The 72,089-nt window shown below is 44.8% G+C and overlaps 2 protein-coding genes and 2 pseudogenes across 2 annotated transcripts; 2 read left to right on the forward strand and 2 right to left on the reverse strand.

Moving 5' to 3' along the window:
• The first annotated feature begins 12,833 nt into the window (after positions 1 to 12,833).
• On the forward strand, positions 12,834 to 30,092 carry LOC125535669 (protein unc-13 homolog). The gene is made up of 23 exons (XM_087541140.1): positions 12,834 to 13,103; positions 13,338 to 13,411; positions 13,504 to 13,678; positions 14,132 to 14,468; positions 14,926 to 14,992; positions 15,093 to 15,246; positions 15,540 to 15,707; positions 15,792 to 15,902; positions 17,222 to 17,268; positions 22,422 to 22,987; positions 23,056 to 23,059; positions 23,106 to 23,196; positions 23,833 to 23,895; positions 24,069 to 24,161; positions 24,377 to 24,448; positions 24,647 to 24,764; positions 25,270 to 25,448; positions 26,071 to 26,152; positions 26,287 to 26,397; positions 26,482 to 26,592; positions 26,813 to 26,890; positions 29,061 to 29,156; positions 29,506 to 30,092. The coding sequence occupies exons 2-20, from the start codon at positions 13,404 to 13,406 to the stop codon at positions 26,586 to 26,588; spliced, it is 2,553 nt and encodes an 850-aa protein (XP_087397266.1). The 5' UTR covers positions 12,834 to 13,103; positions 13,338 to 13,403; the 3' UTR covers positions 26,589 to 26,592; positions 26,813 to 26,890; positions 29,061 to 29,156; positions 29,506 to 30,092.
• On the reverse strand, positions 22,836 to 22,974 carry LOC125541931 (small nucleolar RNA Z247; annotated as a pseudogene).
• A 143-nt stretch (positions 30,093 to 30,235) lies between the features above and the next one.
• LOC147984525 (uncharacterized) lies at positions 30,236 to 31,907 on the forward strand (annotated as a pseudogene).
• A 3,223-nt stretch (positions 31,908 to 35,130) lies between these two features.
• On the reverse strand, positions 35,131 to 36,557 carry LOC125541378 (cleavage stimulating factor 64-like). The gene has a single exon (XM_048704806.2). It carries the CDS (start codon positions 36,502 to 36,504, stop codon positions 35,812 to 35,814), a length of 693 nt encoding a protein of 230 aa, XP_048560763.1. The 5' UTR covers positions 36,505 to 36,557; the 3' UTR covers positions 35,131 to 35,811.
• Positions 36,558 to 72,089: the final 35,532 nt, after the last annotated feature.

The raw sequence follows: 72,089 nt of genomic DNA on the forward strand, positions 1-72,089 counted from the left end.
GGGTGGCTTAGAAGCTATAAGTCTAAGTGCAGCATCTGAGAATTTTGGCTTTGAAACCTTAGCAAACAGTCTAGCAGGTGGACAATAATACTCATAGGAATAAGCAGAATAATTTTTGGTCATATGAACATGACGGTTCGATGAACCACTCTCATATTCATATGCCTGAGTATGGTTCCCCTGCAAAACATTTGCGTTAGTGCGACTCAGGTGATTCCCCTGTTTGTATGAAGCATTTGGACCATATGAAGCCTTTGGTCTGAGGTTTGTCTTCTTCAAGTGAGGTGTCATGAAGACATTCACAGGAAGATTTTCCAGACATGTTTTCGGAACCCAGATCTTCTTCATAGGCGGTCCATTCCTGCAATTAGTACCAATGTACCTGGCAAACACTTCATCATTCTGATTCTTAAACAGTTTATAGTTTGCATCAAAGGATTCATCAATGATAATTGGGTTAGCACAAGTGAAGCCAGATAGATTGGATGGATCTGCTGAGGATTCCTTTGCAGCAACCCATGTGGTTTTGGGGTACTGCTCAAGTTTCCAGTAAGACCCATCTGCATTAATTTTCCTCACGAACCCAACACCCTCTTTCCTAGGGTTTCGGTTCAGAGTCTGCTTCTTAAGGACATCACATAATGTCTGATGCCCTTTCAGACTTTTGTACATCCCTGTTTCAAGCAATGTCTTCAACCTAGCATTCTCATCAGCAATAGCAGTGGTATCCTCAGCAGAGGGGTTAGTTACCACATCAACAGTTGAAGATATTGAAACAGTAGTAGCAGTGGAACATTCAGCAACAGAAGCAGCATTATCACGCTCAATGCATTTAAGACATGGTGGTTCAAATCCTTCCTGAGCGGTACTGATCTGTTCAGCGCGAAGTGACTCGTTTTCCTTTTGAAGATCTTCATGAGCCACCCTCAATTTCTCAAGTTCTTGCTTCCTTTGAAGATAATCATAGGAAAGTTTTTCATGAGTTGTTGAGAGAGTATCATGACGATCTTCAAGTTCCTGATACTTAACGTGAAGGTTTTTTATGTCTTCAATTAAGGATTCAGATCGAGTCATTTCAGCACCCAACAGATCATCGCTTCTGTCTAACAATTTTTGAATATGTTCCATAGCTTTCTGTTGTTCAGTTGCAATTTTAGCAAGTGTTTTGTAGCTAGGTTTTGAATCACATTCAGAGTCATCGTCACTAGATGTTTCATAGCGAGTTGTGCGTGTGTTTACCTTGGCACCGCGTGCCATGAAGCAGTAGGTAGGAGTGGAGTCGTTCTTGTCATTTGCGTCGGTGTCTGTGATGCAGTCATTGTCTTCAGTATTGAAGATGGACTTGGCGACGTATGCTGTAGCCAGACTCGCAATGCCAGAATCAGACTCCTCCTCAGACTCCACCTCTGCCTCCTCAGATGCGGACTCCTCCTCTAAATCCATCTCCTTTCCAACAAACGCACGTGCCTTGCCAGATGAGCTCTTCTTGTGTGATGAAGACCTTGATGAAGTTTTGGAAGAAGACTTTGAGTATTTCTTCTTCTTCTTGTCGTCAGAATCATATTCCTTGCTCTTCTTCTTCCTTCTGTTCTCATTGTCCCACTGTGGACACTCAGAGATGAAGTGCCCAGTTTTCTTGCACTTGTGACATGTTTTCTTCTTGTAGTCATGAGCAGAAGCTTCATCATTCCTTGAGCTTGATCGTGAAGATTTTCTGAAGCCTTTCTTCTTGGTGAATTTTTGAAACTTCTTCACTAGCATTGCAAGTTCTCTTCCAATGTCTTCAGGATCATCAGAACTGCAGTCAGATTCTTCTTCAGATGAGGAGACAGCTTTTGCCTTCAAGGCACGAGTTCGCCCATAGTTTGGACCATAGATATCTCTTTTCTCAGAAAGCTGAAACTCATGTGTGTTGAGCCTCTCAAGTATGTCAGACGGATCAAGTGTCTTGAAATCAGGACGTTCTTGAATCATCAGGGCCAGAATGTCAAACGAACTATCAAGTGATCTCAGTAGCGTCTTGACGATTTCATGTTTGGTGATCTCAGTAGCGCCGAGGGCTTGAAGCTCATTTGTGATGTCAGTGAGCCGATCAAAGGTGTGCTGGACATTCTCATTGTCATTTCGTTTGAAGCGGTTGAAGAGATTGCGAAGGACACTGATTCTTTGATCTCTCTGGGTTGATATGCCTTCATTAACTTTGGAGAGCCAATCCCAGACCAGTTTGGATGTCTTCAAGGCACTCACACGGCCATACTGTCCTTTGGTCAGATGACCACAGATGATATTCTTGGCAGTAGAGTCCAGTTGAACGAACTTCTTGACATCAGCAGCAGTGACACCTTCTCCAGCCTTGGGAACGCCGTTTTCGACGACATACCATAGGTCGACGTCAATGGCTTCAAGATGCATGCGCATCTTATTCTTCCAGTAGGGATATTCAGTTCCATCGAAGACGGGACAAGCAGCGGAGACTTTGATTATCCCTGCAGTCGACATAGCTAAAACTCTAGGTGGTTAAACCGAATCACACAGAATAAGGGAGCACCTTGCTCTGATACCAATTGAAAGTGCGTTATATCGACTAGAGGGGGGGTGAATAGGCGATTTTTATGAAAGTCTTCAAAACGTGAGAGTTGTGAAGACAAACAGTGAAGATCATGCCTATTACTATGCAGCGGAAGTTAGATTACACTAGGCCAGCCATGGTCATGTATTCAATAGAGTGAAAGCGCAATGACAAACAGCTTCAGTGTAATAAGGATCAGGTAGGAAGAAGTTATGAAGCCGAACAGATCATACATTCATGTTGTGAAGACAAAAGATAAAGCAAGCATGCAATGGCTTCACAATGAATAACTGTAAGTGAAAGGAAGTGAAGATGAAACCAGTGACACGTTGAAGACAATGATTTGTTGGACCAATTCCAGTTGCTGTGACAACTGTACGTCTGGTTGGAGCGGCTAGGTATTTAAACCAAAGGACACACAGTCCCGGACACCCAGTCAAGGACACTTAGTCCAAGACACCCAGTCCTCACCGTTTTCTCCTTGAGCTAAGGTCACACAGACCTCGCCCAATCACTCAGGTAAGTCTTCAAGGTAGACTCCCAAACCTTCACAGACTTCGTTCACTGACAATCCACAATTTCTCTTGGATGCTCAGAACGCGACGCCTAACCGTCTGGAGGATGCACAGTCCTCAAGTGTAATAAGTCTTCAAATCACACAGACACGAAGACTTAAGTGATGCCCAATTTACTCTGGCTCTGGGTGGTTAGGGCTTTTCTCCTCACTGGGAATTTTTCTTTCAAAGGCTTCGAGGTGGGTTGCTCTCAAACGACAAAAGCCGTGCACTGAAATCTGAGCAGCCAACCGTTTATGGTTGTGGGGGGGTGGACTATTTATAGCCACTTGGCAACCCGACATGATCTGTCCGAAATGACCCTGGGTCACTAAGGAACTGACACGTGTAGCAACGGTCGAATTTTGAACTCACACGGCAACTTTACTTGGGCTACAAGTAAAGCTGACTTGTCTGACTCTGGACAAGATTTTCTCTCAAAGTCTTCGCTCGAAGACATAGGATTTGAATTAGGCATCACTTCAGTCATTCTGACTGGTTCTCTTCGACCCCACTTAACAGTACGGTGGTTCCTATGACACAACATGAATGAAATAAAACTACGAAGGATCTAGGTCTTCGAGTTCCAAAAGCTTCATAGGGAGTCTTCTCATGTCATTGTCTTCAATATGAATATCTTCATAAACCACCATTGTCTTCAATGTCTTCGTACATTTTTAGGGGTCATCTCTGGTAGTAAAACCGAATCAATGAGGGACTTCTACCTGTGTTTTCCTGCAATTCTCACAAACACATTAGTCCCTCAGCTAGGTTTGTCGTCAATACTCCAAAACCAACTAGGGGTGGCACTAGATGCACTTACAGGGATACAGGGGAAGCATAATATCTCACCCAAACTAGAAAATCCTACATCCAGCTGTAAAGATGGCATGGCATATTACAAAACACATGTAGAGCTCAGGATCATATCATGCACACATTAATCATGGCAAAAATGACAAAATGCCATTTGCTGAAACAGATCTGACATAATCATCACATAGGCCTCTTCCAACAGCATTTCGGGCATCAAGATGAGCTCCAATGAAAATGATGCAATGAGATGAAATGATGTACTCGTCGAGACAAACATTTTCATATGCTACACGCACGAATCGTTGCAACGGTGACGAAGTTATGATGCGGTGAAAAGAGGCATATGAATCAGGAAATCTCAGGACTTAGTTGATTTGAAAAAAAAACAGGAGGGCGCTGGATAACTAAAGCGTGCTCAGGGCGGGGTATAGAGGGCGCTCACCACTGGGCCGAGCCCAGAAGGACGGAGAGGCAGGCCGAGGCGGGCCGGAATGCGTGGCCCACCGCGGAGGCGCAAGCGCGGTCAATGGCGGACGGCGCCGTCCTCCCGATCCCGCCTGGATCGGGGCAAGGGCGGCGGCTCCGGCACGACGCCGGCGAGGCTGGGCGACGAGCCGGTGAGGGGACGGCGCCGGGGGATGCGGGGACGGCGGATCCTGGTCCGGCGGGGCCAGATCCAGGCTAGGCGGCGACGGGGAGCCACGGTGGGGCGCTGACGAGCTCGGATCCGGCTCCCCGGCGGCGAACGGCGGAGCAGGGCGACGGGAGCCGGTTGCCGGAGTTGGTCGACGGCGTCGGCTGACGGCGGCGGGCGAGCTCGGCGGAGGAGAGCAGCGAGGAGGCGCAAGCGGCGGCGGAGACGAACCGGGCCGGGAGGGCCGGATCTGGGCGCCTCGGGCCCGGCGGCACGGGGACGGCGGCGGAGCCACGTGGCGAGGCAGGATTGGACGGGGCGGCGGCTGGACGCGTCCGGCGTGGGGTCGGACATGTCCGGCGCGGCGCGGAGGGGAAAAACTAGGATTTCGTCCGCGAAAATGGACGGGGTGCACATATATATATGTAGAGGGAGCTAGGAGAGTCCAAATGAGGTGCGGTTTTCGGCCACGCGATCGTGATCGAACGACCGAGATAATGGAGGAGGTTTAGGTGGGTTTTGGGCCACTTTGGAGGGGTGTTGGGCTGCAACACACATGAGGCCTTTTCGGTCCCTCGGTTAACCGTTGGAGTATCAAACAAAGTCCAAATGGCACGAAACTTGACAGGCGGTCTACCAGTAGTAAACCAAGGCCGCTTGGCAAGTATCGATCCAATCCAAAAACGTTTAACACACACACGAAAATAGGTAGAAAAGGGCACCGGGTGACATAGGAGCGCCGGATTGCAAAACGGACAACGGGGAAAATGCTCGGATGCATGAGACGAACATGTATGCAAATGAAATGCACATGATGACATGATATGAAATGCATGACACGCAAGCAATGCAAGGCAACAACAGCGAATAACTGGAGGACACCTGGCACATCGGTCTCGGGGCGTTACAGCGGCCTTCTCAAGCAGAACCTTAATTCGGCTGCCGAGCCCACGGACAACGTTAAGAGGGTCCGCACTACTTTGCAGCAGGAGAGCTCGGCTCATCGGGAGCTCGATTAGAAACCCGGCCTCCGTCGCAGTTCTGATCAAGTGGTGGCATTTGTGACGCGCGTACATAACTACGCACTCAAAATCCCATGGGCATCGATGGAGGCATAGCTAGCTTGTGGTCCGTAGTATGGCTCAACCGACATCGGATACACACATACTTTCACTTTTACTTGTTTCCTTTTCAGGTCTCAATCCCACAGGCACCATCTGATGGCCTGGTCATTGGTCCTCTTGAAGGATAAACACACCAAGACAGCGAGAAACGTAGACATATGGGGGACTTTTTAGGTGATTTCGTTAACGATAACTTTACATATTTTTCAGGACCCACATGCAGCTCTCCCTTGGTTTCGGCATGTCAAATAGCCTATTGCTTATCGCACTACCTGTATCAATGTGCTTTGACGTACTAATTAAATTACAATGAGAACAGTTTGCGGCTGGAGCTATAGGACTCCAACTTTTTACCTTCGTACATTTTCTGTTTTCTTTTTTTTGTCAGCTCCCCTGTGGATAATCCTATCAGGTAGCACCTGTACACTTTGGTACGCTCGATGCTTGCCAGGGGCTTCATAGCACCCCACATTACGGCAACAAAAGTCCGAACACTTTTTATAAGTATAGTTCAGCACCCCGAATTTAGCATTATATGCATTGGCTCCGAATCATGTCTTTGGTCAATAGTTGGGTTGCCCGGCTCCTGTGCTTGCTACCTTACGTTCCGCTATATCAGCTAAGGTAGTAAAGGGAGAACTACTATGATTGTGACTTGGTTTATCCAAAGGAGCACCTCAGTAGAGAAAGCCCAAAACTGACTGTCATGATGCGGCGAGAGTCGGTCAGCTGTTCAGAGGTTACAAATCGTTGGAGATTTCTTCCGCATTACGCAAAGGACTGGTACTTCCCGATCAGACGCTTATAGCACTCTAGTTCGGATACTAGGGGTTGCGCCCATGTTTTTATTGTCGCACTCCTATGGCTAAGTGAGGGCTTTACAGCCGCATAGTCTGGTTGCCTGGTTTGTTGCGCTAAACAACTCCTTCAAGGACCATCTAATTGGATCAAGATTGTTTAGATTCCATCCCGAACACCACGGTACTACCTACGTGGGGGCAGAAGCCGACGACTGGTTAACACTCAGATTTCACACAACACAGCCGCAGAGGAAGTAAAAATTTAAAAACATAACAAGCATTATATTGCATAAACACTTTGTTTTATCATACAAGGCAGAGGGAGATCGCATACATTCATTCAAAGATAGTGTCTTTCGCACAGTGATCTGCAACAATGCGGGATCCCTCCAGGACACCATCAAAATACAACTCGGGTCGGCGGTGCTCCTTGCCCTCAGGTGGCCCCTCGGTCATTAGCTTCTTGGCATCCATCTTCGCCCAGTGCGTTTTGACGCGGGCAAAGGCCATCTGTGCACCTTCGATACAGATCGACCGCTTTATAACCTCAAGTCGGGGCAGGCATCAACAAGCCGCTTCACAAGTTCGAAGTAGCTACTAGGTATCGGCGTGGCAGGACATAGTCGGACTATCAGCTCCTTCATGGCTAGCTCGGCCGCCTTGTGCAGCTCGACCAGCTGTTTTAGCTGGTCGCTGAAGGACACCGGATGTTCGGGCACAAGATATTGAGACCAGAACAGCTTCTCCATAGAACTCCCTTCCTCGGCTCGATAGAACTCGGCAGCGTTTGATACGCTGCGCGGCAAATCCGTAAACGCCCCTGGAGAGCTCCAAATTCGGGTAAGTAAAAGGAACGCTTCCTTCACAGACTTACTTTGCATAATGAAAGCCTTACCCGTCGCGATCTTCCGGGCCGCCTGGATTTCCTGAGGGGCGCTCTGGGCTTTGGCTCGAGCCTCTTGCGCGCTCTGGAGGGCCTTTGCAAGTTCAGACGCTTGCATCTTAGAATCACGCTCCAAGGACTCGCACTTCTTGACGGCGTCCTGGAGCTCTTGCTGAACCTCGTCGACGAGGGCCCCGTGCTTCTCACCCGCGACGCGTTCCTTGGCCACTTTGTCCTCGGCCTTCTCTAACGCCTTCTTGAGGGCTACCACCTCGGTCATGGCCCCTAATAAAGTTCATGGCACTTTAGTCAGCATGAGCCACTCATTCTTCCTAAATATACACGCAGGTTACTGCATACCTTTGATGTCCTCCAGCTGCTTCTTCACGAGGCCGAGCTCTTTCTCGGCCTACTCTAGGCTCTGCTTTAGTCCGGAGACCTCCGCAGTGTGAGCGGCAGCAGCCAGCAGCGACACCTGCTTATTCACATAGACATATTATGTTAGACTCCTGCGAAAATTATTTTGATCCCCTGTTCGGCTTTTCCTTTCCGGGCACCGAACAGAGCATCAGGGGCTACTGTCCATATTGTGATATTTTTTCAACAATTGTTACCTCAAAGCTTGTTAAAAGGCTAGTGCAGGCCTCGGTCAGTCCGCTTTTGGCGAACTGAACCTTTTCGATCACCGTACCCATAAGGACACGGTGTTCATCCACAATGGAGGCGCCTCGCAGCGCTTCCAGCAGATTGTCCAGTGCCTCTGGTTGGACAGAGGTCATCGGTGGAACAGGCACACCTCGTCCTTTCGGGGAAGGCAGTTCACTGGAATCCGGAGCCGTGCAGGTCTCCGGAATGGTATCCGGCTGAGGGCCAAAGGGAACTTGGCCCCCATTGCCAGTCCCCATGGGGGCTTTCCCACCATGTGTTCGGTAGCCGAGGAGGCATCCTGGGGCACCACCTTAACGATTTCTGGAATCTCCCCTGGTATGGGAAGGTCCTTTGGGATGCCACCTCGTCATCACCCTTGGGTGAGGCAGAATGAGCGAGCGGCGGAGACATGCTAGCCATCTCCTTTGAGTCTAGCGAACCCTCTGTCGAGGATCGCGGTGAGCCGTCGCGAGCTGGACTGTAATGGCATAGGTTAAACATATTAATATTATAAACTGGAAAGTCCAGGTATTGGGAGGTGCGTAGGGTTTTGGTACTTACGAAGCAGCCCAAGGCCTGGTCCGGGGCATTCGCTCCGGACTGCTTTCGACATCCCATGCGGAGTTATCCGCAAGGGAGCCCTTCCCCCTCTTGGGCGCCTTCGCCTCTAGATTCATGGAGGCCTCTCTTTTCTTCTTTCCACCCTCCGGGGGGAATCCGCCTTCTTCTTCCTCCTTGCCGTCGTCTTCAGCGCCCGAAGAGTCAGTCTCGTCTTCGGACGACATGTCTGAAGCACCCTTTCGGCGAAGGCCACTCCTGCTCCCTTTGGCCGTCTTCTTGGCCTTCTTCTCCGGCACATCATAAGGTGCCAGAAATAGCATCTTCGTTAGGAGTGGGGTTCCTCATCTTTGGGAAGTGGAGCTGCACAATTAATCCACCCCGCTATGTCGATCCAGGCCTGAAAATTCATAGGAAGGCTTAGAATCCTTCCCAAAATATGCCAGTAAAGGCTATAGCTTGAATACATGAAAGAACTTACCAAATTTGCCTGGCGCTTTAAGCTGAGCCCATGATCCTCGGTCATGGGAGGTGGTGTCTCACTGTCCTTGAAGAGCACTATCCAGATATCTTCGTGCGTTGTTCCGAAGAGCTCTAGTAGCGTCTGGTGCTTGGCCGGATCAAACTCCCACAAATAGCAAGTTCGGCGTTGGCACGGAAGGATCCGGTGAATGAGCATAACCTGGATCACGTTGACGGGTTTGATCCTCTTGGTTATCATGTTCTGAACGCACGTATGGAGCCCTGTCAGCTCGCTTGAAGAGCCCCAGTCGAGGCCCTTCTCTTGCTAGGAGGTGAGCCGCAGCGGAGCTCCGGATCGAAATTTGAGGGTCGCCGCCCAGTTGGTGTTGCGCTGCTCGGTGATGTAGAACCACCCCGACTGCCACCTCTTCACCATCTCCACAAAGGAGCCTTCGGGCCATGTAATGTTGGGCATCTTGCCCACCATGGCATCTCCGCACTCTGCCTGTTGGCCTCTCACCACCTTCGGCTTTACATTGAAAGTCTTCAGCCATAGGCCGAAGTGAGGCGGGATACGGAGGAAGTCCTCGCAAACGACTATAAATGCCGAGATGTTGAGGATAAAGTTGGGGGCTAGATCATGGAAGTCTAGCCCGTAGTAAAACATCAGTCCGCGGACAAACAGGTGGAGAGGGAATCCCAGCCCACGGACGAAATGTGCGAGAAACACAACCCTCTAATGGGGCTATGGGGTAGGGACGATCTGTCCTTTAGCCGAGAGACGGTGAACGATCTCCTTGGCCAGGTATCCGGCCTCTTGAAACTCCTTGATGTCTTTCTTCTTAACAGAAGAAGCCATCCACTTGCCACCTGCTCCGGATTCGGACATGGTTGGAGTGTTCTCTCCGGCGAGGGAAGCTAGGGCTTGGGCGTTGGAGTTCTAGAATGGATGGGCAGAGGAAGGAGAAGGCAGGGGTGAGTGAGGACGAATCCTTATCCCCTTATAAAGGCCGCGAATATCAAACGCCTCCCTGCTTGCTAAAACTTGCCTATTCCCAAGGGCTGTGTAAATGGCACGGTTGGGTTACCAACGCCCGTATTGATGAGAATCCCGTAATAAGGGGACACGATCTCTGCTTTGACAAGATGTGCCAATGGAAACCGCATCTCGAAACACGGGATGGCGGACAAAACGGTTCGATATAGTGACCGGGCAGACGTGATGTGATACTGTAAAAAATTATTAGCAAATTGGATTCGTAAAATATTATATTCTCTCAATGATTGTGTGTGGTGTGTTACAAGTCCGAACACGATCAATTCGTTCGAAGACTATTTTGGAGTTCGGAAGGAGGAACCCGCCTTGCAATGCCGAAGACAGAACTATGCGCCGGATATCTTGTCATTGAAGCCAGGTTCAGGGGCTACTGAGGGAGTCCTGGACTAAGGGGTCCTCGGGTGTCCGGCCTGTTAGCCATGGGCCGTACTGATGGGCTGTGAAGATACGAAGACCGAGGGCTGCACCCGTGTCCGGATGGGACTCTCCTTGGTGTGGAAGGCAAGCTTAGTGACCGGATATGTAGATTCCTTTCTTTGTAACCGACATTGTGTAACCCTAGATCCTCCCGGTGTCTACATAAACCGGAGGACTTAGTCCGGATAGGGGATACTCATTATCATAGCCATACAAGCTAGACCTCTAGGGTTTAGCCATTACGATCTTGAGGTAGATCAACTCTTGTAATACTCCTATTCATCAATATCAAATTATCAATCAAGCAGGACGTAGGGTATTACCTCCATATAGAGGGCCCGAACCTGGGTAAACATCATGTCCCTTGTCTCCTGTTACCATCGACCTTAGACGCACAGTTCGGGACCCCCTACCCGAGATCCGCCGGTTTTGACACCAACAAGGTGCTCATAAAATCAGTAGCCCAAGCCATTCTGTTGTATTCAATGTCTTGTTTCAAGCTTCCGAGGGGCTTATGCCAACAACTAACATCAATGTGTTAAAGCTTTTTGGTGGGGAAGTAAAGAGGGTCAGAGAAAACCTTATTGGGTGTCATGGGACTCTATGAGTATGCCGAAGTATATGGGGGGACTTGGCTTCCGTGATTTTGAAATTTTCAACTTGGCGCTGCTGGCACAGCAAGCTTGGAGAGTTCTGGAAAACCCTAGTTCACTAAGTGCTCGAATTCTTAAAGCGGTGTATTATCCGGAGGGGGAATTACTGACGGCCAATCTTGGAGGGCATCCCTCCCAGATATGGAGGGGTTTGATAGAGGGTCGTGATATCCTGAAGATTGGACTCGTCCAAACGATTGGCAATGGAAATACAAGTCATATTTGGGATATGAATTGGCTACCCAGGAAGGAAAATATGAGGCCTATTGTTGCTTTAAAAGCCGATCCACCACTGATGGTGGCGGAGTTAATTGATTGTGATAATGTAGGCTGGAACACAACTTTGCTCGGTGAGGTTTTCCTACCATATGATATAACAGCTATTCTGAAAGTGCCGGTCTGTACAAGAAATATGGAAGATTTCTGGTCATGGGGTTTTGAAAAGAGTGGAATCTTCTCCGTTCGCTCTGCCTACAGGATGATAGTGTATATAAAAAGGAGGCGCGAGGACTGGCTGGAAGGAAGAGGTGGATCCTCTAACACATCAGCAAATGAGAAGGCCTGGGATACATTATGGAAAGTGCAGGTTCCAGCGAAGCTGAAAAACTTTCTCTGGAGATTGGCCAAAAATTCGCTTCCCACCGAAGATGTTCGTAAGGACAGGAAAATGTGACACCATGATCAGTGCTATGCATGTGGAGCCCAGGACTCTTGGAGATATAGTCTGCTTGAGTGCACAATGGCATGATGTGTTTGGTCTCTTGTAGATCATGATTTGCTGGATCACGTGATTGCTACAACAGAGTCGTCAACACGAGCCTGGTTGTTCTTCATGATGGAAACTCTGGACCGTGAAAAACTGACAAGATGGACAGTTACCATGTGGGCGATTTGGTATGCTCAGAGACAACTTGTCCATGAGGGAAGACATCAAAGCCCATATGAGACACACAGGATTGTGCTTAGCTTCATAGCTGACTAAGATCAGCTAGCGTTGGTGCAAGAGACACAAAGAAGTACAAGTCAGCCACATGCTAGGTAGGCTTTAAAATAGGTTCAACCGCCAGAGGGATGTGTGAAGATCAATGTGGACGCTGGAGTTCTGGAAGGAACAAATATGGGAACGGCAGCAGCCTTATGTCGTGACTGGGACAGAACTTACTTGGGTTCCTCCATGCTGGTAATTGAGGGGCTAATGGACCCAACTACTCTAGAGGCAATCGCATGTAGAGAGGGCATGTCACTGGCACTGGACCTAGGAGTGAATCATCTACAGATTGCTTCGGACTGCAAGCAGGTAGTAAATCACATCCATCAAAGAGCTGGAGGAGACTATGGCATTATAATCAGAGAGATCTTACAAACTTCTACTTTATTCACCGCTTGTAATTTTTCTTTTGAACCTCGAGAGTCGAATTATGAGGCTCATAGACTCGCTAGATTTGGGGTTTTGCTTCCTGCTGGGAGGTATATGTGGTTGGGCATCCAGCATGACCCAATTGTAATCCCTATGAACATATTAGCTGACCAATAAAGTCCTGGCGAGATTTTCTAAAAAAACCCAGCACCACGAGAAGTTTGGCTCGCCTCCAGAATGGTTCGGCACGAATTTCAAGTTTGCCATGGGGACAGGAACGTCTTTGTGTTGCTGCCCGTCTGGCCCCTCCTTCCCCTTCTTCTCTCAAGTCTGATGGCCTGAACTCTGAACTCCGCTGCTGCCTTTTCCCGGATAACCCCAGCTGCGTCCCCTCCGGATCTCTACCGCCGCATCCCACCCACCTCTGGATCTCTCCACCGCCGCCACTCCACCTTACCCTCCTTCACATCCCCACCTCTCTCCATCGCAGCAACCCCTCTCTTCGCCTGGATCTCCATCGCCGGCGAGGTCCTCCCCTCACCCCCCGAAGCCTCTCGGCCAGTAGTACTCAGTACGCGCCTCTTCTTCTCCTTCATCTTTGCCCGTTGGTTCAACTATCAAAATCTAGAGCGAGCTGACGGCTAGCTTTGGTTCATGCTTTGCTTTGGACACACACAATGTGCCAACTGTAGGACACAATTTGCAGTGCACTCACTGTTTTCATCGTAAACACTCGAGCTAACGTTTTCCATCCGCTTCCCGCATCATGTAATTGACAATGGATTTTATTTTGTTTTATTTGCAGGTTCATTGCGCCAATGGCAAGCAGTTGGTAGTCCATCCTTAGATTTTTGTCTCCCTTGCATGCAATATGGACGAGTAATGATCGCTTCAGAACAAGCATCCTTCCATTTATAGGCGGCGTTAAGCTTGTGTTGTAAACTAAGTTCACCATGTTTCAACTTGACCAGAGAAAATCCTGTTGAGCTGCTACAACATTATCGCCGTGATCGCCATGTGTTTCTCAATTACATCCTTTCTGGCAACTTGATCAAGAAAGTTGTAATGACGCCGGTGCTATCTCTCTGGACGATGTGGATATCGATCAAGTCAGTGTTGATTACGTCCTCAATTGCGCTAAGAAAGGTGAAGTAGTTGTAGCCTAATTCAAGTATCTCACTTGTCTCCTTATATGTGTACTGATGATCTTTTGATGGGGATCCACTTGACCTTGGAGATGCCATCCGGCTTTATCATGACAGCCTTGATTACCCATATGCCATGAGTTTATACTTGAGGTTTCTTTATGTATTGTATTTTTTTTCTAAAAATTACCATTTGGCAAAGGAGGAACAATATGATTTAGGAATTTCAAACATTCATGATAGCACCGCCTGTATTACTTTACTGATCATTCTGCTGAATGCCCATGGATACCAAACGGCTCCTCATATGTGCATTTTTATATAATCTTCCCAATTTCAGTGTTGAAATTTTCACTTTGGGCTACATGCTTAGTTCATTTGTTTTGCAGACCATGATCAGAGTCATTAAAATTCACTGCCATTGAGTTTTCATATACCTCAACTTTTTTTTCAGGATAACACAGGAGATGTCGAAGGGTTCTATTTACTTACAAGACCTGAATATTCTGGATCAGCACCAACAAGAGAACCACCCCCTGTCCCTGCCACTGTACCATCACCAGTTGTGGTACCACCACCAGTTGTTGAACAACCACAAATTGATGTGCCATCATCATTTGCAAACTTACCAAAATCACTATCATTGGACTCTCCCACCGAGAAGGAATTAACCATAGATGACATTGAAGACTTTGAGGATGATGAAGGTGAATTCGATAGTCGCAGGGCTTCTAGGAGGCATCAAACTGATGCCAATGATCTATCCTTGCACTTACCATTATTTGAAACAGGTAATAGTTATTAATTGGCAACTATCAGTATTGCATGCCTGATAATAGATTGAACTTAACTAGCCATGCCTTATGTTCTAATACAATAATTATCATGCTATTGCTACTACAGACAATTTCGATGATCTTCTATCTGTCCCTTTTGCCTTTACATGCATTTTGTTAGTTGTCTCCTCATAACTTGCTAGTGATGCACTATTGCTTTCTTTAGTTTATTGAATCACATGAAGGTGTTCACTTTCGTTATTGGAACAATAACTGGGTTGTCATTATTCGCTTCAGTTACTTCTTAAACATGTTAATTTGTAATATTAAACTATTTGGATAAAAGAACTTAAGGCGTTTGCTTTAGTTAGTGATATAACTAGGCCATCATTGATCTCTTTGTTTGACTCTGAATTCTGAACTATCGGCTAAAGAAAGTTATTGAAAAACAACATCTGTCTTGATCTTCCAGGTATCACAGATGATGATCTTCGTGAAACAGCATATGAAATCCTTGTTGCTGCTGCTGGTGCTTCAGGGTAGGCCTATGCAGTTCACTGTGTCGAACATAGTGTTTTCATTAGAAGATAATAGTTTCCAAGATTATCATAGTACTTAACCTATTTCTACTGCTTATAGGGGGCTTATAGTTCCAAAGAAAGAAAAGAAGAAAGAGAAGAGACACAGATTAATGAGGAAACTTGGCCGTAGTAAGAGTGAAAGTGCTGAATCGCAAACTCACCGGCAACCAGGTTTAGTTGGCTTGCTTGAAATCTTGAGAGCCCAACTTGAGGTGACTTGTCTTGCCTCTGTTCCTGGTTAATAAATTGAAAGACAAAATTGCGCCTTTGTGTTTTCTGTTGTTCTGTACTATATATTTATTTCACTCACTTGAAATTATATTTGTACATTTCAACATTAGTAGCTTGCAAATCCCTTTTGCTGTTTGAAACTGCATATAGTACAACTCGTTGAGTTTAAGGTTACTGTTCCTTTTATATATTTTTGTGAACAACCAAATTTAATAAAGATACTCAGAATGCTAATCTTACATCTTACCTCCTTCACCCCTCTGCTTTTGAATAGATAACGGAGTCCATGGATATTAGGACTAGACAGGGGCTACTCAATGCTATGGTGGGTAAAGTTGGAAAACGGATGGACAATCTCTTGATACCACTGGAACTACTGTGTTGTATATCTAGAGCTGAATTTTCCAACATGAAGGCATATCTTCGTTGGCAGAAAAGACAGGTTAGCCATCCATTTGTGCTTTAATGATTTTGAACCATACCTGCATGACTTAACGATATAAGGTCTGCTTATATCTTTGCTTAGCTGAACATGCTGGAGGAGGGCCTAATAAACCATCCTGTTGTTGGATTTGGAGAGTTAGGTCGAAAATTCAATGAGCTAAGAAATCTTTTCAGAAAGATTGAAGAATCTGAGGTTTTATGCTTACTGTAGTTAGTTCTTATGGTTGATTTATTGATCTAAATAAGCACTATATGAACTACTCCCTCCGTTCCAAAATAGATGACTCAACTTTATACTAATTTTAGTACAAAGTTGGGTCATCTATTTTGGAACGGAGGGAGTATACACTAAATGGAGGTTATGATGTTGTTGTAGTACTCTTTATAATATTCCTTTTGTCCTAGAATTCCTACTTTATCTCCTCTCATGTACATGTATGTATTAGACCTAGAGTCCGTGGAATAGATTAAGTCATTATTCATATCATGGTATGAAGAGCTGGCTTCTAAGGTTCAATTTTTTGTTTGTTTCACTTGGCTCCTTTAAGATCGATCTGGTTGATTCCCTCTCCTCTGTGTTCTTCTGCACGCCACGAGTGTGCACAGCCACCATGCCATCTGTACCATGTCGGTTTCTTTTCTAACGGCCACTGCTTTTCACCACGCTATATCTGCCCTCTGTTTCTGCTGAGCTTCCATGCTCCTGCTCTCCCGAGCTCTGCTGCTGCAACCCTCTTCCTCAGGTTGCCGAGCAGACATTCTGCTCTATTTTCAAAGTGCCCTGTCTATATGTAGATGCTCTTACAAAAATGCCATCTTCTAGTCCTTAATTGGGCAATGTCTCTGTACCCCTCCGCCTGGTGATCTTTGATGGTATTAATTACCATGGCATGGTCATTCACGTGCACCTTCATATCCAATCAGTGACTGAGATATTCTTACTGCTAAGGTGCAGTGCATGCCTTCCTTTCCCTACCACGCATGGTACTGCTAAAGAGAAAGATGCTCAGAAAAAGAAGGCTGCTAAGGATGCTCACAAGCATGCACTTGATCATCATGATGAGGTTATGGAGTCGTGCAATACCCAGTTTGCTGCCTACAAGCCATTGCTTGCCAAGTCCAACTAACCTTCTCCTAGTGAGGCATCATCTTTTCTTGCACCACCTTCTCCTCAGTATGCCCTTCACGCTCGTCCCGGTACGCCTATTGACCACCTTGGTTTTTGCAGGCGTGGCCTCTTGCCGAGCTGACTTTTTTCTGCGATGTTCTTCATCAGGAATGGCAGCATGTAATGGTAGAGGAGTTTGTTGTCCTTGAACTCACTATTCATAACAGGACCGAACACCCTCACTCCCACCGTGCATGTTGCTATTTCTGCTCTGTTCAGACTACCATTTGGGATCTGCTATCTCTAAGCTAGTGTAGATTCTAGTGGACCTGTTCACCTCTTATTTTTGTTTGTAATGACGGTCTTATTTTTTTCTCACATTAAATTTGTCTTTAAATCTGCAGGGTTCCAGTATGATGGTTGATATCGTAACAGTAGCAATGCTTACTAGGTGAATCCTTGGTGAAGAAAATGACAAGGTGCTGAAGCTTTACATTCAATCCTTCATTTCTCATCCAACGTACCTTTTTAATCTAAAAGTCGGACCGTCTGCCTATGGCTAGTGTACGTATGAGCACCAACGCTTCCAGGCATTTCTTGAGCAAAAGTCACTTAAGTACAAACAAATCTAGTAGTGTTCCTCACAAAATGGTCTCTAACCACCGCACTTCTCGTCTTCTAACTTGTGCTAGTATATAGTAGCAACCTTTTGTTCTCAAATAGCAAGCAGTGCAGAATGTGGAAAATCAGAAATTTAGCGTTTGCACATACATACAAATTTGATTTGGCACCGCATTTGCTTTTCTGCATCAAGCAATTGAGTCACCTGATCGAGACCAGATTGACCGTTACATCACTTCTTCTGTCAAAAGTGCTTTCATGAAGGTGACCTTATTTGCAGCTGCAATTATTCTTTTGTAGTGTAGCACTAATACTGCTGATTTTCATTCTTTCCTGATGTATTTCTCTCATTTTACCATGAGATGGATATAATAAGATCACTTATTCACCCATGCCTGCTTATGTAGACCTTGAATGTTAGTCCATTAGAGTATACATGTATCTTAGATTTGTCATGTTGTATTTGATCATCTTCACTCTAGAAATTTATGTTATTGCTACCGTTGGCGAGATTCTTTGCAGTTAGAAGTGTTCGATCACTTTGTATATTTGAATGTGGCATGACCTCTCTTATATTTAGTAGGACCGTATTTTGGTTCTTTGCCCCAAATTTTGTGTATGCTTTTTGGCAATTGGTCTAGAGGATTTGTTCTGGTCTTTTCCTGGTCACTGTATTCCTCAAAAGTGAAAAGTCAGTATGACATGCGGCCTTCTATGCAATATTCATGTTCTACGTGCGTATAAGAGTTTAAGCACGTGGTTTCATCTGCATATCAAATGATATAAATGCTAGACTCTATATCTTCATATTTGTACCGTTAATTGTAACTTTTTTCTGGTCAGATCATTAGTTTTTTAGTGTAATGGATTGGAAACCCATGTCTGCAACTCAAGTGGACATCGCCATCTATATCCATATAGTGCAATCTATAGCTGTATAGGTCATGTACTTTTCTAGTTCCATCTATATGTCAACACTATGGATTATTTTTTGTTTTGTTTCAGATTGCACATTCCGTAGAGATTAAAGCAGACACATCACATGAGCATGTTTTAGCATCTCTAGCCGAGGAGACAAAGAAGCTTTTGAAGATAGAGACAAACATTTTTCCCCAGTTTTGTCAAGATGGCATCCACAGGCAGCAGTTCTTTCTGCTTCCCTTCTCCATAAACTGTATGGAAACAAATTGGTAAGTTATAATAAATAACTGTTAAATCCATCATAACCTTGTGAAGCTGCACACTTATGTTAAGTTGTTGTGGCAGGGACCTTTTCTTGAGCACACTGAGCATCTTACGGAGGACGTACTTTTCGTATTTCCGGCAGCTGATTCTTTGGAGCAGTACATAATGTCAGTGATGGCTTTATGAGGAAGCGTAGAACCATTTGTCTCAGGCCGCAATGTATATATATGGCCAATGCCTTGATGTACAAGTTCTGAGAGATCAATCATGATCCTCTCGGGAGGTTACAGAAGATAAGGGAGAGAAGAAGAGATAGACAGGGATACAAGTTAAACTACTTTCCTATCCCTATACAACTTGTGTTCTAACACTCCCCCTCAATCTAAACCCTATTTGTCAAGGTTGAGATTGTACTTGAAATCATCTAACCTCCTCATTGTCAGAGGCTTTGTGAATCCATCAGCGATTTGATCACCTGTTGGAATAAACCTTATATCAAGCAGTTTGCGCGTCACTCTTTCTCTGACAAAGTGAAAATCAACTTCAATATGTTTTTTCCGTGCATGAAAAACAGGATTAGCTGAAAGATAGGTTGCACCAATGTTATCACACCATAGTCTTGCATCCTGTGGAACTTTAATTCCAAGTTCATGTAACAATGTCTGAATCCACATTACTTCAGCTGTTGCATTAGCCAAAGATTTATACTCAGCCTCAGTGCTTGACCTTGAGACTGTTGCATGTTTTCTTGCACTCCATGACACAAGGTTTGTTCCCAGAAATACAGCAAAACCACCTATGGACCTTCTATCATTAGCACACCCTGCCCAATCTGCATCAGAGTAAGCTGACACAAGCATAGATGACGACTTGACAATCTGAAGACCAAGTCCCTCCGTAAACTTGAGATACCTCAAAATCCTTTTGACCGTTGTCCAATGAGAAGTAGTAGGAGCATGCAAGTATTGACATACTTTGTTAACAGAATATGAAATATCAGGACGTGTAAGAGTCAAGTACTGTAATGCACCTACAATGCTTCTATAATTTGTTGCATCATCTGACCCAAGTGCTTCTCCACTTTCAACAGTAAGTTTTTGTGAAGTAGAGATAGGTGTACTGACTAGCTTACACTTTTCCATACCTACCCTTCTGAGAATATCAGTGGTATATTTTTGTTGTGTAAGAAGTATGCCATCCTTTACCTTCTTGACCTCAATTCCAAGAAAGTAATGTAGATCTCCTAAGTCTTTAAGAGCAAACTCCAGCTTTAAATCCTTAAGCAGACAAGTTGTAGCATCTGAGCTTAAACTGGCAACAATTATATCATCAACATAGACAAGAACAAATATAGTAACATTGTTCTTATTGTAGCCTTTGATGGTGTAAACCCAAGCTTTTGTAACTGTGTACTTAGCCTTGAGTACCAGGCTCTTGGGGCCTGTTTTAATCCATACAACGCTTTGTCCAACTTACAGACATAATGTGGTGTATTTTTGTTTTCATATCCTGGTGGCTACCGCATGAACACTTCTTCCTCAAGAACACCATGAAGAAACGTGTTCTGAACGTCTAGCTATCGTAGGCTCCAACCTCTGAAAATAGCAATAGACAACACAAGTCGAATAGTAGCTATTTTAATAACAGGGCTAAAGGTATCCTCATAATCTATACCAAACCTTTGTTTAAACCCTTTTGCAACTAGCCTAGCTTTGTATCTGTCTATGCTTCCATCAGCTTTTTTCTTAATTTTATATACCCATTTACAATCAATCACATTGGCATCCCTCTTTGGTGGAACTAATCGCCAGGTTTTGTTTTGAATAAGTGCATCATATTCAACATCCATAGCCTTCTTCCAATCCTTGTGTGCAAGAGCATCATGCAAATTTGTTGGTTCACCGATACTTGTGAGAAAGGCACGCTTAAGTTTATCATACCTGATTGTACCATCCGTATACTTCTTTTCCTTGACAATACCTGACCGGGACCATGTATGACAGAGGGGAACTGGTGTTGCTGCAGGTCTGGCAACAGAAGATCCCGAAAAATCTGGTTCTGCAGCAGAAGCATCGTCCATAGAAGATCCGACCGGATCCTCATCCGACACAGGAGCAGACGCGCTCTCCCCCTCGCTAGCAGCATCGGGACTCGTGGCACGGGGCGAGTCGCTCCCATGCGAGTTGGTGGGCTCCGCGCCTGGAGAGTTGTCGGCCACCGTGTGGGTTGCCGCGGGAGACGCGAGGCGATCCTCCTGCGATCCCGCGTCCGGCAGACTACGACGCGAATCAGCCTCGGATCGCACAGTTGCCTCGGATCACGCAATTGCAGGCGAATCTGCCTGGGATGATCCTGTCTTGGCTGCGTCTATACACATAAAATCATGCCCTGTTGCTGCACAATCAACACCATATTCAAAATTTTCCATGGAATTTTCCACATGATCAGTTCTGATTAATTCACCCCCATGATCAGAAGAAGACAGAGGATCGGAAAGGAGGGAGATTTCAGCACGCAAAAGAGCTCTGCCATTAGGATGAAGTTTAGCAAAGGGAAACAATGTTTCATCAAAAATGACATCACGAGAAATATAGATACAGCCTGATGAGATTTCTAGACATGTGTATCCTTTATGAAGATTACTATAGCCAAGAAACACACATTGTGTGGACCTAAGCTCAAGCTTATGGCGATTGTAGGGACGCAAATTTGGGTAACAAGCACACCCAAAAAATTTGAGAGAACTATAGTCTGGTTTTTGGTGAAACAAACGTTCCGGAGTAGTGTTGCCAATGACTCGACTAGGCAGACGATTGATAAGATAAGTAGCCGTGATAAAAGCCTCATCCCAATATTTGAGTGGCATTGATGCATGAGCTAAAAGAGACAAACCAACTTCCACAATATGACGATGTTTTCGTTCGGCTGAACTGTTCTGTTGATGGGCATGGGGACAGGAAACATGATGAATAATGCCAATGCTACGAAAGAAGGAGTTGAGTTTCTCATACTCTCCTCCCCAGTAACTTTGGACTGCAAGGACTTTTCTATCAAATTGTCTTTCCACAAGTTTTTGGAACTCTTGAAAAACAGAAAAGACTTCAGATTTGAATTTAAGCAAATATATCCAGGTGAATTTGCTATAATCATCAATGAAACTGACATAGTATTTCTTTCTACCAAAAGAATCTCTTGCATGACCCCATACATCACTGAAAATAATCTCTAAAGGAGCATGAGACATACTATTTGACAGAGGATAAGGAAGTTGGTGACTCTTTGCACATTGACAAGCTTCACAAACTGACTCACTTTCGGAACTACGTGACAATGAAAGATTGCCTTTATTGACTACTTGCTTGACTATATTTGAAGAAGGATGCCCTAATCTTTGGTGCCACTTGGCTAAGGAGGGCTTGATGGCAGAATGAACTTGACGATGACGCTTTCGATCAAAGACTCTTGATGTGATGGGGTATAATCCTCCAATGCATCTACCGTGATGGATGAGCTCCCTCGTTGCCCGATCCTTTATGAAAAAATAGGTAGGATGAGTTTCAAAGAAAACATTATTGTCGGAGGTTAAGCGAGACATGGAAGCTAGGTTTTTATCGGTTTGTGGAACATGAAGGACATCTTTAAGGACAAGATCACGTTTAAGACTAGGGGAATTAATAGAAGATTGACCAATATGAAGAATGTCCATACATCCACTGCTTGCGGTGTGAATCTGGTCATTGTCGTGGTACCTCTCTCGGAGGGCAAGCTTCTCTAACTCGTTTGTGACATGGTCAGTAGCTCCAGAATCAGCGTACCGTACCGTGTCACCATCAGCTCCGCCGTGCTCCCGCATGGCTGCAGCAGCGTGCCATGCATCGGGCACGAAGTCCTCATCATACCGGTGCCAGCAGTCAATGACTTCATGGCCCGGTTTCTTGCACAACTGACATCTAGGTCGCCGACTGTTGTTGTTGTTGTTGTTGTTGTTGTTTTTGTAGCCGCCATTGTAGCTGTTGTTGTAGCCGCCGCCGCGATCACCGCCGCCGCGGTTACCACCACCAGAGCGAGCCTAGCCCTGGTTACCACTGCGCCCGCCGCCGCTGTTGTGCCCGCGTCCACGCCCTTGCTGTCCACGCCCACGGCCACGTCCGCGGGAGGCAGCGTTGACAGAAGACTGGCGCAAATTTCCTCCTTGAAGCATGCTGAGGCGGGCGTCAAAGCTCAGGAGCTGACTATACAGCTCTTGAACCGTAACAGGTTCGACCCGCGCAGCCAGAGCCGAGATCACAAGGTTGTAGTCGATGTCGAGGCCGACTATGACGTGGGAGATGATCTCGGCGTCTCCAAGCGGTGCACCGGTGCAGGCAACTTCATCTATAAGGGTTTTAATTTTCCCAAGATATTCTGCCATGGTTAAATTACCTTTCTGCAGATTGGTGAGCGCCATCCTCGTGTTGATCTTCTGGGCTTGTGTTTGCGCAGCAAACATGGCATGGATGGAGTTCCATACCTCGGCCGGCGTCTGGAGCATTGCAACTTGACCGAGGACCTCTCGAGACAGAGACCCCATGAGGTACCTTGGACCTGTTGCTGCTGCGCAAACCAGATCGGCCTGGCGTAGTTGAAGACCTGCTGTTCCTTCCCATCGTCGGTGACAGTGATGGTGGCAAGGGGCGCCGGACTTGCGGCGTCGAGGAAGTGCTCCATCTGTGCCCCCTTGATCTGGGGTAGCACGACAGCCTTCCAGAGGAGGAAGTTCGTCCTTGTGAGCTTCTCTGATGGAGGCGGACCGAGAGAGGGCGGGCTGCTAGAGGTAGAGGATGATGCAAAGGTGGAAGATGTGGACAAGGTAGACAAAGTGCTCATGGTGGATGCGGGCGTGGTGGATGCAGCAGTGGACGGCGTGGTGCCTGCCATGATTTCCTCTCTACTCGATCTCGGTTTCTCTCTTTTTCTCGATCAACTAGATTGATTCCTTCTCGAGGGCTAGACGTACGAGAGGAAGGGCTCTGATAACCATATGAGGAAGCGTAGAACCCTTTGTCTCGGGCCGCAATGTATATATATGGCCAATGCCTTGATGTACAAGTTCTGAGAGATCGATCATGATCCTCTCGAGAGGTTACAGAAGATAAGGGAGAGAAGAAGAGATAGACAGAGATACAAGTTAAACTACTTTCCTATCCCTATACAACTTGTGTTCTAACAGGCTTCTGTTGTGGGTGACGATGGTTTGGATAGTCTATGTAGACAAAAGCTAGTTCCTTATGAGGTTAGATCTTTTCTTTCCTCAACTAGAATCAATCACAAAAACACAAATTGCTTGGGTGTCACCTTGACAATTGACATGCTATAGTCATGCCCCCCCCCCTCTTTAGCATCCATTATTGCATTGAGGCTTCTTGCTGTGTTTATCTTGATTTGCTGCCTTTTTGTTTATCTCAGATTGAAAGTAAATCGGGCACGGTTGTTTTACGCTGGGTGAATGGGCAACTGGAGAGAGTTGAAACTTGGGTTAAAAGGGCTGCTGAACAAGAGGTTAGCACATTTCTTTTTATATATGACTCTGCTTTTGAGTTTGTGTAAGCATCTTACTGGGTATGCTAGAGCATTTTGTTTTACTACCACTTGTTACAATATATTCTTTTCCCCTGCCACCTGTCTTTGCTTCCTAACATTACTTTGGTACTCATCGAGTGTTCTTATAAATTTTCTGCACCATTTTCTCTATGCTAAAATTTTATGTTTGACAGACTTGGGATCCTATATCCCCTCAACAACGCCATGGGGGTTCTATTGTTGAAGTCTATAGAATCATAGAAGAGGTGTTGCTTCTGTCCTCCATTATCTCTTTAATTTTGTGTTCATTAATTTCTCCTTATAGGTTAATCTCTAAGGTTGTTTCTCTTCTATGCCACAATATTTCAGAGTGATGTACACGTCTTAATGGTTTAAAATATAATGTTTTACTTAATAAATGAGCTGTCTTTGTGAAAGAAATGATCACTTGTGAACTATTGCAGACTGCAGATCAATTTTTTGCATTTAAGGTTCCTATGCGAATTGGGGAATTAAATAGCTTCTGTCGTGGTATCGACAAGGCATTTCAAATTTATACACAACTTGTTACTCAACCCATAGGTTTGTATCATCACCATTTTCTTTCTCCTTAAGTACCTTTCTGTTTATCTTGCTGGACGTTTATATATTTTTCTCACCTTTATTTCCTGTCAAGTGAAGGGGAGCCTTGGCGCAGTGGTAAAGCTGCTGCCTTTTGACCATGAGGTCACGGGTTCAAATCTTAGAAACAGCCTCCTACAGAAATGTAGGGAAAGACTGGGTACAATAGACCCAAAGTGGTCGGACCCTTCCCCGGACCCTGCGCAAGCGGGAGCTACATGCACCGGGCTGCCCTTTTTTTTATTTCCTGTCAAGTAGCTCTAAAGTCAAATATTATCTTGTTGTAGAGCACAAACCTATAAAATTGTGCTTTAGATGGATGGTCCCTGCTAAATAGTATAATTGAGATAGTATCTAGTATGGACAAAAGAAATATCTATCTCATTTATTTTAAACTTCATGCTTTGGTTTAACCCTCTTTATTTCCTCTAGCTCTTAATTGATAATGGTTTTTGTGTGCTTGCAGTTGACAAAGAAGATTTAGTTCCACCTGTTCCTGTCCTTACTCGATATAAAAAGGAGCATGGAATCAAAGCTTTCGTAAAAAAGGAAATACAGGAAGTCAGACCTGTTGATGAGAGAAAATCGAGTGAAATAGTTCAACTAACGATGTCAAAGCTATGTGTGCGGCTTAACAGTCTATATGTGAGTTTGTTACTTACAACTGATGCTGCTATGTTAATTTAGAATGACTTACCAAGTTCCTGGGCAATTTTTAGTACACAAAGATGTAAATGAGAAGGAAAAAACACATAGCAATTTTCATAGAATATTTTGGAATGGTTGACACTTACGCCGGAGCAGTTTTCCTTAAATTTGTAGACTTCAGATATGGAGTTTATAATTATGCTGCTAACCTGCTACAGCTTACAGTCACATTAGATATATCTTTTGTAACTGGCTGTATCTTTTACGGTTTCTGGTTTGATGCTGTTCCCCTTTTGAATGTAGTTAATATTAAGTTGTTGCATTATTAGTAATATTGGTTATCAGTAATTTTACATTGAATTATTACAGAAATTTTCTATTGATTGTGCTGATGCTCTGGACTTGACACAGTATTCTACTATTGAGTCAATAGCTGGTACTGGCTGTTGCCATGATTTACATCAACAGGATCCATGGCATTCTTTTTTATTTAACCATGATTTACATCAACACGACTCGTGCCATTCTCTTGATAATTGATATTCTTGCTATTCTCTTGTTCATTTTGATTACTTTTAGAGTTTCTGAACTGGAAGTTTTTTTGTTAATATCCAAACAGTATGCTATAAGCCAGCTGGGCAAGTTGGAGGACAGCATAAGTGAGCGGTGGGCTAAAAGGCAAAATGACAAAATTAACATCAGTAAGTGTGCATTTTTAAAAAAGTAATCAGTTTATCTGTAGGATACTCTGATAAGATTGCCACTTAATCTGTTTGGTCTAGTCCACATAGATCAAACTAATTCATTTATATTCAAAATATTTTGACTGTGTTAGGACGATCAGTGAACGGCAAGTCAAAGAGTCTAGTCTCCAATCAGAAGAATCAATTTGATGGCAGTAGAAGAGAAATCAATGCTGCTATTGATCGGGTATGTGAATTTACAGGTAAGAAAATGTGTATGCACTCAGCAGTGGTACTTGGAAGCTGATACCTTGTCAATGTTGAAGTTTGCATCTTTTCTTTCGTAGGGTTAAAGCCAGGTCATATTTTGGGACCTCCAACAGCCATTCATCGACAATATGTACAAAAACGGTGTTTCGCAAGCTCGATTGGACACTATTGTCGAAGTGCTTGATTTGGTACGTTCATAAGTTTGCATGCGAGGAATCTTATGGATGGTTTTTATGTCAGAATTTCGGTTTTCACCAAATGCTAATCATATGCTGATACCTCATACTTTGGACAAGCATATTTATTAGCATTTCTTTCTAAAGGTTTCCACTTGTAGTCTAGCTGGTAAGCTACTAAGCTTCTGTCGAACTAATTGGCATTTATTTGATGTCAATGCTCAATCTTTAGGTGCTTGCTCAACTCTGTGACGTCATTGTGGAGCAACTGCGAGATCGTGTGGTTACAGGGCTTCTGCAAGCATCCCTGGTGATAATTTTGGCTGTTGAAATCAGTGAGATGCTGTAAAAAGTTTCGATTATAATTTAGTCGTAATTTCTCTTTTGGTAGGATGGCTTAGTTCGGGTAATACTAGATGGAGGTTCTACACGTGTCTTCTCTCCAAATGATGCCCCTCTTTTGGAGGAAGATCTTGAAAATTGAAATTCATACGAAAAAAGGTCTCCCCCGCTTTATATTCTAAAGCAGCGAACAATTTGAGCCATACAACACGACACCACACCACAACACACCCAAGGCAAGATACAAGGATGTTAAGGTTCAGCAACACCACTTTGGACAACTCCCAACACACACAAGATATACATTAAGCAACGCTAGGAGAGGCCGAAGCACTCAAAGCAACACACTAAGAGACGAAGCTGAGCGCCGATGACCCGAGAACTCCAAGACGGTGCCTTCAGGAAGGGCATGCCGCAAGAACACCACCACCGCCCGATCCAAAGGATCTAGATTTTCATCCGGAGATATGCGGAGGCCACGAAGCAACCGCGACGAGGCCTTCAAGAAGGGGACGACGACCAAAGACGCCGCCTCCGTCGGTCTGACCAAAATCAGACAATGTTTTCACCCCGGCAACACACTCCACCCCGCCACGGAACACCGACCACAAGCCGCCACGCCGCCCACGCAACCATGACGGCTGACCAACACCTGAGCTGCGAGCCCCGCCCACGAGCACCGCAACTCCCACCAGCCGGGCCGCCGCCCGGCATCCAGATCCCCTAAAGCACCTCCGTGGGCATGAGCTGAGCGTCGACCAGCAATCCAAACCATCAATGGAGCCGCCGGTGACCAGCCTAACCAGAGCAAATCCGGCACCAGGAGACACCAGGCCAGAGAAAGGGGGAGGAAAGGGAGCGGACCTCGTCCACGACCGGCGCATCCTCGCGCCGGAGATGGGTGGCCTCATCGCGACAGAGCCACCCCTCCCTCCCAATGGCCTAACCAATGGCCTCCCCCACGCCACCTCCAGTGGCGCTCCGCCATGGCTCCCGACCGAGATCCGCAAATGGCCAGAACCAGCCACCCGCCCATGACGGGGGAGCGCCGGACCGAACGTTGTCCACAGCCGAAGAGGAGTACTAGGAGGACCACCACGAGCCAGCCGCAAACGCACAGACGCCAGATCCAGCCGCCGCCGGCGCCCACCCGCTCCGCATCGAGAATCCGCCATAGCACAGCAGGAGCGACGTTGTGCAGTCACGGACCACGCCCAGAACAGCGACCGTAGCCGCCGCCTCCATCCCGCGCCGCCCGCCAAGACCAGCGCCAGAGCCAGGGGCCCGACCCGATCTAGGCGGAGCACGCCACCACCAGAAGCCGCCCGCGCGCAGCCGCCGCGCTGCGAGCGCGAGCCCAGGCCGCCGACGTCCGCCAACCCGTGCGCACGCCCCGCCACAAGCACACGTCACTGCGCCGCCGCACCCCACGAAAGCACGGCGCCTCCGCTCGTCAAGGACGTCCCGCGCCAGCCTCCAGGCGACGAGCGAGAGGGGAGCAGAGGCCCCGCCGCCGCCAATGCACCCCGGGCTTCGCCCGGCGACGCCTGCCGGCAGCGGCGGGGGAGGAGGCGGGAGGAGGGGATGGGGAGGTGGCGGCTAGGGTTTCCCCCCGAGGCGCTCGCGGGAGCGCCGCGGGAGGGCCCGCGCCGCCCGCCAAGACCAGCGCCAGAGACAGGGGCCCGACCCGATCTAGGCGGAGCACGCCACCACCAGAAGCCGCCCGCGCGCAGCCGCTGCGCTGCGAGCGCGAGCCCAGGCCGCCGACGTCCGCCAACCCGCGCGCACGCCCTGCCACAAGCACACGTCACTGCGCCGCCGCACCCCACGAAAGCACGGCGCCGCGGGAGGGGGGAGGGGATAAATTGTTGTCTGAAGACATCTTGGCTGCTTTTTGTGTCTGGAACATCTTGCCTTGTCTTTATTGTCCGACCAATAAATATGTTGTTGTCTTAAGGTATATACAAGGGACATCTTGTGTGTGGCTGTATCATTCTATAACGAACATGCTTATCATGTGTCTGGAACATATATTTAATCTTGCCTTATCTTTATTGTCTGACCAATAAAATGTTGTCTTAACCCGTACTGACTACTTGTTTGCTTACCTAAAAAAGTTACCCCTTTTTCTGCTGTAGGAATTCTTCATATCTGGCGGAGATGGGCTGCCTCGTGGAACTGTTGAGAATTTGGTCTCGCGTGTTCGTCCTGTAATAAATCTGATCAAGCAAGAGGTAATTTGGATTAAATTTCTCATGAACCTTTTGGAGGAATTGGTTAATACTGATAGAGCAAGTGCATCATTTGTTTTTTGAGGAGCATCATCTATAATGACCTTGTCATATCTCCAGTTATACGCATAATGCTTTAAATGCCTACTAGAGTGAACTTAGTGATTTCTTTTTTGTTCAAACTAGCTACAGTTCTATTCTAGAAAATATTCCATAATTGAATCAAAGACAGCTCAGCAGTGTGCCGTCGAGTTGTTAAGACTTGGGACTGGGGATGCTGTAGTATAAGAAATCGAGTAGCGTTTTGCTGTAATCATATTTGTAAATGACTAGATGTCATTTCTTATCCCAGACCCGTGTGCTTATTGATGATCTGCGCGAAGTTACTCAAGGGGGCAAAAGCAAATTCGGAAGTGACTCCAAAACCCTGCTGAGGGTCCTGTGCCACAGAAATGATTCAGAGGCATCACACTATGTAAAGAAGCATTTCAAGATACCCAGTTCAGCTCCCCCGAGCACCTGATTTACGGGGGAAATCTGGGAACGCCTCGAAGGTACATATAACGGATGGAACGGTGCTCGGCCTTGTGCAACCTAGGAAGCGTATTTTGTAATAATTGTGCATTATTAGCAGTAGAAGCTAGGGAACCTTACGCTAGTTCTGATTCATGGGCATTGTATTGATTGATTGCTTCTGCCCAGGAAAGATTTAGATGTCTTACCCTTGTTTCTTTGGGGAGTTTTTAGCTGGATTTTGATGGCATTTCTGTCTGGGAATGTTGGTCTGTTTGTGTGGTTTCAGATCTGATGCTTACAATTCTGTAGGTGATTTTTTATGGTTACGACCAATGTGATTTTTTTGCAGTCATTTGTTTTGGTGTGTAAATGTGTAATGTTAGTGTGAACTTCATAAAAATTGGAGAAGGTCCACTTTTGATTTCATGAATTCAACTTGAGTCTCCCTTTGATTTGAAGCTCAGCCCTACGATTTTGATTTCATTTTCATTAATAATCAATTTTATCTCTTTTTCTCACAAGAATGTAACTTTGAACCCAAGAATCTGTGAAGACAATTTCATCCGATGGCTTCTTCCGCTCCTCCCGCTCCCGACCCCGCTCCCGCCCCCGCTCCACCATCCTCGCCGGCCTCCCCGCCGGACGCCGCCGCCCAGCCCGCGCCCGCCGCTGGTCTCGCCCTCTCCACCTGCCCCCTCGACGAGCTGCTCCCAACTGTCGCCCCACCACCTTCGCATTTCCTTGATCTGCCCTATGTCAAGGCCGGGCAGGTCGCGCTCCGATGCTTCCTGGGCTGTGGCAATGCCATGGGAGTGGAGTTTGAAGACGACTGCTGCTACTACCTCCATCTCGCCATCACCACCCCGGCGCTCCACCTCGCCTCGCCGCTCTACATCACCTTCAGCCATTCCACCCACCACCTAAATGCCTTAGTCGTGGCTGCTCTGCTCCAGGCCGTTCTGGGTGGATCTGCCGCTCACTTCTACGTTGCGCAATGCTCCCCCTTGATCTTTCGCTTCCATGTTGCTTCTGCGCGCGTAGCGGAGATCATCCTTGCCCAAGCACCGCTCTGCTGTCGTAAATACTCCTTCTCCTTCGCTAGGACCTTGCCACCGCTCTCACCCCCTTCTCGCTCTACGGCAACATGCATGACGCTTGCTCAGCTTCTCCAAATCCCAGATGACCTGGGTGATCACTTCGAACGGTTCGCCTGGGCACAATGTCGCTCACCGGTCTCCATTCTCTCACACTCACAGCTGCATGGATGCCGCATGTACGCGCGTGTCATCCAATTCCCTTTCGACCTTGATGCCTTCTTGATGAGCCTCATCCTTGCCTGCCTCTTTGGCGGCATCCACCATCTCTTCAACGTCACGGATGATGGAGACTCTTGCTTCTCCTTCACTGTGGCGTCGCCTGACATTGCCTCGCTCATCTCTTCCATGGGCGACTTCAGGAAGCTGGGCATGTTGATCCGTTTCCCATGGCCTCTGCCTCGAGGTGCCACCTGCTGCTTGCCTCCCGGCTTGCCACTGCAATCGTCTGTTGGAACCACATCCTCCTCATCGCCGGCGGCCGTTTCTGCACTGTGGCCAGCTGCGTCCACAACTCTTGATCTACCCAAGGAGCGTCGACAACGGCCTGGTATTAGCTTCTTTTATCGTATGCTTAATGTTAATCACTTCTTCCAGCTTACGCCACACATGCATTACACCCAACATACACACCCGTTCTGGGTTATTTTCCTGCCGATCTCCGTTAGACCTAATGAACTGTTAGTTGAGTCAGCCCTAAACCACTGTTTTTCGGTCAAACAAGATTTTCTAGCAGTCAAAGTTAATGAGCATATCTACAAAACTGGCATCTTCTCGTACTCAACCAAAATTCAAATTCTCATGCATGGGTCCCTTGATTTTGAAGGGTTTTGTCTCTTCTTATTTGACCAACTCGAAACGACCGTTGCCCACTGCAGTCGCTTCCTGCATGTTTACACAAAATTCGTTTACCCTACTCTGCCCCCTCGAACGAAGTCCATTTTTGGCCCTTTTGCTCACCAGCTTGCGCAGGCTCACGTGCCACAGCAGCCCCCTGCGGTCGCACGCTCGCCGCATGTTCGTCCTGCCCCGCATGCGCCTGGATCCCACCTCATGCATAATGATGACCGTGCGGCGCTCTCTAACACACCAAATCTTGCAAAAGATCCGTACGCGGTGCCAGAGTCGCCGCACGCGACTGTAGTTCTCGCGCGCACCAGGAACCCCACTCGCTCTCTTTGTCTGTGCCATTTCTGGACGAACCGCTTGCCCGCCCCGCGTCTAATCCGGACCCCGATGCGCCGCCCTCTGTCCCCCCACGCGCAGCCCCATCATCTACGGCAACGGAGAATCTTGCATTGGGAACCGACGATCTGGAGAGAGCATGCGCCGGCTTGTCGACACAGCTCGTCCACGACATCTCTGATCAGCATCTAGGCCTCATCATCACGCCTAATCCCTCTCTCCAGCCTACTTCGGCTGATCGGTCACCACGCCCCAGCACGTCGCCCCCTCTCCCTCTGACACACGCAATGGCCCCTGCCGCCCTGACGGCGGCCTTGTCACCCACGCGCTCCAACAGCAACACGACACCATCCTACAAAGATGCTCTCCTCTCCTCCCCTCTCGACCGCAGTCATCCTCCCTCGCACCTCGCCTGTTTAACCCCTCGCCGCCTCCTCCCCACTCATCCACACTCTCGCTCTCCTTCTCCCAAACACAAAAAGCGTCGCTACTTCCGGTGCCTCGCCCTAGACCATTGCGTAGAGACCTGCCGCGACCCCATCTGCTGTGCTCACTGCTGGTGGTGCGGCCACCGCAGTCGAGACTGCAGGTATAGACGAATCTGGCCCTTCTTCCCACCTCTTCCCGATTCCTTCGCATCTCATCCTAATTCCTGTGTTCTGCACTCGCAGCATGGACTCCGCCGGCTCTTCCTCGACGGCGGCCCGCGCCTCGCGCACGCTCATGATCGGAGACGTCCCCATCATCCTCTCGGAGCCATTCACTGCGCTCTGCGTCCCCTCGCCCTTCCTCCCTCGCCGCCTCGCGCCTCTGCATCTCCGCCCACTCCCACATCACCCTCATCAGCCAACTTTCCCACACACACACGTCGCCATTTGACAGTCATGAACTACAAGCGCGTCTCTCCGACGTCTTCCTCGCCTCCCAATACACTAGGTCCCCCTCTCATGTTTCCGACACCGACATCGAGGATGAGCCGCCACGGCCGTTCCATGAGGCTGGCATGCTGCCGCCCTTCCGGGACATGCCTCTAGTCGCTGCCCCTCCCTGCCTAGTCCACTGCCCTCGCCTCTTCGCCTTCGCACACCTCCAAAACCCTGACCCCAATCCCACCCCTCTCATCCGCAGAGCCATTCAACACATTTGCGGCAACCCCTCCTTCATCATGGGCGGCTCATGGCGGGGGATTGCCTGCCTCACCTTCCACACTCCCGGCGCACGAAATGATGTGGTCAGCCATAGTCCTATTGAGTTCGAGGACAACGTAGTCACCATTGAGCCGGTCGAGCACGTCGACCGTTCTATCGCCATCTTCACTGACCTCGCTGAGGTCGAGGTTTCTGAATTCCCTCACGAACTCTGGCACGAGGACGGCATACGCTTCGCCCTTGCCTTTTTGGGAGATGTATGTGCCATCGATGACTTTTGTCTCCACGGCATAGACTACACCTTGGTCCGCGCCCTTGTGCTCCTCCAATCTGGCAAACCTGCTCCCCTGGCATCATCATCCAACTCTCACCCATCAATGAAATCAAAATCGCCAAAGTTGTCGAGGTTTCTTGCTGGCACCACGGAGATGGAGCCACTCCCTTTAGATCTGGCTCCTCTGACGGAGATTCTGCACCACTCTCTCAACGCGCCTCACCACGTCCTCCCTCCCCTGCTCACATCGCCCCCGTCGTCTCTGCGGTTCAAAACAACTGCCTACTCATGAAATTTGCAGCTAAAACTCTCTCCACCGCCCAAACACCATGGCTCCAGTGGCTTGATCTTCAACATCCCAACGCCTTAGTATCCCCTCCACCACAAACCTCCTTCCTATGCCGCACCATCTCCCAGCAAATAACTACTCTCCAAAATATTTCCTTCGTGCTCACTAGTACCGGGTCACATACCTACTTTTGGCTAGACAAGTGGCTCACCCCTCAACCGCTCGCCATCACCTTCCCCCACCTATTCTCACACTCCACTTTACAGCTGGTTAAAGTGGCTAACATTTTGCGATTCGATTGAAGTTAACCTTCGTAATCGCCTCTCTCTAACGGCAGAACAAGAGCTTGTGTCGCTTCTGGCTATTTTGCAGGACTTCGTGCCGTCGGCGGAGGAAGATCAATGGTTTCTACGACATGGCACTTGCTTCTCCTCCAAGCATGCATATGGCGTCCTCATGGCTAGGCCTGACAACGATCTCATGGCCCCTCTCATATGGAGTGCCAAGGTTCCTCGGAAGCTCAAAGTTTTTGCATGGTTACTCTTCAAAGACCGCCTCAGCACTAGAGTTAACCTTGCACGCAAGCATGTCATCAACTCAGACATATGCCCTCGATGTGCTACGGCAACCGAAGACTCCAACCACCTCTTCATCACATGCCCTCTTGCCAATAGAATTTGGCAACGGCTCGGGTTCCTCCCAACCTCCAGTGACATTACAGATCTATGGGACACTCCTACCCCTTCTCACCTCCAAACCAAAGCATGGCCTTCGATCCTTCTGGCCTTGCTTTGGATGATTTGGACAGCACAAAATGACATGGTCTTTAGATCAATAGATCAATGCTCTGTAATAACCTTAAGGAACCTCATTGCTGCTTTGGATCTTTGGTCACATCATCTTGTGAGCTCACAAGACAAGGATGACGTCTTCTCGTGGCGTTCCTACCTCTCTGCACGTTGCACCGTGCCTACGTAATTCTATACTCACTGCCATGGCAGTCCCTTCAGTAATATATTCAGTTGGAAAAACTGGCCGGTCCGAGCTGGGAATATCGGCCCGGAAATCGACCGGTCCGGTCCGGTCCGGTCTTAGCTCGGTTAACTCGCATGGACCGAATGAGCTGACGCAAGAGAACTGAGGTGATGGATTCTATGGCTTGAGGTAGGAGAAGAGACAATTATCTCCACGATTTACTGCACGTTATTGGAGAAGCAGTTATCTCCACGATTTACTCCACAATTTACTTCCTAGGAATAGGAATCTATTGCCTAAATTCAACGGAGCAGAAACAGAAAGAACGAGAAAGATGGGCGCGATAGGATACATTCCTGCGTCCTGCCATCCTACACCTCCCCATGATCCAATTAACCCGGGCCATCGAAAGAAAGATCGATTCGTGGCAGATCAGAATTTGTATGACTAAATGTACAGGCAACATGCAAACTCTAAAAGGGATAGTTATGGCACATGCAACGATTCGATAATGTGGACTCCTATCGACTCAACATAGTTAACGCGATACTTTCAAAAAATCAAACAGAATTAACGCGACAGAAAATAGGAAACACCCTTAAAAAACAGGAAACAATGAGGCAACAAGATTAATTCCGGAGCACTAGTGTCGCCACAAACAGATACGCCCTTGAACTTCATGCGCTCGGGGGCCTCCCTGATGAAGAACTCCAGCTGCCCCAAGTCAGGCGGGCCGGGGGTGACCTCCGCCGGCTACTACGTGGCCGCCACCTCCACGACAACACTTCCATTCGTCGCCGTCGTCACGTACCTGGCCTCCCCGACCTCTTAAACGTGCTCATGATGGGCACGCAGCTGTTTTCCCTTTCCTTCGTCTGCTTCCCGTGCCCCGTAATCTCCCACCGTCGCCATGCGCCGCCGCTCGCTGTCGCCGTACCACATCATGGGCGGTCCTCTCGGTCCGGCCCGAGCTTTACCATCATCGGTCCGGTCCCTGAAAAGTGAACCGCAGCAATGCTCTGTCCGGTCTGGTCCGGTCCGCCAGTGGCCGGTCTAGAGGGCGGCTCGGTTAGGGACCGGACCAGCCCGGACCGTGTCCACCCTGAGGTACATGTACATGGAAGCAAGGAAAGACTCCTCGTGATGGCGCACTTCCTGCAGCATCGATCTCTCCTTCTCAGACGCAGGCAACTCCAGCGGACACAGGCGTAGCCTTCCCGTCGTCTTCGAGCTTCATTAGTTTGGCGCCGTGATCGTCAGGCGGCGGACAGGCGCTCGCCCGCTTCTTCCTCTTTGCCTCGCCGGCAGCCTCGTCCGCGGCGGCCATGTCGAGCAGGCGCTGCACCATCTCCATGGCGATGTCCAGCCCTGGGACGTACTCCGTGAGTACCTTGCAGTTCTCGGGGCCGCAGGTCTCGAACGTCTCCAAAGCTTCCCGCAGCTCGTGCCTGGACGCGCCCGCCAGGTGCCGCGTGACGGAGGACACGACGACGAGGCGCCCGCGGTCGTTGACGAGGGATGCGGCGTGGATGGCGTCCTCCATCCCGACGGGCTCGTGGTCGCCCCGGCGCCTCCGGCGCGCCGCGCCGGCCCTTTCGGCCAGGCCGACCCGCAGCTCGCGGTTGAGCAGCCGGTGGCCGTGCAGGTTGCGGCACGCGCTCTGTGCCGTGGCGTCGTCGGCGTACTCGACGAAGGCGTAGCCCTTGCGCTTCCCCGTGTCGGCGTCGGCGGCGAGGTTGAAGGAGAGGACGGGGCCGATGAGCTCGCAGGCGTCGCGGACCTCCTTCTCCTCGGCTTTGAAGGGGATGTTGCCGACGTAGACGACGCGGCTGCAGCGACAGTTGCCGGCGGCAGCGGCGATGCTGTCCATGATTTGGCAGCTTGAGTAGATCGAGGCGGCCAAATGCGATCGAGACGGGCTGGATCAAGGCTTTGGCGAAATATATGGAGTCGAATCATCATCGTTCAAGACTCGGATTCGGCGTTCTTTTCTTTACGAAGCGCGTCTCGTGTCGTAAGTCGGTTCAGGGACGCGTGGCTTAGAGACGCGTCGTAATAAGTCGGTGTCTTTTTTCCGAACACAGTACCAAAGTGTTCGTCTAAACATGCATACACTCATCCTTAGAGCATCTCTAATAGACGCATAAAAACTGTTTCGCACATTAAAATTTAGGTTTTTTTTATGTCGGACAGCTTCAATAAAAGCTGTAAAATAGTTTACGCGAAAAAATGGTTTAGGCACACGCTAAAAAGCATTATCAGAAACTGCAAATTTGGGGCGTCTAATTGTGCACGCTTCACAATTTGCACTGCGTATTTTTGTGGCGCGCGTTTTTGGCATCTAGGTCCGGCACGCTAAAAGTGCTACAGTGTCGCGATAAAACTATTTTAGAAATTTTTGTGCGTCTGTTGGAGATGCTCTTATAAACACACACACACATACTCTATCCTTATGAGTAACTTCGAGCGACTGAGCCGGCATATTATCTTGAGATTTTACGAAGTCATCGTAAGTGCCTTGTAGTCGACGAAAACATCTTCTCCCACGGAACACGCATAGCCAAAAATGCTGAAATAAGTCTAAAATAAATGCGAGCACCAGGACTTGAATCCTGATGGGCCGGAGATAGCACTATCCTCCTGACTATCCAACCACACATCGGTTCGCAATAAGTCGGTGTCCTTGAGACACTAACTTTGCAAGGACCCCAATATTTGGCATCCATACGCTGGGAGGACCCCATCAAATAATGATCCTAAATAAGACGTGTCATACGTGTGGCACGAAACACTTTGGTCCTAACGTTTTTTATAACTAAGTTGCTATCGAAAAGACAACGCAAATCCAAAACAAAAAGTTGCCATGCTTGATAATTAGAGTTGTCATCTTCGCATTGCTAAATTTGCTATAAAAAATATTCAAAATTCCCATGTGTACGCGACACACATGTGATATTTATCAGGGTCCCAAACAATGTCATGTCGTGAAACTAATCATATGTGTCTACCAAAACTTAGGGAAACCATAAACTTTGCTAAATTATTTGCCTCAAAATTTCTACTCTGGATTCGTAGATAGAGGAGCAAGCAGAAAACTTCAATTTTCCTCGATATCACTTCCTGGATCACCGCAACATTAACACCACCTGAGTCGGTCTCTATATTCTTGATGACTGTCAAAGAGTCCGAAGCAACAATATAGAAAAATGCCATGAACCCCAAAAAACATTTGATCATGAAGTTGTACAATTCATGCATAGCTCGCAGTCATTCTTTAAATCATTCGCTAGGTGGCAGTCCGGGAGGACCCCCCATTGACCGGAAAAGGCCTAGTTAATTGTTATTTTATTTAAAAAGTATAGAAAAATGCCATGAACCCCAAAAAACATTTCCTTATAAAAACACATAGAAAAACTAAAATTTGAAAAATGTCATGCTCTGAATTTTTAAAAAATATCGTCCTCTAATATTAGGAATTAACCATGGATGTTAAAAAACTTGTCATGGACCTACAATTTGAGTTGCCATGTGAACACAGAAGAAGAAGAAGAAGAAGAAGAAGAAGAACAAGAAGAAGAAGATAGAAGAAGAAGAAGAAGCCTTGATAAAAATTGCCATCTCTTAATAAACAAAAATGCTATCTAAAAATAACAAACTGCCATCTATTAATAATAAAAATGCCATTAATATAAAAATGTCATCTCTTAGTATAAAACTCACATCTCTTAATAAAAATGTCATCTCTTAAATAAATAAAAATGTCGTCTCTTGATAAAAAATATCATCTCTTATAACAAATGAAAAATTCCATGCGACGTCGTTTGAAAATTTATAAACTGCCATCTTGATTTTTCCTAGAGAAAATGCCATGTGGTGAAAAGAAAGAAAAGGGGATAGACTGGGATTCACACCCTCGCACTGCTGGCCAATGCGATAGCTCTGGTGTTTTGAAAATTAGTTCACTAGCTTCTTTCTAATAGCGAACTGGTTTGGAAATCTGACGTGGCTTGGATCCCGCGTCAGGATTCCTGCAAACGAATCAGTTGGGAGATAGGGCGTTCGCGAGAACAATCAACCTGATTGACGTTCGCCAAATAAGATTTCCGTTTTGCAAAGTGTCCAGAAGAGAAGGCTTGTGTTGTGCCTTTGAAAACAAAAACAAAAACTAGTTCTCCAAAAAGCATTTTTTTAGCACCAAACATGTTTTTCACATAGGACAAATCTTTTCTTTCTCCATGAAAAATTACATGTAGACATAGGGCACACGTCCTTTTTAGAACTTTTGAACATGAGAAAGATTATTTGTTTCACCTGAAAATAGGGTGACAGTTTTGCCCATGGGTATGGGTATCCATGGGCATACTAACCGAAAATAGCAGGAATGGACACTAGTAGAAAATAGGGCTTTGGTCCAGGCCGGGTCAGCCCATTAGTCTCGGTTCAGTCCAGAACCGGGACCAATGGGGGCATTGGTCCCGGTTCGTGAGCCCAGGGGGCCGGCCGGGCCACGTGGGCCATTGGTTCCGGTTCATCTGGACCTTTTGGTCCCGGTTGGTGGGATGAACCGAAACCAATGGGCCTCGCTCCTGGCCCACAACCATTGGTCCCGGTTCGTGCCTCAAACCGGGACTAAAGATTAGACCTTTAGTCCCGGTTTGAGGCACGAACCGGGACTAATGGGGTTGAGACCTTTAGTCCCGGTTCGTGCCACGAACCGGTACTAAAGGTCCCATTTTCAAACTCTACCCCCCCCCCCCCCCCCCCCCCCGTGGATCGCCTTTTCAGTTTTTAAAAAAATAAAATAAAATGATGGAAATGTCAAAAAAATAAAAGAAAATAAGTTTCCCATGTGATATGTGGTCTAGTTGTTGGGAAAATTTGCAAATGTGAATTTTGACTTTATTTGCAAAATCTCTCTGAAATTTGTAAAAATGGGCATAACTTTTGCATACTAACTCGGATGAAAAAGTTTTTTATATGAAAAACCATCTACTCGAAAAGTTACATCCGAATTTAACTGGCGGAACCCCGTTAAACATTTTCAAAATCCTCAAAAACCTAATAGAAAAAAGTTACGGGGCTTTTAAGATCTAGAGTGAAAAAAATCGAAAAAAATTCAAACAGTGGGCAAACTGTGGTCAAACAATGGTCAAACTAATTATTCTAGAATATTAGTGTTACTAAATAATTGTTTCTGTAATTTCAATTTTGGTCAAATCTGGTCAAACTGTGGTCAAACAATGGTCAAACTAATTATTCAAGAAATATTAGTGTTACCAAATAATTATTGTTTTTAAAACAATAGTTTCAAAATAAAACTATGAAATGTGTCACTTCATGCTCATGCAAAATTCCTGAAGGTTAATAGGATTGACATCTTAGTATTGTCAGGAAAACAACAAGTGCAGACTTGGAGCGAGGGAGAATAGAACCCGGAAGTTAAGCGTGCTCAGGCTGGGGGAGTGGGAGGATGGGTGACCGTTCGGGAAGTTAGATGATTTGGAATGATGAGAGGTGATTAGAGGATAGATTGAGAAGTGATGAGGGGTGGTGATTACAGACTAGAGGTTAAAATAATTCAGAAATTTGAAAATAAAAAAAATTCAAAAAGAATTTTCAAAAAAAATTCAAAAAAATCATAAAATTTCCTTTAGTCCCGGTTGGTGTTACCAACCGGGACTAAAGGTGGAGCTCCACGTGGCCGCGCCCTTTAGTCCCGGTTCTGGATTGAACCGGGACTAAAGGGATAGGCATTAGTACCGACCCTTTAGTCCCGGTTCCAGAACCGGGACTAAAGGCCCTTATGAATCAGGACTGAAGGCCCTTTTTCTACTAGTGAGATGAGACATTTTACCCATCAGCAATGGGTATTCATACCCACAAAACGTATGGACATGGCATGGGTATAAAATTATGCTGATACTTAGAAATAATTAATAAATAAAAATAACTCCTTTAACACGTGGGTGGAGAAATTACAATTTATACATATTGCAAAACCTATTGTGCTTAAAACTGGAAAAATGATGCCAAAACATGGCCAAACTATTTACAGGGTGAACCCGTCATAATAGACTTTCAATGTGCACACTCAAATTTAAGCATTACCCTATATGTCCTAGCCGGCCGTATAGTTGTTGCTGCTGCTGTTCTTGTGTTCAAGTGAAAAAAACACTCGACTGTCAAAATATGTCTCATCGGTCTATTTCTGTAATTCCCATGGGTTTGGCTGCCCCAATACCTTTTCGATCTGCACTCTCCTCGGTTCCTCATGATTTGATAACATCACATGTTGAGATACTCTTGTATTCTAGAGTATGTATTTGGTGTTCTACTTACCGAAAAGTTATTTCATTGTGGACAATCCATCTACCTTTGTCTAGTTCTAGGGGCGTGTTTGGTTCAGCTTCAGGTGCCAATTTTTCACTCTAAAAGCTAGAATTTGGACCAAAGGAGATTTCCAGCAAACCAACTTCTCAAGAATCTAGAAAATCTGGTTGTGCATTTTGTGCAGCTAGTCTACCCCAACCTTTTGAGCTTCTCCAGCAACCAGTTTTATGTTGCCTAGAAGTTAAAGGGTATTTACCCACCTTGTCACTGATAAGTAAAAAATGGATCTATCCTTGAGCGAGCAAACAAACAAAGAGAGTGCCTCCCTCCTGAGCAAACGACCAAGTCACTTGGCCTTCTAGTGATTCAACAGTCTTGCATCTTTCCCATCGGGATTATCAGAATAAAAATAATAGTTGAATCACCATATTGTCGTCATGTTTCTTTCCAACATGGTCGTTGAATTGCTTACGAACGTCCAAATAATTGGTTTACAGTCAATTAGCATATAAACAATATTTTATCCCCTGGGACATTGTAGAAAATTCATATCAAACATACAGGTTTGTATTTGATCTGCTTAATCATAAAGCAATAATAGCAATTCTGAGAGCAATAGGGTTTGGAGATAGATGGTTAAATTGGATCACAATGCTGATGTCCTCAGGAACATCTTAAGTTCTGCTAAATGGAGTACCAGACAAGTTCTTTCATTGCAAACAAGGAGTCGGACAAGGAGACCCTGTGTCTCCACTCCCTTTTGTTCTTGCAGCTGATCTTCTTCAGCCAATGCTTAATGAGGCAATGCAAGAGAATTTGATTCATGCACCTATTGACAGACAAGCTTGCCCAGATTTTCCTGTTATCCAATATGCTGATGACACCATCTTAGTGTTGCCTGCTGATGCCAGACAATGGTCTCAAGTTAAAAATCTCATTTTGCACTATTCAGCCTTTACTGGGCTCAAAGTTAACTATGAAAAATCCTTCATGGTGCCAATCAATGTGGTTGAACCTCATATCAGCAACTTGCTCAATATCATGGGATGCCAACAAGGACATTTCCCCTTCACCCATTTGGGCCTCCCTCTAGGTACAACAAAACCAAAAATTGAAGATTTCAACCCAATGATGCAAAGAATTGAGAAAAGGCTTACTGGTTGCTCTACCATGCTATCTTATAATGGAAGCTTGTTACTTATCAAATCTGTATTTGCAGCATTACCAATCTTCTTCACGTGTACTTTGGCACTTCCCATGGGAGTTATTGAACAGATCAACAAATACTTGAGGAACTTTCTATGGAGGAAATTTGGTATGGAGGACAGAGGGACAACTCTAATTGCTTGGTCCAAAGTATGTCAACCAAAAAAGCAGGGAGGTCTGGGCATACTAGATATAGATCTTCACAGTAAGGCCCTACTTATAAAGAATCTCATCAAGTTCCTCAACAAAGAAGATATACCATGGATCAATCTTGTCTAGGAGAAATACTATCATACAGAAGCACCAAGAGGAAAATCAGAAGGGTCATTCTGGGGGAAAGCTCATATTGCACTCTTAGACATATTTAAGCAAATTAGCAAATGCTCAATAGGCTCTGGCCAAACTGTGCTGGTCTGGAAGGAAAAATGGCATGACCAGGCTCTGCAAATTACACTTCCACATCTTCATTCTTTTGCAGTTAATAAGGAGCAAACAGTGTAGGATTTTTTTTATGAACATGATTGGACTGAGCACTTTCATCTGCCCTTATCCATTGAATCCTATGAGCAATTCAACCAGTTACAAGATCTTGCTCCCATCCTATTGTTGGGGAACGTAGAATTTCAAAATTTTCCTACGATCACGCAAGATCTATCTAGGAGAAGCATAGCAACGAGCGGGGAGAGTGTGTCCACGTACCCTCGTAGACCGAAAGCGGAAGCGTTTAGTAACGCGGTTGATGTAGTTGAAAGTCTTCGTGATCCAACTGATCCAAGTACCGAACGCACGACACCTCCACGATCTGCACATGTTCAGCTCAGTGACGTTCCTCGAACTCTTGATCCACTTGAGGCCGAGGGAGAGTTTCATCAGCACAGTGGCGTGGTGACGGTGATGATGAAGTTACCGACGCAGGGCTTCGCCTAAGCACTACGACAATATGACCGAGGTGGAAAACTGTGGAGGGGGGCACCGCACATGTCTAAAGATTAACTTGTGTGTCTATGGGGTGCCCCCTCCCTCGTATATAAAGGAGGGGAGGGGGAGGAGGAGGGCCGGCCACAAGGGGCGCGCCCAAGGGGGGGATTCCTACTCCTAGTAGGAGTAGGTTTCCCCCTTTCCTAGTCCAAGTAGGAGAAGAAGGAAGGAGGAAGAGGGGAGAAGGAAGGAGGGGGGCGCCACCCCCTCCTAGTACAATTCGGACTAGCCCATGGGGGGTGGCCACCCTTTGAGGCCCTTCTCTCCTTTCCCGTATGGCCCATTAAGGCCCACTACTTCCCCCGGCGAATTCCTGTAACTCTCCGGTACTCCAAAAAATATCTGAATCACTCGGAACCTTTCCGATGTCCGAATATAGCCTTCCAATATATCGAGCTTTACGTATCGTCCATTTCGAGACTCCTCGTCATGTCCGTGATCTCATTCGGGACTCCAAACAACCTTCGGTACATCAAATCACATAACTCATAATACACATCGTCATCAAACGTTAAGCGTGCGGACCCTACGGGTTCGATAACTATGTAGACATGACCGAGACACATCTCCGGTCAATAACCAATAGCGGAACCTGGATGCTCATATTGGCTCCTACATATTCTACGAATATCTTTATCGGTCAAACCGCATAAGAACATACGTTGTTCCCTTTGTCATCGGTATGTTACTTGCCCGAGATTCGATCGTCGGTATCATCATACCTAGTTCAATATCGTTACCGGAAAGTCTCTTTACTCGTTCCGTAATGCATCGTCCTGCAACTAACTTTATTAGTCACATTGCTTGCAAGGCTTATAGTGATGTGCATTACCGAGAGGGCCCAGAGATACCTCTCCGACAATCGGAGTGACAAATCCTAATCTCGCTCTATGCCAACTCAACAAATGCCATCGGAGACACCTGTAGAGCATCTTTATAATCATCCAGTTACGTTGTGACCTTTGATAGCACACTAAGTGTTCCTTCGGTATTCAGGAGGTGCATAATCTCATAGTCAGAGGAACATGTATAAGTCATGAAGAAAGCAATATCAATAAACTAAACGATCATAGTGCTAAGCTAACGGATGGATCTTGTCCATCACATCGTTCTCTAATGATGTGATCCCGTTCATCAAATGACAACACATGTCTATGGCTAGGAAACTTAACCATCTGTGATTAACGAGCTAGTCTAGTAGAGGCATATTAGGGACACTCTGTTTGTCTATGTATTCACAAATGTACTAAGTTTTTGATTAATACAATTCTAGCATGAATAATAAACATTTATCATGATATAAGGAAATATAAATAATAACTTTATTATTGCCTCTAGGGCATATTTCCTTCACCTATACCCACACAAAAAGGATAACTGGAGCATTATTGGGGCTGTTGGTAAGCCCATAGCAATTCACATTTACAATTAGATGTTGGAGCACAAAGAAGAACATCCCTTTTTTAACATCATTTGGAGCAGCTCCAGTAGACTTAAACATAAAATCTTCTTCTGGCTAGTTGCACATTGTAGAATCAACACCAGGACTCACTTACTCAAAAAAGGCATGCAACTTGATGACATTTTCTGCCCAAATTGTAACCAACATGCAGAAGAGACCACCATGCATTTGCTTTGGGACTGTAACTTTGCTCGAGAGTGTTGGAACTCCTTGATCCCCAATAGGCAGAGAGGTACATCAGTTTATGAGGACACCACCCTGGCTATAAGCCACTTACCAAAGCAGTTTGTAGCAGAGATCATCATTCTAGGATGCTGGAACATATGGATTCAGAGAAATGGAAAAGTATTCAGGGCAATCCAGCAGTCTGTCCAATCCTGGAGACTTCATCTTAAGCAAGATTTAAAGCTTCTCAGACACAAGATTAAGAAAAATTTTAAACTTAGATTCACTCAGTGGATGGACCATAACTTGTAATGATGAACTCCAAACCTAGAGCAGGCATTGGCTAATCCTTTAGCCAAACTTCTACCCCGGGGCTTGTACTATTTTTTAATATATTTATCGTAGAACCATTGTTCTACGGTGTTGGGTTCAAAAAAAACTTTTTAGCTCCCTAAGCTACACTGAGATCTTTATTTTCTAAAGTTTTAAATGTACTCTTTTCTTGAGGCATCATCGTGTTGGTCATGCTGCAGGGAGATGTTACGACTGCCACCAACAACATATGCAATGCGGTGCAGGAGGAAGCGAGATGTGACGACAATGGCGGCATGGGGGCGCGCTACTCCGAGCATGAGTACGATATAATGGAACCTTGTATCTTATTGACCTAGATCGAGCGAAACATTTTTTTCTTCTGAGAACATATGAACACTTTTTGCGAATATTCATTTATGCACCCCAAGCTCATCTGATCTTGGTGAACAGTAAAATTAAAAATTTACTAGACTTCTTTTAAATATTAGTTTTTTTTCATATGAGATGTTTGAGTGTCTAAGGTCCTTACCAATTTTCAACATATTCGGACATCTGAGTAGCTCAGCAAAAAAACGGTCCAAACAGTTCAAGAACAATAGATTTTTCACTCACACCTTGATTTTGTATTTTTTACTGAGAGCACTCAGATGTTCAAACACGCTGAATATTGGCACGAATCTCACACACTCAAACATCTTACTTGAAAAAAAACAGTTTTTTCTAGTATTTTTTTTATTTTACTATTTATGGGCAGGAGCGGGGGAGCTCCTTTTTTAGATCAGTTCAGATTAGTCCGGAAGCCATTTCGCCTCTCTTTGTTATTGTTAAGAACTACAGGCGGCAATAGGCAAATAGATGGATCAGGCCCGCTTAAAATTCCAGCAGCCCATATACACGTACTGGCCTCCTCTCAAAGGAAAACAAAAAGGAAAGAAGATGTATACGCGACCTCAAAAACCCCTAAAAAAGTGACCTAAAAAGGATGTATTATGTTTTTCTTTTTTTAACATCAGTACAGACACAAGCATTCATATACATGCGCATACACTCACCCCTCTATAAACACACACACGCATACCCTATCCATATAAGCACCTCAGAAAGATTGATCGAAAATACTAAAATAAATCCAGAAATAAATGCGAGCACCAGGATTTAAACCCTGATGGCTGGGAATACCACAGTCTCTCTAACCATCCAACATGTATTATGCTTTCCTACGCGTAGCTTTGCCTCTACGATGTATGTATGTCTATACAAATATGAGGTAGAAGCTACGTATACGTACGTATCTCTACCGGCCGCTGCAGCCGTTCGCTATGTGTCACGCTCTGGATGCTCTCTTCAGATTTTGTTTTTTATTTGTCCGCACGCGTTTTCGGCTTTTTAAACGGGTTTTTTTCGGGGGGTTTCGATGTTTTGGTTTTTCACCGGTCTTCCTTAGTTTTTCGATAAAAAAAACCGATCTTATTTTTGCGCAAAAAACACATTTTTTTCCTTTCGCTAGAGTCACGGTTTTGCTTCCACGAGAGGCACGGTTTTGTTCTCGTGAGAGTCACGATCGTGCCTCTCGGAAATGAAACAAACGCGTTTTCTATTTTTTCCCTTTCGCGAGTCACGGTTTTGCTTACACGAGAGGCACGATTGTGCTTTAGCGAGAGTCACGGTCATGCCTCTTGGAAACGAAAAAAACATGTTTTCTATTTTTTTCTTCCTTTTGGGAGAGTCATGGTTTTGCTTTCACGATAGGCACGGTTGTGCTTTCGTGAGAGTCACGGTCGTGCCTCTCGAAAACGAAAAAAACATGTTTTCTGTTTTTCTTTCCTTTCGGGAGAGTCACGGTTTTGTTTCCGCGAGAGGCCGTGCCTCTTGGAAACGAAAAAACATGTTTTCTATTTTTCTTTCCTTTCGGGAGAGTCACGGTTTTGCTTCCGCGAGAGGCATGGTTGTACGATCGAGAAGAGGTGTCTAGAGGGGGGGTGATTAGACCGTCAACAAAGTAAAGTAATAGCTTTTTAAATTCTTCAAGTTAAGGTGGAGTTTTAGCACAAGTTTAAACATTCACAATATATTTCAAGCAAGCATGGCAAGAGTATATGAGCAGCGGAAAGTAAAGCATGCAAGTTGCAAGAATGTAAAGGGATGGGATTGGAGTATGCAAACGCAATTGGAGACACGAAGATTTTTGGCGTGGTTTCGATAGGTGGTGCTATTGTACATCCACGTTGATGGAGACTTTAACCCACGAAGGGTAACGGTTGCGCGAGTCCACGAAGGGCTGCACCCCCACGAAGGGTCCACGAAGAAGCAACCTTGTTTATCTCATCATATCCATCGCCCACGAAGGACTTGCCTCACTTGGGTAGATCTTCACGAAGTAGGCGATCTCCTTGCCCGTACAAACTCCTTGGTTCAACTCCACAATCTTGAAGGAGGCTCCCAAATAACACCTAACCAATCTAGGAGACACCACTCTCCAATTATAATAAATGGTGTGTTGATGATGAACTCCTTACTCTTGTGCTTCCAAGGATAGTCTCCCCAACACTCAACTCTCTCACACAAATTTGAATTTGGTGGAAAGATGATTTGAGTGGAAAGGAAATTGGGGAAGGCTAGAGATCAAGATTCTTATGGTTGGAATGGAATATTTTGGTCTCAACACATGAGTAGGTGGTTCTTTCTCAGAAAATGTATGCTGAAAGTGTAGGCACGTTCTGATGGCTCTCTCCACGAATGAAGGTGGGTGGAGGGGTATTTATAGCCTCCACTCAAAATCTAACTGTTACACACATTTCACCAAACTCGGTGGGACCGAATCATGAAACTCGGCCGGCCCGATTTAGTTCAAAATGTGAATGTTAGGATTTTCGATGGGACCGATGTGCTAGGATTAGGGTAAAACCTCAACTTGGTTTGACCGATTACACAAACTCGGTGAGACCGATTTTGGTAATAAGCAAAACAGAGAGTTGGTCAAGCAAACTTGGTGCGACCGATTCCATATCACGGTGAGACCGAAATTATTGCAACAGGTAACAGAGAGTTTGCAAAACCATCTCGGTGAGACCAAGATCCCATCGTTGAGACCGAACTGATTAGATTTTCTGGCAGTAGCTATGTCAAGTGAACTCGGTGGCGCTGGATAGATCAAATCGGTGGGGCCGAATTTGACTTTTGGTTTGGGACATATGTGGAAATGAGAAAGTGGTTGATGGCTTTTGGAGCATATCACTAAGCATTTTGAGCAAGCAAGCCATTAAGCAACACCTCATCCCCTTTTAATAGTATTGGCTTTTTCTATGGACTCAATGTGATCTTGGATCACTAAAATGAAAATGTAGAGTCTTGAGCTTGAGGCAATCTTTGTCCTTAGCATATTGAAGGGGTTCCACATCCTCTTGTCCAAGCCACTCCACTGTTGAACTCATCAGAAATATACTAGATGAAAATATTAGTCCAACAAGAGACATATTGACATTAATTACCAAAATCACCCAGGAAGCACTTGTGCTTTCAATCTCCTCCTTTTTGGTAATTGATGACAACATACATCAAAGTTTTAGATAAAGATATGAAGAATAACAAGTAAAGCTTTGGAAGAACATGTAACATTCATAGGCTCCCCCTACATGTATCCATCCTTGTAAATATGGAATATAGGAGCATGTGAATGCATAAGCATGATAGAGCAAGCAATGAGTTACATGTATCTTGGCTATATGCATCAGAGCAAATGATATAGATATAGGAAATATACCTTCATGTTCATGAGTCCTTCTTGCAAACAATATGTACATCAGCAAGAGATCATCATGCACATGAGTGTGATGCATATACTTACCTCGTGGTCTTGGGCTAGCTTTGAAAGAGATGAAACTGAGTAAACAAGATTAGATAACACAGAAACATCTACTAAACAGAGCAAACAGCAAACCAGAAGAGTACCAAGATTGAGATGACATGTAGAGAGTGAGTACTAGGTACTCTATTGGATATAGACATGTCCCCAAAGGTAAATGTAATGAATTCAAAGATTTTCTTCACTTAGAAGTCTTTCTCCCCCTGAATCTTATATGGATAATGGGACAATATAGGGGGGGTCAGAGCACAATAATCATAACACAAACTAACATGCATTTCCCCTCTTAAAGACATGTGACTTCTCTCCTCTTGAATACCAATCATCTCGGGCCTTTCTCTCTTTGATGTGATTAAGCATTCTCCCCCTTTGATGTGATTAAGCTTTGATGTGATCTCTTCTCCCCCTTTGACATCAATTTCCAAGAAGGGATCTTCTGGAGTGTGAGTCGAATAGGTTTGGTCCTTGAGTCACATAACAAAGCAACATATAGAATGTGATGCAGGTAGAGGACAAGAATCATTGAGTGGAGCTGGAACACATATGCAGGATGCAAATGCCAAAGTGTCTTCTCAGCACTGAAATCGGTAACACCGAGTTGGTTTCTTCGGTGGCATCGGGGTGATTCGGTTTGACCGAAAGAGACAGACCGGTGTATCCGAGTTCAACACAGAGAGAGACCAATTGTCATCTCAGCTCACTAGGCAAATAGAATCTCACAAAGATTTTCAAGGAATTAACTGAAGGATTTGCATTGAATTGGATGCAAAGAATGCATAACATAACAGAGGAAATAAAGAAATCTAGATGAAGTTTTTTTATTAAAGAAAGGGAACAAATATGCACGAGACAAATGCAAGAACACAGAGCAACACTAGAGAACTTCATCTAGAATTGGTCGGCGACAAAGTCACCTATGTTAGAGTATATTGACTGAGGAGTCAAGTGAGAACACTTGATCGTAGGTCATACTCATCATTTAAGCTCAAAATGGGGTTACCATTTTTCGTTTAAGCATTTTGATGTATTCGCATCTTGTTGAGCTGCTTTGGCCCATGTCTTGGAGTAAAACTTCTCTAAGATGGAATATCATACCTTGGGTGGTGGTGTTGATCTTGATCATGTAGTTGAACTTGTGTGGGATGCTCAAGGTTGATGTAGCTCATCAATGAGTTGGGAGCACCACTTGTAGTTTGAGTTCATCTACCTACATGGGTTAGTCTTGCAAGGAAAAGCACTTGTGTATCCAAAATGACAATCATGAAATTTGATATAAAGATTTTGTCAAAGGATATGTTGAAAGGGATTCATGCTTCCTTGTCTTCAACCACCATATTGTAGAGACTTGGTGATGTAGAGATTGCTCAAGATGTGAGTGATTTGCAATCTCATAGATTTAGATTCATCCAAGTATCTACAAGGGTTTGATAGCATGCAAGGGTGCAAGTATGTATCCAAGACATATGGTCATCATCATAAGAGAAATATCAAGGATTAGTCAAAGGCTCGTGCCTTGCATGTATCCAAATGGAGTTTCTACTCCAAGTTCAAAGCATCAATGATATTTAATTCACCTCTCAAACGGCAAAATACTTTCTCATCAAGCGGCTTGGTGAATATATCCGCCAATTGCTTATCGGTATGAACATGCTTAAGATCAATGTCCCCTTTAGCAACATGATCTCGAATGAAATGATGACGAACTTCAATATGCTTAGTTCGAGAATGTTGCATGGGATTATGAGCAATCTTAATAGCACTTTCATTGTCACAAAGCAATGGAACATGTTTCACATAGATCCCATAACTTTAAGAGTTTGGTTCATCCAAAGTAATTGAGCACCGGCGGCAATGTATTCCGCTTCGGCGGTGGATAAGGATACCGAGTTTTGTTTCTTGGAGGACCAAGACACAAGAAATATACCAAGAAATTGACATGTGCCCGAAGTGGACTTTCTATCAACCTTGTCACTGGCATAGTCCGAGTCGGAATAACCAACAAGGTCAAAAGAAGACCTCTTAGGATACCAAATTCCAAAATTGGTGTATGAATTAAGTATCTCACTATCCTTTTCACAACCTTAAGATGAAATTCTTTGGGGACCGCTTGATATCATGCACACATGCACACACTTAGCATAATATCGGGACGGGAGGCACATAGATATAACGATGAACCAATCATAGAGCAGTAAACCTTTTGGTTAACCGGTTCACCATCCTTAGTCAAGTCAAAATGTCCACTAGTAGGCATGGGTGTATTCATACCTTTGCATTCTTGCATGTTGAATTTCTTGAATAAGTCCTTGGTATATTTTGTTTGAGAAACAAAGGTACCCTCCTTAGTTTGCTTGATTTGCAAACCAAGAAAGAACTTAAGTTCATTCATCATAGACATCTCAAACTTCTCCGACATTAGCCTTCCAAACTTTTCACTAAAATGAGGGTTACTTGATCCAAATATGATATCATCAACATAAATTTGGCACACAAATAATTCACCATTAACCCTTTTAGTAAAAAGAGTGGGATCAAATTTTCCAATCTCAAAGCCTTTTTCAATAAGGAACTTGGTCAAGCATTTATACCAAGCTCTAGGAGCTTGTTTAAGACCATAAAGAGCTTTGTGAAGTTTGTAAACATGGTTGGGTTTTGTAGGGGATATACCCCGCGGAATGACCCAGTCGGACTTGGCGACACACTGGTGACCCGCCCTGACTTGGCGACTCATGAAGTGACCCGTCCGGATCTCTCCACTCACTGATGACTCAGCTGGGCCTGGTGACTCATTGGTAACCCGACAGGTGGGTCAGAGGAATGACAAGACCCGGTGGCCCAACAAGCGGTTCCTGGAATGGTAGGCCGGCTCAAGAGGAAAGCATAAGGAATATTCCCTTACAAAGGAAGCAAGACTAGGACTTCACTTGTAATAGAAGATAGAATAATCCTAATCCTAATAGGACAAGTCATGTAAGCCGCTCCTTCAACATATATAAGGAGGGGCAAGGCACCCCAAGAGGGACAAGTTTCACAAGTTAGGTTTAGACAGACAAGTCTATAGCTCTCGAGATAGAGCACCCTTGTAATCATGATCATCATCATCAATATCAATGAAACAGGATGTAGGCTTTTATCTTCACCGTGAGGGGCCGAACCTGGGTAAAACCTCGCGTTTCTCCTCCCGCTCAACCCCTCTCAATCTACCACATAGATGCGTTGGCCTCACGACTAAGTCCTTTCAACTAGGACATTTGCCGTGACAATTCCACGACAGTTGGCGCCCACCGTGGGGCCTACGCACGGTGGTGTTGAGTTCTTGAAGGGATTTCTTTCAGGGACCAAGAAGCTACGACCTGCCGGATCAGTAAGAACCGGCATGAAAGAATTTACATCAGCTACGAAGTTCATCAGTCAAGATTGAAGAAGTTTTCAGCAGCGACATATACAAAGACTGAGCATAAAAGTATAGGGTTGCGTCTGTGCCGCACGCTGTTTTTCTGTCGCGTGTGACGATGGAACCTTCAGTAGCAGATTCAACTTGCGCCCTGCGGCTTGTGTTCTGATCGGAACACGCAAACCCGATCTGCCAAGGTGTACAGAGACAAAGACCCGAGCTGATCTAATATTATTACTACTGTTGCTCCTAGTTCCTATGGAAAAGCGTCGTCCGTTGCTATATATTTTTACTCCGTGCATAATCTATTACTGGATCAAGTATCGAGACAGACAGCGATCTGGCGATGAAGTTTCTTTGGCATGGAGACCAAATCAAATTGAAGCGGTCATCTAACGTCATGAGACGGCTCAAACAATCTGTAAGGTCATCAATTCCTATGGATACTGAGCGAAGCTACCAAGTGTGAGTACAAGTTGGATCAGAGAAGGAAGGAAAAGAAAGGAGCACTTCGAGTTGGATTGTAATTTGGCTGTCAAATCCGAGTGTTGGTCCTCCAATCTTCAGGAGAAGCAGGGCTCCATACAGACCATGTTCGGTCCGGGTTCAAAAAAAAGGAAAGAAGAAGAAGATGCCTCTACGATTGTTTTGTTTTCCAAATAAGGTTATAAGGGAACTTGTGCACCGGTCAAACACGAGAGGGCCAAGTTAACACACATAAAGGCTTCGTCAAATCCTTCACGTGCTAGCTCCAAGGGTAGTAGTACTCCCTGCGTTCCTCTGTATAACACAGTGGCCAAAAACTTGAAGATGGAGGCTGGCGTCTCCGACATTTCCACATCCACGGGCGACATCCAGCGTCATCGCGGCCAGCCTCCAGCCTCATCGCGTCCACATCTGGCACCTCCGCGTTGACAGTCGGCCTCCAGTGTCGTTGCGTCCGCGTCCGGCGTTTCCACGCCGACGGACGACCTCCAGCGTCTTCATTTGTTACTGTTGTCTTCGCCTCTGCCGCATACCTGTCGGCGACGTGCCCTTACGACCTGGCGTCGCTAGCCGCGGCCCTCTGCCTGAAGTCACTGCTGCAGCTCGCCTCCGCCGGTTCAAACCGCCGTCACTGCCTGCCTCGGCCGACGGCCGGAGCATCACCAGTACGCCGCAACAAATCGCTTCGCGCCACCTCCGTGTGCGTTGACCCGCCGTCCGCGAAAAGCCGGCCTTCGCCTCGAGCCTCTGACGCCAAGCCGTCACACGTTGCTCCGGTTCACTGCTCCAAGTCGGCCACGGTGAGCCGCCGCTACCGGAGTCCCAGCTGCTGGCCGCTGTTGTTGCCTCTGCACCGGCGGCTGCGGTTATGGCCTGACTCCGCCTCTTCTGCGCCGGTTCCGCCGTGGCCAAACTGCCGCCTCTTATATGGCGCTCAGCCCACCGCCATTTTAACCCGCTGGCCCCGCTGAGCCGCCACCTCCACCATGATGAGCGGAATCCACCAAGTGGCCAGCCGCTGTTCTGCCACTGCTTCAGCGAGGGCCTCCACACCGCCTGACGGTTCGCACGTCCGTCAGATGGTCGAATACAATGCTTGTTTTCTGAGGAAGATCACGCCAAGCCAATTTCAGAATATAATTCTACATGTCAAATTGGAACATAGTCTGCCATCAAAAAGGAGGGACCAGCCACGGATGCATCGCTTTGAGCCGTTCCTACTTGGGGCTATATTGAGTCGCCAGATCGTTTATCCACTATCAGCATCCGGGTTCATCCAATAAAAATACTAGGTGACATTTTCTCTATCTATTTATTATATATTAATTTATCCAGGAATAATTGCTCTGGCTCTTGATGTTTTCTATGCAGGACAATTATTTACCGTTATGCCACGGATATCAAGCTCGCGCCAATATTATCAAGCGCCAGAATCCAACCATACTACATTGTTTAACAAATGTGTGTGCAAACCGCTGCCTCTGTGGTCCAATCTACAACAACAACACGGCGGCCGGTTCACCCGTCTGCGCTGGTTTACAACACCACAGACAACTCACTCGTCCGCCCCCGCGGCCGACTCTCCCGCACACGCCGGCTTACAACGCCGCGGCCGACTCATCTGTCTGTGCCGCCTCTGATGTTGTGCTCATCTTTTTCGTTCGTCTCTCGTGGCCTAGTCTACATCAATACACCGGGCCGCACCTGTCTGCATGAGCTGTTTATTGAGTGTGAACAAGTCACTGCTCGGGTAGCCCGGTTTTATTCCAACAAATTGGAGGCAAATTATCATGTATTATCAGTCGCCATCTGCACTGGATGGCTCAATGGGCATGCGCACAAGTCGCCGCCACTATAGTTTGGTTAACTTCAAACAGCCAGTTGGAAGGAACCATTGGCTGAGTTGCTGACACGGCTCATACGGGATCATCTATAACCCGCCGCAGTCACCTCAACCTTCTGTGGATTCACATCGCATTATCAACGCCAACAATACACCTCTTATGTTGTGGTAAAATATGAAGAATCTCAAGTCAACTCTATGAGTCGTCTTAAGACTCGGGGGCTACGATGACATGACTCAGCAAATCTTACCAGTTTCAGCAAATTCAAGAACCCCAAGACGATGGAGGGAAAGATAACCCGATCCCGGAGGCTACTGCTAGATTGACGAAAATTGAAAGGCTGTCAGAAAATTTACGGCTTAAAAAGTATATGACAATTACAAAATCCCGACTCAGTAAAGGAGTTCCGGGTCATCAGAAAGGATTCTGGTTCAAAATCTGGCTCAAGAGACATCTCTCTCCCATAAAGCGTTGAAGCTCTCAAATATCCAGTTTAAAATCCGACTCAAGGGAGATCAGTCTCACTGAAGTTCTAAAATATCCCGTTTACAATCCAGCTCAAGGTAAACCTGTCTCCCACAAAGCTTTGAAGCTCTCAATATCCAATTTAAAATTCCAGCTCAAGAAGAATATTATCTCTTGCAAAGTTCGAGTTCTCAGAAAAAATTAAAGGGACTAAAGAGAGTATGTTGCAAAAGCACAACTCAAACATAGGTGCCCTTTGAGTACAGCTTAAAATATTGCTTGGGGGCTCTTTTGTTCTGAAGAACAATGAGTTCATAACCTTGTTATAGGCTAAAAAAGCCAGGCTTGGAAGCCAGGTGTCTTCACCTAGAAACCCGGGTTATCCTGCCTGTATGCCAGCTGCTTCTCCATCAGGTAATCCTGATTGACCCATCGAACTCTTAACAGACATATTTGAACTTGTTAAGGTTAAAACGATGGATATCATGAGAGAGCACGGTTTTACAGATAGTAAGGAGAAGCTCAGGCTATAAAGTCGCCTTCCTTGGAACTTGGATAAATCGTCCTGTGATGTCTGATAGCGACTCTGACCCCGCGTACTCTTGACAAGTCTATATTTCAATAAGAACTAAACTTGTCCGGGTTAAAATGTCGATTGGGTATTGTGAGTGTCGGCTCACGGAAAGCGCGTACCTTCTAGTGGCTAATGCTAGTTTCATTGAATAAGATATTTTGGCTTGGCGGCCTATGAAAGCCTTGGATATTTTTCTGTTGTTGTTTGATTTGAATATCTTTTTGAAAATTCTTTCTTTTGATAATACCTAGCTGAGAGCCATTAAGGTTTATAAAGCCTTCTGAGTCATATATGACATTAAGCGGTGTTCATTAACCTAGCTTGGCTTTTGACTATAATTCGCCAGCATGAGATGAGAAATTATCCGGTGTTTATTAGCCCGGTCTAGCTTTGGACGTCAAGTCACTAGTATATATTTGGATTGCGCCATTGGAATCATGTGCTTATAAATCATTGGGTTATATTATTCAAATCTTTAATAGCCAACATGGCTAGATTTTTATTATGGTTATGAATAACCAATATTATGATTGAGGTTCTCAAAGTCGCTTGAGCGCAATGGATATTATTTTATCAATGGATATAATTTATTTTACAATGGAAGGAATAGTCCCGAGTCGATGTAGGCTTCCGACCCGGCACTTGGGGGGGCTACATTATTCAAGTTAAGATTACATCAAATATGCAAGTCTCATGCCGCTGCAAGTATGCACCATGACACTTGGGGGCTAATGCAAAGTCATTTTTACTGGCCTTATTGAAGACCCGACTCATCACATCATAATGAGCCGGCCCTTGGGGGGCTACCAATTGCTCCTATCAAAAATTTAAGGTACACACGCTTTAATCCATTATATTGAAAGGTTTATTGCTCAGTTGATAGAGTACAAAGCTCTTAACCTTGTGGACGTGGGTTTAAGCCCCATGGTGGGGGTTACATTATATGAAATTATTTTCAATGAAATATATATATATATATATAAAGTCCCAGCTCAGTATTATTTTACTGAGCCGGCCCTTGGGGGCTACACATTGTTGTTTAAGTCTACATGATCATATCTATAAAGTCCCCGCTCATTATTGCATAATGACCCGACCCTTGGGGGCTACACTGGTTGAAATTTTTATGAGCATAAGGCAATTACAAGTCCCAGGTTGTTGCAAGCATGACAACCCGGCACTTGGGGGCTACATATCTGGAATATTCAGTTTTTACTAGTGACTGAGATGAACAACATGTATTTCTTCAAAGTGGCAATATTTATATTGAAGCAAGTCTTAAGTCATCACTTTGTTCTGCTCAAGACTTGGGGGCTACAGGTAATATGGATATAAGGGAGAAATATCTTCCAATTTTTAGTTTTGAGCAAACCAGATTGACCCGGCGTCACCAACAATCATGACTCGGCATCACCAATAACTATGACCTGGCGTCGGCAACAATTATGACCAGGTGCTATCAATATTTACAACCCGGATATTTTGGCAATGATAAACCGGCAAGTTCTACATCTTTAAGCCGGCTGAAAATCAGATGAGTATTTCAAGACCAATACTTTATGTTAAAGCATTGGTAGCTGAATCAAATGAATTATTCTTCACAATATTTTTCTGTGAGAAACCAATGAAAGCAAATTAATTATGAAGCTGGCCTATTGAACCGGACTTTTTGGAAGAAGGAAATGACAAGGACTTCAGGATGATCAGGTGCCGGCTTACAAGAATTTTTAACTCGGAGCACAACCTGTCAAATTTGTTCCTGTGTTTATTTTGCAGGATAAGTTTAACATGGATAAATCCAAATTCAACTGGGGACTAATGTCGGGGATATACCCCGCGGAATGACCCGGCCGGAAGTATGACCCGGCCGGACTTGGTGACTCACTGGTGACCCGCCTTGACTTGGTGACTCACGAAGTGACCTGTCCGGATCTCTCCACTCACTGATGACTCGGCTGGGCCTGGTGACTCATCGTTAACCCGGCAGGTGGGTCAGAGGAACGACAAGACCCGATGGCCCAACAGGCGGTTCCTGGAAGACCGGCTTATGTTATGGTGGGCCGGCTCAAGAGAAAAGCATAAGGAATATTCCCTTATAAAGGAAGAAAGACTAGGACTCCACTTGTAATAGAAGATAGAATAATCCTAATCCTAATAGGACTAGTCATGTAAGCCGCCCCTTCAACATATATAAGGAGGGGCAGGGCAACCCAAGAGGGACAAGTTTCACAAGTTAGGTTTAGACAGACAAGTCTATAGCTCTCGAGATAGAGCACCCTTTGTAATCATGATCATCATCAATATCAATGAAGCAGGATGTAGGCTTTTACCTCCACCGTGAGGGGCCGAACCTGGGTAAAACCTCGCGTTTCTCGTCCTCCTCAACCCCTCTCAAGGTACCACATAGATGCGTTGGCCTCACGACTAAGTCCTTTCAACTACGACATCTATTGTGACAATTCCACGACAGGTTTCTTAGGATTAACAAAGCTGGGAGGTTGTTTATGAAGGAAATATGCCCTAGAGGCAATAATAAAGTTGTTATTTATATTTTCTTATATCATGATAAATGTCTATTATTCATGCTAGAATTGTATTAACCGGAAACTTAGTACATGTGTGAATACATAGACAAATAGAGTGTCACTAGTATGCCTCTACTTGACTAGCTCGTTAATCAAAGATGGTTAAGTTTACTAACCATAGACATGAGTTGTCATTTGATAAATGGGATCACATCATTAGAGAATGATGTGATTGACATACCCATCCATTATCTTAACACTTTGATCGTTTAGTTTATTGCTATTGCTTTCTTCATAACTTATACATGTCCCTATGACTATGAGATTATGCAACTCCTGAATACCGGAGGAACACTTAGAGTGCTATCAAACGTCACAACTTAACTGGGTGATTATATAGATGCTCTATAGGTGTCTCCAATGGTGTTTGTTGAGTTGGCATAGATCGAGATTAGGATTTGTCACTCCGATTGTCAGAGAGGTATCTCTAGGCCCTCTCGGTAATGCACATCACTATAAGCCTTGCAAGCAATGTGACTAATGAGTTAGTTGCAGGATGTTGCATTACGGAATGAGTAAAGAGACTTTCCAGTAACGAGATTGAACTAGGTATGACGATACCGATGATCGAATCTCGGGCAAGTAACATACTGATGACAAAGGGAACAATGTATGTTGTTATGCGGTTTAACCGATAAAGATCTTTGTAGAATATGTAGGAACCAATATGAGCATCCATGTTCCACTATTGTTTATTGACCGGAGATGAGTTTCGGTCATGTCTACATAGTTCTCGAATCCGTAGGGTCCGCACGCTTAACGTTCGATGACGATATGTATTGTGAGTTATGTGATTTGATGTACCAAAGGTTGTTTGGAGTCCCGAATGTGATCACGGACATGACGAGGAGTCTCGAAATGGTCGAGACATAAAGATTGATATATTGGAAGGTTATGTTTGGACAACAGAAAGGTTTTGGATAGGTTCGGGCATTTTCCGGAGTACCGGGGAGTTACCGGAACCCCCCGGCCTTCATGGGACTTAGTGGAAGAGAGGAGGCGGCGGCCAAGTGGATGGGCGCGCCCCCAAGCCCAATCCGAATTGGAGAGGGGGCCGACCCCCCTTTCCTTCTCTCCTTCTTCCTCTTTCCTTCACCTCCTAGTTGGACTATGAAAGGGGGGGACCTACTCCTAGTAGGAGTAGGATCCCCCCCTTGGGGCGCGCCCCTTGAGGCCGGCCGACCCCCTCCTCCACTCCTTTATATACTGGGGAGGGGGGCACCCCATATACACACAAGTTGATTTCTTAGCAGTGTGCGGTGCCCCCCTCCACAGTTTTCCACCTCAGTCATATTGTCGTAGTGCTTAGGCGAAGCCCTGCGTCGGTAACTTTATCATCACCGTCAACACGCCGTCGTGCTGACGAAACTCCCCCTCGGCCTTATTTAGATATAGAGTTCGAGGGACGTCACCGAGCTGAACGTGTGCAGATCACGGAGGTGCCGTGCGTTTGGTACTTGATCGGTTGGATCGCGAAGACGTTCGACTACATCAACCGCATTACTTAACGCTTCCGCTTTCGGTCTACGAGGGTACGTGGACACACTCTCCCCGCTCATTGCTATTCTTTTCCTAGATAGATCTTGCATGATCATAGGCAAATTTTTTGAAATACTATATTCCCCAACAATGGTAGCAGAGCTAGGTCTATGCGTAGATGTTATATGCATGAGTAGAACACAAAGGAGTAGTGGGTGAGGGTATATACATATTGCTTGCCATCACTAGTTGTTTCTTGATTCGGTGGCATTGTTGGATGAAGCGGCCCGGACCGACATTACATGACCGCGTTCATGAGACTGGTTCTACCAACGTGCTTTGCACACAGGTGGTTGGCGGGTGTCAGTTTCTCCAACTTTAGTTGAATTGGATTCAATGAACAGGGTTCTTTCTGAAGATCAAAAAGCAATCACTATACCACGTTGTGGTTCTTATGCCGTAGGTAAGAACGGTTCTTGCTAAGCCCATAGCAGCCACGTAAAACTTGCAACAACAAAGTAGAGGACGTCTAACTTGTTTTGCAGGGCATGTTGTGATGTGATATGGTCAAGACGTGATGATATATAATTTGTTGTATGAGATGATCATGTTTTGTAACAGTTATTGGCAACTGGCAGGAGCCATATGGTTGTCGCTTTATTGTATGAAATGCAATCGTCATGTAATTGCTTTACTTTATCACTAAGCAGTAGCGATAGTCGTAGAAGCAATAGTTGGCGAGACGACAACGATGCTTCGATGGAGATCAAGGTGTCAAGCCGGTGACGATGATGATCATGACGGTGCTTTGGAGATGGAGATCAAAGGCACAAGATGATGATGGCCATATCATATCACTTATTTGATTGCATGTGATGTTTATCCTTTTATGCATCTTATTTTTTTTAGTACGACGGTAGCATTATAAGATGATCTCTCACTAAATTTCAAGGTACAAGTGTTCTCCCTGAGTATGCACCGTTGCTACAGTTCGTCATGCCGAGACACAACGTGATGATCGGGTGTGATAAGCTCTGCGTTCACATACAACGGGTGCAAGCCAGTTTTGCACATGCAGAATACTCGGGTTAAACTTGACGAGCCTAGCATATGCAGATATGGCCTCGGAACACTGAGATCGAAAGGTCGAGCGTGAATCATATAGTAGATATGATCAACGGAGTGGTGTTCAGCATTGAAAACTACTCCATCTCACGTGATGATCGGACATGGTTTAGTTGATATGGATCACGTGAACACTTAGATGATTAGAGGGATGTCTATCTAAGTGGGAGTTCTTAAGTAATATGATTAATTGAACTTCAATTTATCATGAACTTAGTACCTGATAGTATTTTGCATGTCTATGTTGTTGTAGATAAATGGCCCATGCTACTGTTTTGTTGAATTTTAATGCGTTCCTAGAGAAAGCTAAATTGAAAGATGATGGTAGCAACTACACGGACTGGGTCCATAACTTGAGGTTTATCCTGATATGTCTCCAACGTATCTATAATTTTTTATTGTTTCATGCTATTATATTATCTGTTTTGGATGTTAAATGGGCTTTAATTCGCTCTTTTATATTATTTTTGGGACTAACCTATTAACCGGAGGCCCAGTGCCAGTTTCTGTTTTTTTGTGCCTATTTTAGAGTTTCGCAGAAAAGGAATACCAAACGGAATGAAACCTTCGTGATGATCTTTCTTGGACCTAAAGCAAACCAGTAGACTTGGAGTTGAAATCTGGAACTCCGTGAGGCAGCCATGAGGCAGGAGGGCGCACCTAGGGGGGTAGGCGCGCCCCCACCCTTGTGGGCCCCATGTAAATTCACCGACATACTTCTTTCGCCTATATATACTCTTATACCCTAGATCGATCGTAGAGAGCCACGAAACCACTTTTCCACCGCCACAACCTTCTGTACTCGTGAGATCCCATCTTGGGGCCTTTTTCCAGCGATCTGCCTGAGGGGGGATCGATCAGGAAGGGCTTCTACATCAACACCATTGCCTCTCCGATGAAGCGTGAGTAGTTTACCAAAGACCTTCGGGTCCATAGTTGTTAGCTAGATGGCTTCTTCTCTCTCAATACAAAGTTCTCCTCGATGTTCTTGGAGATCTATTTGATGTAATACTCTTTTGCAGTGTGTTTGCCGAGATCCGATGAATTGTGGGTTTATGAACAAGATTATCTATGAATATTATTTGGTTCTTGTCTGAATTCTTATATGCATGATTTGATATCTTTGCAAGTCTCTTCGAATTATCGGTTTAGTTTGGCCTACTAGATTGATCTTTCTTGCAATGGGAGAAGTGCTTAGCTTTGGGTTCAATCTTACGGTGTCCTTTCCCAGTGACAGTAGGGGCGGCAAGGCACATATTGTATTGTTGCCATCAAGGATAAAAGGATGGGTTTTATATCATATTGTTTGAGTTTATCCCTCTACATCATGTCGTCTTGCTTAATGCGTTACTCTGTTCTTATGAACTTAATACTCTAGATGCATGCTGGATAGCGGTCGATGTGTGGAGTAATAGTAGTAGATGCAGAATTGTTTTGATCTACTTGACACGGACGTGATGCCTATATTCATGATCGTTTCCTAGATATTCTCATAACTATGCACTTTTCTATCAATTGCTCGGCATTAATTTGTTCACCCACCGTAATACATGCTATCTTGAGAGAAGCCACTAGTGAAACCTATATCCCCCGGGTCTCTTATTATATTGCATCTCTTTTATTTATATCGCATCTCGTTTAATATTTTGCAATCTTTACTTTCCAATCTATACAACAAAAATACCAAAAATATTTACTTTACTATCTTTATCAGATCTCACTTTTGCGAGTGACCGTGGAGGGATTGACAACCCGTTTATAGCGTTGGTTGCAAGGTTCTTGATTGTTTGTGCAGGCACTAGGTGACTTGTACGTTGTCTCCTACTGGATTGATACCTTGGTTCTCAAAAACTGAGGGAAATACTTATGCTACTTTGCTGCATCACCCTTTCCTCTTCAAGGGAAAACCAACGCATGCTCAATAGGTAGCAAGAAGGATTTCTGGTGCCGTTGCCGGGGAGATCTACACCAAGTCAAGACATACCAAGTACCCATCATAAACTCTTCTCCCTCGCATTACATTATTTGCCATTCGCCTCTCGTTTTCCTCTCCCCCACTTCTAAAACGATTTTTGAAAACCTTTGCCTTTCTATCGCCATGGCCGAACCAAAAGGGGCTAAGGGTTTTCTCCCTGGTTTTAATACTTTTGATAGTCCCTCTGTCCTTTCTAAGCTCACAAATAATGATGATATGGAAAGACCTACCGGGATTATTGATGAGAGCTTGAATAATTTTGATGAAGATGATCTCGGAATTTTTCGTTATTTGCTTGATGAAGCTTTGAAAGATGCTTAGGCTATTAAGGATCCGAGATAGCTATGTGCCCCAATATCAAATTGAGATTTACTTAAAAAGTTTTTATGTTGGCTTAACTTCTTCTTTCAAGCAAGTTTTGGATTCTATTTTTGACGAAGGTTTTCTTGAGGGGGATGCCATCGATACTAATTAAAAGATGAAAGCTATATTTGGGCACCCCATGAGTGAAAAGGTTGAATCCACCTCTCTTCAGTGTTTTTATCAGAATGAAATTACCAAAGAGATGAAGGCCAACTTAGATGCAAATTTTCGTAGTGTGCTTAATCTTTCTTCTACCATTAATGGTCAAGTACTCTCACAAAATAGAAATATAAGTGCATTAGATAAGAAATTATCTCTTTATCACCAAAAGGGAGAAGGTGGCAATACCTAGATCTATTCTTGTTTTTATGCCTAGCTAGGGGCGTTAAACGATAGCGCTTGTTGGGAGGCAACCCAATTTTAATTTCGTTCTTTGCTTTTTGTTCCTATTTAGTAATAAATAATTCATCTAGCTGTTATGATTGTGTTTTTTATGTTTTAATTAGTGTTTGTGCCAAATAAAGCCTTTTGGATCTTCTTGGGTGGTTATTGTTTGATCTTGCTGATAAAAACAGAAAGTATGCGCTCACGAAAATAATTTTCATTTTTTACCAGAGAGCGATAAAATAACAATTCCAACTGCAGTAGATCAATATACAAATTTTCCTGGTCTTCTTAATTTTGCAGAATTTTTGGAGTTACAGAAGTATTTGAAACCTACAGATTTCTACAGACTATTCTGTTTTTGACAGATTCTGTTTTTTGTGTGTTGTTTACTTATTTTGATGCATCTATGGCTAGTATCGGCGGGGTATGAACCATAGATAAGTTGGAATACAGTAGGTTTCACACCAATATAAATTAAGAATGAGTTCATTACAGTACCTTAAAGTAGTGGTTTATTTTCTTATACTAACGGAGCTCATGAGATTTTCTATTGAGTTTTGTGTTGTGAAGTTTTCAAGTTTTTGGGTAAAGATTTGATGAATTTTGGAATAAGGAGTGGCAAGAGCCTAAGCTTGGGGATTACCAAGGCACCCCAAGGTAAAGTTCAAGGACAACCAAAAGCCTAAGCTTGGGGATGCCCCGGAAGGCATCCCCTCTTTCGTCTTCGTCTATCGGTAACTTTACTTGAGGCTATATTTTTATTCACCACATGATATGTGTTTTGCTTGGAGCGTATTGTATGATTTGAGTCTTTGCTTTTTAGTTTACCACAATAATCCTTGCTGTACACACCTTTTGGGAGAGACACTCATGAATCGGAATTTATTAGAATACTCTATGTGCTTCACTTATATCTTTTGAGCTAGATAATTTTTGCTCTAGTGCTTCACTTATATCTTTATAGAGCACGGTGGTGGTTTTATTTTATAGAAATTATTGATCTCTCATGCTTCACTTATATTATTTTGAGAGTCTTTTAGAACAACATGGTATTTTTCTTTGGCTATAAAATTAGTCCTAATATGATAGGCATCCAAGATGGGTATAATAAAAACTTTCATATAAAGTGCATTGAATACTATGAGAAGTTTGATTCCTTATGATTGTTTTGAGATATGAAGATGGTGATATTAGAGTCATTCTAGTGGAGTAGTTGTGAATTTGAGAGATACTTGTGTTAAAGATTGTGATTCCCGTAGCATGCACGTATGGTGAACCGTTATCTGATGAAGTCGGAGCATGATTTATTTTTTTGATTGTCTTCCTTATGAGTGGCGGCCGGGGACGAGCGATGCTCTTTTCCTACCAATCTATCCCCCTAGGATCATGCACGCAATACTTCTTTTCGGTAACTAATAGATTTTTGCAATAAGTATGTGAGTTATTTATGACTAATGTTGAGTCCATGGATTATACGCACTCTCACCCTTCCACCGTTCCTAGCCTCTCTAGTACCGCGCAACTTTCGCCGGTACCATAAACTCATCATTTACCTTCCTCAAAAAAACCACCATACCTACCTATTATGGCATTTCCATAGCCATTCTGAGATATATTGCCATGCAACTTTCCACTGTTCCGTTTATTATGACACTCTCCATCATCGTCATATTGCTTTGCATGATCATGTAGTTGACATCGTATTTGTGGCAAAGCCACCGTTCATAATTTTTCATACATGTCACTCTTGATTCATTGCACATCCCGGTACACCGCCGGAGGCATTCATATAGAGTCATATTTTGTTCTAAGTATCGAGTTGTAATTCTTGAGTTGTAAGTAAATAAAAGTGTGATGATCATCATTATTAGAGCTTGTCCCATATGAGGAAAGGATGATGGAGACTATGATTCCCCCACAAGTCGGGATGAGACTTCGGACGAAAAAGAAAAAAAGAAAAAAAGGAGGCCATAAAAAAGGAGAAAAGGCCCAAATAAAAAATTAGAGAGAAAAAGAGAGAAGGGGCAATGCTACTATCCTATCCACACTTGTGCTTCAAAGTAGCACCATGATCTTCATGATAGAGAGTCAGCTATTTTGTCACTTTCATATACTGGTGGGAATTTTTCATTATAGAACTTGGCTTGTATATTCCAATGATGGGCTTACTCAAAATTGCCCTAGGTCTTCGTGAGCAAGCGAGTTGGATGCACACCCACTTAGTTTCTTTTTGAGCTTTCATACACTTACAGCTCTAGTGCACCCGTTGCATGGCAATCCCTACTCACTCACATTGATATCTATTGATGGGCATCTCCATAGCCCGTTGATACGCCTAGTTGATGTGAGACTATCTTCTCCTTTTTGTCTTCTCCACAAGCACCATTCTATTCCACCTATAGTGCTATGTCCATGGTTCACGCTCATGTATTGCGTGAAGATGGAAAAAGTTTGAGAGCATCAAAAGTATGAAACAATTGCTTGGCTTGTCATCGGGGTTCTGCATGATTTAAATATTTTGTGTGATGAAGATAGAGCATTGCCAGACTATATGATTTTGTAGGGATAGCTTTCTTTGGCCATGTTATTTTGAGAAGACATGATTACTTTATTAGTATGCTTGAAGTATTATCATTTTTATGTCAATATTGAACTTTTATTTTGAATCATGCGGATCTGAACATTCATGCCACAATAAAGAAAATTACATTGATAATTATGTTAGGTAGCATTCCACATAAAAAATTCTATTTTTATCATTTACCTACTCGAGGACAAGCAGGAATTAAGCTTGGGGATGCTTGATACGTCTCCAACGTATCTATAATTTTTGATTGTTTCATGCTATTATATTATCTGTTTTGGATGTTTAATGGGCTTTAGTATGCTCTTTTATATTATTTTTGGGGCGAACCTATTAACCGGAGGCCCAGTGCCAGTTTCTGTTCTTTTGCCTATTTTAGAGTTTCAAAGAAAAGGAATACCAAACAGAATGAAACCAGAAGACTTGGACTTGAAGTCTGGAACTCCGTGAGGCAGCCACGAGGCAGGACGCGCCCAGGGGGGTAGGCACGCCCCCGCCCTCATGGGCCCCACGTAGCTCCACCAATGTACTTCTTTCACCTATATATACTCTTATACCCTAGATAGATCGCAGAGAGCCACGAAACCACTTTTCCACCACCGCAACCTTCTGTACCCATGAGATCCCATCTTGGGGCCTTTTTCGGCGATCTGTCGGAGGGGGAATCGGTCACGGAGGGCTTCTACATCAACACCATAGCCTCTCCAATGAAGCGTGAGTAGTATACCACAGACCTTCGGGTCCATAGTTATTAGCTAGATGGCTTCTTCTCTCTCTTTGATTCTCAATACAAAGTTCTCCTCGATGTTCTTGGAGATCTATTCGATGTAATACTCTTTTGTGGTGTGTTTGCCGAGATCCAATGAATTATGGGTTTATGACCAAGATTATCTATGAATATTATTTGGTTCTTCTCTGAATTCTTATATGCATGATTTGATATCTTTGCAAGTCTCTTCAAATTATCGGTTTAGTTTGGCCTACTAGATTGATTTTTCTTGCAATGGGAGAAGTGCTTAGCTTTGGGTTCAATCTTGCGATGTCCTTTCCCAGTGATAGTAGGGGCAGCAGGGCACGTATTGTATTGTTGCCATTGAGGATAAAAAGATGGGGTTTATATCATATTGTTTGAGTTTATCCCTCTACATCATGTCATCTTGCTTAATGCCTTACTCTGTTCTTATGAACTTAATACTCTAGATGCATGTTGGATAGCGATCGATGTGTGGAGTAATAGTAGTAGATGCAGAATCATTTCGATCTACTTGACACGGACATGATGCCTATATTCATGATCATTGCCTAGATATTCTCATAACTATGCGCTTTTCTATCAATTGCTCGACAGTAATTTTTTCACCCACCATAATACATGCTATCTTGAGAGAAGCCACTAGTGAAACCTATGGCCCTTGGGTATCTTTATTATTATATTGCATCTCTTTTATTTACATCGCATCTCGTTTACTATTTTGCAATCTTTACTTTCCAATCTATACAACAAAAATACCAAAAATATTTACTTTACTCTCTTTATCAGATCTCACTTTTGCGAGTGACCATGAAGGGATTGACAACCCCTTTATCGCGTTGGTTGCAAGGTTCTTGATTGTTTGTGTAGTTACTAGGTGACTTGTACATTGTCTCCTACTGGATTGATACCTTGGTTCTCAAAAACTGAGGGAAATACTTACGCTACTTTGCTGCATCACCCTTTCCTCTTCAAGGGAAAACCAACGCATGCTCAAGAGGTAGCATATCCTCATTGCTACACAGAATAATTACGTCCTGGAAGCACCGCTAGGTGCCAAAGCCACTGCATGAGCAACTCCAGATGCTATGAACACCTGCCGGAGCAAAGCTGATGACTACTCGATATTTTAGTGTGCCATGCTTTACGGCTTAGAGCCGGGACTTCAACGACGTTTTGAACGTCATGGAGCATATGAGATGTTCCAGGAGTTGAAGTAAATATTTCAAGAAAATGACTGGATTGAGAGATATGAAGTCTCCAATAAGTTCTACAACTGCAAAATGGAGGAGAATAGTTCTGTCAGTGAGCACATACTCAGAATGTTTGGGTACCACAATCACTTGACTCAGTTGGGAGTTAATCTTCCGGTTGATAGTGTCATTGTCAGAGTTCTTCAATCACTGCCACCAAGCTACAAAAGCTTCATGATGAACTATAATATGTAAGGGATGGATAAGACAATTCCCGAGCACTTCACGATGCTAAAGGTTGCGGAGGTAGAAATCAAGAAGGATCATTAAGTGTTGACGGTCAACAAGATCACTAGTTTCAAGAAGAAGGGCAAAGGGAAGAAGGGGAACTTCAAGAAGAACGGCAAGCAAGTTGCTGCTCAAGTGAAGAAGCCCAAGTCTGGACCTAAGCCTGAGACTGAGTGCTTCTACTGCAAAGGGACTGGTCACTGGAAGTGGAACTGCCCCAAGTATTTGGCAGAAAAGAAGGATGGCAAAGTGAAAGGTATATATTTGATATACATGTTATTGATGTGTACCTTACTAATGCTCGCAGTAGCGCCTCGGTATTTGATACTGGTTCTGTTGCTAATATTTGCAACTGGAAACAGGGGCTACGGATTAAGTGAAGATGGGCTAAGGACGAGGTGATGCTGCGCGTGGGAAATGGTTCCAAAGTCGATGTGATTGCCGTCGGCACGCTACCTCTACATCGACCTTCGGGATTAGTTTTAGACCTGAATAATTGTTATTTGGTGCCAGCGTTAAGCATGAACATTATATCTAGATCTTGTTTGATGCAAGATGATTATTCGTTTAAATCAGAGAATAATGGTTGTTCTATTTATATGAGTAATATCTTTTATGGTCATGCACCCTTGATGAGTGGTCAATTTTTACTAAATCTTGATAGTAGTGATACACATATTCATAGTATTGAAGCCAGAAGATATAAGTTTAATAATGATAGTGCAACTTATTTGTCGTACTGCCATTTAGGTCATATTGGTGTAAAGCGCATGAAGAAACTCCATGCTGATGGCCTTTTGGAATCACTTGATGCTTGCGAACCATGCCTCATGGGCAAGATGACTAAGACTCCGTTCTCCGGAACAATGCAGCGAGCAACAGACTTGTTGGGAATAATACATACTGATGTATGCGGTCCGATGAGTGTTGATGCTCGCGACGGGTATCGTTATTTTCTGACCTTCACAGATGATTTTAGCAGATATGGGTATATCTACTTGATGAAACATAAGTTTGAAACATTTGAAAAGTTCAAAGAATTTCAGAGTGAAGTAGAAGATCATCGTAACAAGAAAATAAAGTTTCTACGATCTGATCATGGAGGAGAATATTTGAGTTACGAGTTTGGTCTTCATTTGAAACAATGCGGAATAGTTTCACAACTCACGCCACCCGGAACAGCACAGCGTAATGGTGTGTCCGAACGTCTTAATCGTACTTTATTAGATATGGTGCGATCTATGATGTCTCTTACTGATTTACCGCTATCGTTTTAGGGTTATGCTTTAGAGACGGCTGCATTCACGTTAAATAGGGCACCATCTAAATCCGTTGAGATGACACCATATGAAATGTGGTTTGGCAAGAAACCCAAGTTGTCGTTTCTTAAAAGTTTGGGCTGCGATGCTTATGTGAAAAAGCTTCAACCTGATAAGCTCGAAACCAAATTGGAGAAATGTGTCTTCATAGGATACCCAAAGGAGACTGTTGGGTACACCTTCTATCACAGATCCGAAGGCAAGATATTCGTTGCTAAAAATGAATCCTTTCTAGAGAAGGAGTTTCTCTCGAAAGAAGTGAGCGGGAGGAAAGTAGAACTTGATGAGGTAACTGTACCTTCTCCCTTATTGGAAAGTAGTTCATCACAGAAATCAGTTCCAGTGATTCCTACACCAATTAGTGAGGAAGCTAATGATGATGATCATGAAACTTCTGATCAAGTTACTACCGAACCTTGTAGGTCAACCAGAGTAAGATCCGCACCAGAGTGGTACGGCAATCATGTTCTGGATGTCATGTTACTTGACCATGACGAACCTACGAACTATGAGGAAGCGATGATGAGCCCAGATTCCGCGAAATGGCTTGAGGCCATGAAATCTGAGATGGGATCCATGTATGAGAACAAAGTGTGGACTTTGGTTGACTTGCCCGATGATCGGCAAGCCATAGAGAATAAATGGATCTTCAAGAAGAAGACTGACGCTGACGGTAATGTTACTGTACAAAGCTCGACTTTTTGCGAAAGGTTTGTGACAAGTTCAAGGAGTTGACTATGATGAGACCTTCTCACCCGTAGCGATGCTTAAGGTTGTCCGAATCATGTTAGCAATTGCTGCATTTTATGATTATGAAATTTGGCAAATGGATGTCAAAACTGCATTCCTTAATGGATATCTTAAAGAAGAGTTGTAGATGATGCAACTGGAAGGTTTTGTCGATCCAAAAGGTGCTAACAAAGTGTGCAAACTCCAGCGATCCATTTATGGACTGGTGCAAGCATCTCGAAGTTGGAATATACGCTTTGATAGTGTGATCAAAGCATATGGTTTTATACAGACTTTTGGAGAAGTTTGTATTTACAAGAAAGTGAGTGGGATCTCTGTAGCATTTTTGATATTATATGTAGATGACATATTGTTGATTGGAAATGATACTGAATTTCTGAATAGCATAAAATTATACTTGAATAAGAGTTTTTCAATGAAAGACCTCGGTGAAGCTGTTTATATATTGGGCATCAAGATCTATAGAGATAGATCAAGACACTTGACTGGACTTTCACAAAGAACATACCTTGATAAAGTTTTGAAGACGTTCAAAATGGATCAAGCAAAGAAAGGGTTCTTGCCTATGTTACAAGGTGTGAAGTTGAGTCATACTCAATGCCCTATGCTTCGACCACTGCAGAAGATAGAGAGAAAATGAAAGGCATTCCCTATGCTTCGGCCATAAGTTCTATCATGTATGTAATGTTGTGTACCAGACCTGATGTGTGCCGTGCTATTAGTTTAACAGGGAGGTACCAAAGTAATCCAGGAGTAGATCAGTGGACAGCGATCAAGAACATCCTGAAATACCTGAAAAGGACTAAGGATATGTTTCTCGTTTATGGAGGTGACAAAGAGCACATCGTAAATGGTTACATCGATGCAAGCTTTGACACTGATCCGGATGACTCTAAGTCACAAACCGGATACATATTTTTATTAAATGGAGGAGCTGTAAGTTGGTGCAGTTCCAAGCAGAGCATCGTGGCGAGATCTATGTGCGAAGCGGAGTACATAGCTGCTTCGGAAGCAACAAATGAAGGAGTCTAGATGAAGGAGTTCATATCCGATCTAGGTGTCATACCTAGTGCATCGGGTCCAATGAAAATCTTTTGTGACAATACTGGTGCAATTGCCTTGGCAAAGGAATCCAGATTTCACAAGAGAACAAAGGACATCTAGAGACGCTTCAATTCCATCCGCGATCAAGTCAAGGAGGGAGACATAGAGATTTGTAAGATACATACGGATCTGAATGTTGCAGACCCGCTGACTAAGCCTTTCTCACGAGCAAAACATGATCAACACCAAGACTCCATGGGTGTTAGAATCATTACAATGTAATCTAGATTATTGACTCTAGTGCAAGTGGGAGATTGAAGGAAATATGCCCTAGAGGCAATAATAAAGTTGTTATTTATATTTCCTTATATCATGATAAATGTCTATTATTCATGCTAGAATTGTATTAACCAGAAACTTAGTACATGTGTGAATACATAGACAAATGGAGTGTCACTAGTATGCCTCTACTTGACTAGCTCGTTAATCAAAGATGGTTAAGTTTCCTAACCATAGACATGAGTTGTCATT

The sequence above is a fragment of the Triticum urartu genome, chromosome 2A (assembly GCF_056163025.1).
Source record: "Triticum urartu cultivar PI428250 chromosome 2A, HENAU_Tu73, whole genome shotgun sequence".
Classification (NCBI taxonomy): domain Eukaryota; kingdom Viridiplantae; phylum Streptophyta; class Magnoliopsida; order Poales; family Poaceae; genus Triticum; species Triticum urartu.

What these genes read in the sequence shown, in the direction of transcription:
- LOC125535669 (XM_087541140.1), top strand. An exon ending in TTCGTTGGCAGAAAAGACAG is followed by an intron (nt 15,708 to 15,791) that starts GTTAGCCATCCA and finishes ATCTTTGCTTAG; the next exon opens with CTGAACATGCTGGAGGAGGG. An exon ending in TCGGGTATGTGAATTTACAG is followed by an intron (nt 26,398 to 26,481) that starts GTAAGAAAATGT and finishes TTTCTTTCGTAG; the next exon opens with GGTTAAAGCCAGGTCATATT.
- LOC125541378 (XM_048704806.2), bottom strand. Translation starts at nt 36,504, where the DNA reads ATGGACAGCATCGCCGCTGCCGCCGGCAACTGTCGCTGCAGCCGCGTC.